This window comes from Neomonachus schauinslandi, chromosome 11 (genome assembly GCF_002201575.2).
Source record: "Neomonachus schauinslandi chromosome 11, ASM220157v2, whole genome shotgun sequence".
In the NCBI taxonomy this organism is placed as follows: domain Eukaryota; kingdom Metazoa; phylum Chordata; class Mammalia; order Carnivora; family Phocidae; genus Neomonachus; species Neomonachus schauinslandi.
In genome coordinates, this window is record NC_058413.1 from 16,602,782 (window position 1) to 16,673,589 (window position 70,808).

Consider the following 70,808-nt stretch of genomic DNA (forward strand, 5'->3'; position numbering starts at 1 on the left):
TCTGAAGCCTGGCAGTGGGACAGTCGGAGAAAACCAGTTTTTTGTTTGTTTGTTTCTTGTTTTTTAACATGCTACATCACTGTTGAAAACGAACAAAAAAGTTTCAAAAATAATATATAATATATATATATAATATATTTATATAATGAAAAGCTATCAGCTAGCAGCAATGATTCTAAAGTTATCTTAGCACCAAGACCATAGGGGTGGAGGAAGGGATGTGTGGGCGGTGAGGGGATTGGCAGCATGAGGAAGGGGTAGTGACATGTTCAGTGTTGATGACATTTCCACTATGGTTCTCGACAGTGGCATGAGGCCTCAGAGACAAGATAAACCAAGAAGGAAGGAAGCCACCACAGTATTATGTCTGAGCCAGGCAGGTTGGGGTCACGGGGGCCTTGCCTGTGGCCAGATCACACCGTCCTTTGCCCGCCCTCTGCCAAGGGAGAGGGGTGGCTCCCAGCAGAACTGACCACAGACACTGCAGCTCTTCCTCCCTCCCCCACATCGGACCTGCATCCACAATACAGGGTCCCTGCACATCCAATATGCATAAATCAGATGGGGAAACATGAACAGAAGTTTTTAACAGCTCACGCACATTTTTTTTTTTTTTTTAAAACTCCCTTGCGAGGTATACTGGTAGTTAAATGAACAAAAGAGCATTGATCAGACTCCTCTAGCTTAAACCACTATTTGCCCCAGGGAGTAGGCGAGTGGCTATTTCTAAAGCTTATATCGTGGTTGTGTGTGTGGGTAGGTGTGTGTGCGTGTAGGCAGATGCCTTGAGAGTCCTGTCTGGCCTCTTTTTTATTCCTTTTTCTTTAGGACATCTCTACCCTGTTCAAAGAAAAGGAAGCATTCACCAGCACAGATACAACGCCTGGTTGCCCACTGCCTCCTGCCAGGCTGAAGCGTTTGGTACCGGCCTTGTCGCAGAAGAAGGCCTCAAGCTCTAGAGACCCTCCTTCGAGTCACGCATAACCCAGGGCACAATTTGCATTGACATCTCCTGCCACTGAACTAGAGCAGGCATTTGATTATTAAAGGAACAACAACACATTATGTGATTATAAAGACAGAGCATAAATAATTCATGTAAATGGAATACATACCTTTCATTTTACTTGTTTTTAGCCAAAAATCGCTGCCCTGTTAGGGTCTGGATTTCTTGGCTCTTCATTCCCCACCCCCCCTCCCCCCAGTCCTGGATCTGACTGGAATTATATTATTTTACCCACACTATGTAAGAACAGGAATGCAAAAAATCCCCCCCCACCCCCCTTACATACACACCTTGTCCCTTCCCCAGGATTTCAAGCTCGGTGGTAAGGCAATTTTGCCTTCAGTATAACAGGTAAGATCTTTAGGATCCAGGGGGCCGGAAGGAAGGAATCCATAACCCAGGGACGGGAGAGGCGACAGAGGTGGGGAAGTGGTGGGTGTCACAGTTTGACCGACACGTTAGTTTCTAAGACAGTGAAGGAACGCTCATCAGGAAATGCATACAAACCTCTCAAGCTGAAATCAGGTGGGAGAGGGAAAGAGTCACACACGCCAATCCAGATACACCACCCACCCCATCCCAGATCGGAGATGGGGTTCAGCTCCACCAGCGTGTCCACGAAGGGGCTGAGAACCCCATCGCAGACCACACGAGAAAAGGAAAGGCAAGAACGTAAACCCAAACCCAAACCCCTCAACCCCCAAGCAAAAACATACAACAAACCACCTAGAGGTGATGACAAAGACCCGTCATTTTAGCTTAGGCTGTTGGTTGGCTGTTAGGTGGGAACGCATGTGGCCCCAGCACGTGCTTCCGTGAGGGAAAAGGATGGCCACGGAGGTTGCAGCTGCCAGATCTTGTAGACAAGAGTCCGTTTCCAACATCATTCCTTTGTGAAAGCTCCCAGTGGCTTCTGGTGGACACATCACCTTGGTTTTTAAAAATTTTCAGTGTGGGCTTATATATATATATATATATATATATATATATATATATATATAATATAATATATATTTATATAATATATCAAAGCTTATGAGTATAGATTAAAAAAATATTCAACAGCTTAGTGAACTCTGGGACGCCGGCCCCCTAGATGTCCGGGTAAAACTCAGACCCGGGGTCCACGGTCTGCAACACGGGTTTCTGTTCCAGCGCCGACATCCTGCTGAGGACCTCGGCGGAGAGCGCGTAACTGTTGCCCGACTTCTCCTCAAACCAGCTGTCCAGGGCTCGCTTGGCATCGAAGCTGGTGATCGGCGGGCCGTTCACAGCGATGGTCAACAGGTCGCTGAGCTGCTCCAGGGTCAGGCGGGAGCGGTGGTTTTTGCGAACTCGCTGCAGGGCATTGCGGCCTTTCTCGCAGCACGCGGTGGACGTGGGGAGGACTTTGAGGACCTGGATGATCTTGTTCAAGAGCGGGAAGCGCTGTTTGTACTTGCAGATGTGGCCGATCAGGTCTTTGAAGCCATTTTTGGTGTAGTAATCCGCCTTGAGTTCCCGCCACTCCATCAACAGGCTGCCCCGGGGGTCCAGCCCCTCCCGGCAGACATCCCGGGAGAAGGTCGGGATGGCCTCCAGGTGATCAAATATCTGCACCATGTCCTCCTTGCCGTAGCTCAGGAGCTCCTCGCTGTTCCTGGGCCAGGCGGCCAGGTCGAACACCTGGCAGGCCTTCACGAAGATCCGGCTTCGGGAATCGAACCTCTGAGCCAGGATTACCTGGGTCTTCTGGCAAATCTTCTCCCTGACGGACTGGAACTTGGCCTCGGCCACCCTGAGGTTCTTCACTGCAATCCCGTTGAAGCTCTCTCGAAAGTTCTCCTCGAACTCCTGCAGGTACTCCCCCGGGGAGTCGGCCAGCCGGCTGATCTCCTGGATGGCCTCCTCGATCTTGTCGTCCACCTGGGACACCAGGAGGTACTCGCCCTGGAAGACGTAGGCCAGCCGTGAGAGCACGGCGATCACGTCCAGGAGGAAGTAGATGAGCTTGACGGACTGGTAGTCCATGAGGAACTGCAGCAGGGCCAGCGCAATGGCGGACGCGTCGGCCCGCTGGGTCTGGCTGCTGACGTCCTTGAGGTGGGCCACCACCTCCAGGTAGTCTTTAATGAGGGCGTTGAGGACGTTCTGCTCCCCGATGATCCACCTCACGGCGCGGATGTCCCCCAGGAACTCCGTCTCCTCGCACAGGGTCGACGCCGTGGACCGGAGCTCGCACATGAGGCGCGGCGAGTACCGGTAGAAGCTCAGCAGCTGCTTCAGATTGTTCTCTAGCTCCTCCAGGCACGGGAGCTCCTTCCCGCTGATGGCGTCCAGGACCTCCAGGTGGGGCCGGTGCACCATGAAGGGCAGGCACAGCAACCAGGGCAGTGTCTTGCGGATCGTCATGAACATGCTGGCGCGCAGGCTGGCCGTGACGTTGGCCCCGTCAATGCCCAGGCCGACGGTGGGCTTCTCGTCCTGCAGCCGGATGCCCAAGGCCGAAAAGGCCCGGTCGAGCGCCTGCAGGTAGCTCTCCGTGCTGGAGAAGCCCAGTTCCTGCAGGGACAGGAACTCGGTGGCCGGGGGCCCGTCGCTGCTGGTGTACTGGACGTAGACGGCCACCGTGTCGGCCAGCAGGTCGTCGCTCTGCCCGTCCAGGATGATGCTGAGGCAGGGCGACTGGCGGATGCGCTCCACCAGGTCCTCTCGCAGCGCGCGGGCGATGTGGTGAATGAGGATCTGGCAGTCACCCTCGTTCATGTACTGGTCCACCACCTTGAGCTCGCACTTGCGCAGGAGCTCGGCCAGGGGCCGGAAGTCCAGGTAGGGCCGGCCCTCGAGGGCCAGGTGGTAGGCGGTGTTGAAGAGCAGGGTCATGTTGCGGCACATCTCCTCCGTCTTCTCGGGGTGCATGCGGAGCTTGTACAGCTGCAAGCACTTCTTGTGCAGGTTGCTCTGGCTGTGCAGTTTGATGGTGTGGATCTTGAACTGCTTGGAGCCGATGATGAAGGCCGACGTGCGGGAGGACTGCACCGTGTACTGACGGCACACGTGGCACCACATCTCGTTGAGCGTCGGCGAGTACCGCAGGAACCAGAACTTCTTCAGCCATTCCTGCTTGAAGCGCCGGATGCGGCGCCCGGTGGCGGAGGACATCTTGGAGGGCTCGTCGGTGGCGGTCATCATGTCATTGGAGACGGACTCGTCTGCAGAGTCGACCTCCTGGTCGTCGTCCTCCATGATGGCGGGGCCGGAGACCATGCTCTCGGAGGCTGGAAGACAAATGGGAAGGAAACGTTTAAACCCCGGCGGCAAAAAATCGCAGGCTCTTCCAGAATGAACGGGAACACGGCCCGAGAGGTCGGTGCCACACGGTGTGAAACAGGCCAGTTCCGAGGACGGACTGAATCCCAGCCTAGAATTCTTTTTTTTTTTTTTTCTTTAATATATATATGAGCACTCTGGTTATCCACGGGTGACGGTTCCTCTCTGGGGATTACGCCTGGTGGCCGCCCTGCTCCAGGCTGCCTGCCTTCACCCTCCGCTAGTGGGCGCTCAAGGAACTCAACCTTCCCTACCGACGGAGCAGCAGGGCCGGGGCCGCAGGAACGGGTCTGCAGGAGAGAACACAGCTCACCCAGCCCGCCCAAGTCACACAGCCAGGGCGCGGGGCTCGGTTCTCTCGGCGCTAACGTGCTCAGGGCGGGCGTGCAGGCAGCTTGCCACGGCCCCAGCTTATTTCAGGATCAGAATGCAGTTGAGTTAGGACGCATGCTTTGAATATCTGAAACACCTCATTCTGAGCTAAGGGATGTGGTTAAAATAGGAAATGCTATGTAAATACTCGGACTCAGCTGCAGCTGTGTACTGAAAAAACCTTCCTGGTTGTCGATCGGTTCTAAAAGATCCAGGCAGCCAACAGAAAAGGGCCAAGGCGTGCAGCCACATGTCCCGTATCCCAGGCCTTCTACAATTCCAGGCAGGGGGGACAGGAGCGTGTGTGGCAGAACAGCAGCTCGGGAGGGGAAGAACGAGGCCGTGTCCCGGGACTGAGTTCGAGAAGGCCGGGAGCTCTCCCCGACGAGCTGCCCTGCTTGGGACTGGGGAAGAGACAAAGACTGGGTTTAGAAGTTGAGCGTGGGGCTGAGACACCACCAGGACCGCCAGAGAAAGGCAACAGGTCAAGAACACAGCACACACCCCTCCTGCAGTGGAACTTCCTTTATTGACGAGGAGGATACAAGGGCGAGACATGAAGCATCCCACTGGGGCCGCGGAGCAGCCTGTCCGAGGCAGGCACCTGCGGGCGTGGGTCTCCCCGAAGGTGGCTCCCACAGAGAGCGCCAGGCCACCCTCAAACTGCCCACGGGGTGCTCTTCCCTCCGACCACCATCTCATCCACACCGACTTACCTGCGGGGTCCGAGAACTCTGGGAGCTCCAGTACCTGAGCTGGCAATACGGGAGGTTCGGGAAGCTTCCCAGACTTAAGCATGTCTAGTTCGGCCTGGAGTTCCCGGACCTTCTTCTTTAGGCGAATACAATTAGGGCAAAAGGAGGTGGTGGGAAGCTCGTGAGGGTCGGACGCAAGGGAGGCCTCGGCGGGACTGTCGGCCTTGAAGGAGGAAGGCTCTTCTTCTTCATCCTCCAACGGAAGCCCCCTGGGCTCCTTGGAAGCCCCCTGGGGGATCTTCCAGTCCCCTTCCCCCTGGGTCCGGCTGACATTCTGCACGCCATGCGACATGCTCATTGCACACCGACTGTAGGCGTCATCCTGGTACTTGGGGACCTTCCTGATGACCAGCGAGGTGCTCAAGGCCAGCTGATGCGCTTCCACCTTTGCGGATTCCAGTGAAGCCTCCAACACATCCTTGAAAATGAGGTCAATCTTCTTCTTCTTGGCCTGGGGGTGCGCGTCCCCCTCGTCAAAGCCACGCTTGTACGGACTTTTGCCCTGTCTCAACACGGGGAGCTGAAGGGGACCCCTCAGGTCTTCTGGGTTATCCAGAGCCTGCTCAGACTTCTCCCTCTGCAACCTCTTCTCTCCTAGGAAGGAAAACCAGGGTGTGAGGACGTGGGGAAAAGCCCCGACGTGGGAGAAACCGACAGAAAACAAAGCAGGCCTCCTGCTAGGAAGTCACTGGACACATCCCTCTGGGGCTGGCCCTGTGGGGGCAGGTGTGACAGAAAGGGAGAGGCGGGTCACTCCGTGGATCGCGGGGTCTAGAGTGGGACCCAAAAAAGTGGGAAGAATTCTTGAAAAAGACCGTTTCAAGGGAGCCTTATGTCTATAAGCTGCACATTTATAGGCTGAGGGAATGCTGGAGGGGAGGGCAGTTGGAAGTGCGGTCACCCTAGAAGCTGACACCCCACCAATCAGACTGGGCAGGTGGGAGCGTGCCTCACAACTCAGCGCGTGGGGGACCCCCGCCCTCCAGGCTTCTTGTCCGGTCCTGGCAATTGAGAGATGGCTGCTTCGACTTGGTAAAAGGTACACAGGAAACACCGCGTCCGCTCCTTCCTGCTCCCTGACTGCCTCCAGACGGCCCCGTGGGGCCAAGTCTGACCCGCAGCAACCATCCTTTCTAACTCTCCCAGGATTTCGGAGGACGAGGTGCACGGGAAAGGAAGTGACCTGAACGTCTGTGGTTCTCCCTGACAACCGAGGCAGGAAGGAAAGGGAAGACGGGGCCCCTCCGGTGGCTGAGGGCTCCCGGGGAGCAGCCTCCAACAAGATCAAGAGCGACGTGACCACACTGACCCAAAGCATTCTTGAAAGACAGCCGTGTCTCCTTACCTGATCCTTCAAAGGATGTTCCCTTTTCTATCTCTTTCCATCACGTGACTGACTTCAAAGACGTTGGTGAGCTCCCAACAGTAATTTTAGCCTGATTCTTTAAAACAGCCGACACAGTTTCATAAATGGCTATAGAAGTGTGCTCCCTGGGGGTACAGATGCTAAAGGGGGACCCTCAGAAGGTCCTGACGGCAGCCCGTGGGGCTGGGAAATCTCAAAGGCTTCCTAGATCAGGGCAGGGCCCTGGGAAATGACTCTGGGCAATGACTCGGCCCAATTAAACATTGCAGTTAAGCTTCCAAAAGCTGGGTTTGCTGAAAAACCACTGAGTGAAGACCAAGGGATCTCTGTGAGCGATCCAGATGTTCCAGGCTGTGACAGAGCCCTGGCTTCCCACAGCTGGCGAGGGGTACTGTGCCCTGGGCCACGTAGGAATCCGGATTTCCTACAGGTAACAGCACAAATGGGGGTAACCTATTCAGGACGCCCCTCTTCTGTCCTCACATGAATGCCTGAGGAGCAACCTCATGTTCACGGCCCCTGAAAGTCAGGTGGCTCTCACAGCCTACGGTTCTATAACACCTGAGGGGCAGAAAGGGTGGAGATGAACGCTTGTAAAAAATGCAACATATTTGTATTACGGAGCAGCTGTGACACTTGCCCATTTAGAATCTCCAAACATCAAGGGCCACCCTTTCACGTCTCATGGACCAATCAGGCAGCAAAGAGCTGAGGATGTTGGGAGGTCAGGGCTACACATCACCAGGGAGTCCTCACGCCTCTCTGCTCAAAGACAAGGTCATTCAGATTTCCTAGGACGTGTGGGACACTTCTTGGGACTCAAGGCTTCCTAAGGGCCGAAAAAGACCTTTAAGCACCATGAAACTGATTTCAAAGTCTCCATAAAATATGGAGAAAACACCATAAAGTGAATCAGTGACTCAAAGTAGATCAACTAACATAAATTTTTTGAATACACTGTATTAGATGCATCCTGTTCTTACAAGATAACCACAAAGGCATAATTTACACTGTCTTCAGGAAGCAGTTCTGGGCTCCGAGTAATGTCCCAAGAACTAATAATTCATGCTCTGGCCTTTCTCAGGGCTCCAGCCTCCAATTAGAAGAAACCACCTTCAGACCTTCAGTGACTGAGGGTAGGGATCCCCTTTCCAGAGCGGGGCTGGCACACCAATCTAAGCCTCTACCAACTATGCAGAGTCTGCCAAAGCTACAGGCTACAGAGACATCTCCACACCCAAAGGCCACTGAGCTCACCACTGCTCCCAAGGGCTTTAGGACCAACACCCCGCCTCCCCCCCCACTGCTCTGGCCCTGCCCCACACGGTGCCTGTTGGTCTCCTTCCTGTTTCCTACTGCTCAGCCTGGCCAGGAACAGACCCTCCTTCCTCCTGTATCTTCACAAGTCTTCGTGGATCTCATTTCAAATCTCTCTGCCATGCCTCCTTTGAACCACTCCTGAAAGCTCACTCCCTTCTCTGAGCATTCCCCTTGGGTCTCAGGGCTCTCTCAGGATGATTGCAGCTTGAGGTGCTTTGGAGAAGACACCTGGGGGGGAAAGGACGTTACAAATCCAAAATTCAAGACGATTATGGCCAAGGGACGGAACCTGTGTCCTCAGATATGACTTTGCTTGGTTTTCTTTTCTTCTGGTGATATGGTTCTTGTGGAGACTTTTTGGTTGTCTTCATTCATTTCTTCTTTTATCCATTTGACAAAGATTTATTGAGCTCCTACTAGGTACCAGACATGGTTACATAAGGCATCTTCGGAGGTCAAATGGAAACCGTGGCAATCTCATCATAGAAACATGCCTTCCCGAGAGAAATCGGCCTGTACCCAACCCCCACATCAGAAGGAGACAAGAGATGAGTACGTCTACTGGGCCTCCTCATTGCCCATCCAATCACAGATACCTTTTACCAAGTCAGGCAGCAGCCGTGCATTCATGTCCACAATCTGCTTTATTCTGTTTTGTTTTCAAAAATAGCTTAATTGCAATGGGCCACCCCACCCCCTCTTCATCATCTCCGCTCATACTCCACATGAAGATTTATTTCCAAGAAGTAGTTTGGTCAGGAATGTGATATGGTGGGGCTTGGGTATAGCCCTGGTTCTTGGAACCACATGGACTCTGGGTATTTGAATGTGCATTTTTAGTGCAAGGGAGGTCCTCTGGAAAGAAGGAGCTGGACTCGCCAGTTTGCGTTGGCCAGACTGAGGATGGGGTTGAGGCAAAGGGCTAGGGGCTGGGGAGTATTTTAAGCCACTTTCCAAGGACTCACTTAAATGGAGCCTGGATGGACATCTCACCCACCAGGCCATCACCCACACCTAAGGTCCCCTTCCCACCTCCCTCCAACCTTCTTCTTCTAATAGAGACTGTTCGTGCAGAGCCTGGGATTGGGACTTCCAAGAAGGAGACCAGGAGGAAGCAGGGAAGAAACTAGTTTTGTCAGGGAGGCCGTATAACACTTTCAGTTAGAGGCTAGACCCTGCACTGAGACCGATGTGTATGAGAAACCCAGCGCTGCCCTTCCTAGCCACGTGACCCTAGGGGAGTCACTGTATCTATCTGATGCTCAGTGTCTACAGTTGTGAGATGGGGATCACAGCTCATACGGGATCGTTAGAATTAAGAGCTTACAGTTGAGGGCTCACAGCGGTCAAGGTGGGCATTGTTCTCTGTGTATTCTGGGTAGTACCCACCTAACTCTCCCAGCTCGCTCACCAGGCAGGCGCTCCTGTTGTGATAAGCACGTGAACGCTATAGAATGGCTGCTTTGCGCGTGTGACTTACTTAGTCAGCATTAGCTACTACTGAGCCAGTGGCACCTTCTAGCATCTTTTCCATCAGTTGGACTTGGGGAAAGAGGATCCATTTTGATGAAACGCATGTGCTTGGCTCTGGGGCCTTGTCTCTCTCGACACTCTCAAATGTCTGTAACAGGGTTTCTGGGGGAGGAGAACACGCGGGAGTTCCTGCCGCCCTGCCCCGAGCTGCCGCTCACACCCAGACCGGCTGCCCATCCCCCTTCCCCCGCCCCCCCGAGTCCCTCTGGGTCTCCCCGTTGCTGGTAGACTGCATTTCCCATCGGATTTCTTAGGAAGCTCCTAGAGAAGCAGCTCTGGCTTCCCCTGCGTGGGGCGGCGGGCGTGGCCCTCGCCTGGGGTGGGCACTCACCTCTGGCCAGATTGCGGTGGATGGTTTCCTGCGACATGCTGTGTAGACGCTTCATGTAGTCCTCGCTGTACCAGACCCGGAGCCGCTCCCCGGGCCGGATGTCCCTGCACGCCCGGAAGTAGATGCGCTCGCTGTGCTGGAACGCCAGCAGGTTCTGCTCCCTCTCCTCCCGGGAGATGACCACGTACCTGGGGGCGAGGGGGACAGGTGAGAATGCACGGGCCACTCGTGGCTGAGTGCCTGCCGGGGCCAGGCATGGTGCCGGGCAGGCGTGGCAGGTCAGAGGTCCACAAGCTTGTGGCACGTGCTGAAAAGTCTCTAAGGGCAGCCTGCCTGTCCAGGATCGGGACGCCGGCTAGGGGCCAGTCCCTGGTCTCAACGTCACCGTTTTGTGGGACCTCGAGCAAGTCCCCGAGCCTCTAAGAATCTCTGTTTTCTGAGACTAGAAATGACAGCTGCCCTGCCTACCTCCCAGATTCTGGTAAATACACAATTCGACACCAGCTACAAAAATGATTGCAAACTGGACAGATCAGGTCAGTTCTTCTTCAGTAGCTTTCAACCGCACGGATCCCCAAACACCTGCGGGCCTCTGATGGTGGTAAGTGTGGGGTTCTTGGACTCTTTCCAGTATTTCACAAAGCCCAGCAGAAATAACCCATGTGACAAGGGTGCCCAAAAGGTCAATTAATAAATGCTAAAGATCACTATCTTTAAAAAGTGGGTGTCCAGTGCGGACAGAAGAGGGAGGTAAATAAGAGACAAGAGAAGGTTAGCAACTACTCATTAATCTAAGTTATTTTAAGGTAAGGAAACTAGGATTCAGAGAAGGTAAGTGACTTGCCCAAGGTCACACAGCTAATAAATGGGAGGTGGAACTTTGAGGTCTGTTTTCCTATGTGAGCCTGTAAAGCACCGACTCAGAAAAGCCCAGATAACCTTGAAAGTTGTGCCAAACCCTCAGAATCACTCCCTTCCCCAACTCTCCCTGAAATGACATTTCCAACACCTAACCAGCCACCTCCAAAAGAGGAGATGATGTAACACGTACAGAGAAGTCGAGACATATAGCTCAAAAGAGGATATCGTTTGGAGTTTTAAGGCTCTGTCCTACGCGAGCATCTAGGAAATTTGGAGTCAAAAATGAACTTCTTTTCCTCACGCTATGGTTTGTCTCAAAAGCCAGGGAAGAAATCAAAGTCTGTCTGACTGGCCTAACTTGGAGCAGTCCAGGGTAAACAATAATTCACAGAAAAAAAAAATCCAAGGGGGTAATGAACAAAGGAAAATTATTCAGCATCATTAATACGGAACACAAAGTAGCACCTTGTCTCATTGGCACGGATTTCTCTCTCTCTCTTCTTTTTTAATGATAACATCCATATTGGCTAGAAAAGCGTCTCCCACGCTAATGGGAGAAAGTAAATTGGCACGACCCTTTGGGACACAAATTCGGCAATGTGGCCGCGAACAAGTATTCGTGCATCCACATTCATAGCAGCATGATTCACAATAATCAGGCAGTGGAAGCAACCCCAGTGTCCACTCATGGATAAATGGATAAACAGAATGTGGAATACACACACATCGCATTTTACTCGGCTTTAAAAAGGAAGCAAATTCTGATTCATGCTATCACATGAATGAACCTTGAAAACACATAGTAAGTGAAATAAGCCAGTCACAAAAGGACAAATACTGTAAGATTCCATTTATATGAGGTACTTAGACGAATAGTTAAATTCATGGAGACAGAAAGTACAACGGTGGTGGCGGGGGCGGGGGTGGTGCCGCCGTGTGGGGCCGGGGGAATGGGAATTAGGGTTTAATGGGTGTTCTGTCTCAGTTGGGGAAGACGAAAAGAGCTCTGGAGATGGATGGTAGTGATGGGTGCACAATGTAAACGAACTTAATGCCGCTGAACTGTACAGTTAAAAAAAAAGTGGTTAAAATGGTCAATTTTATGTCATGTGCGTTTTGTCGCAATTTTTGGAAAATTTAAAAAGGACCCATAAGATGCAGACCAAGTAGACAAACTCTGCCGACCACCACCCTGCCTGTATCATTGTTTACCATAGTGTAAAAGCAAAGACATCGAAACGTCTAATATTGGAGAAACGGCTTAGTAAACCGTGGTATATTCATTCGTACGATGGAATGTTATTCATCTATAGAAAAATGTTTTCAATGGATCTTTCCTGGCGTGGAAAAACGGTCCTGTCCTGATAGAACGCAGAGTGAGAACAGTAAGACCGGAAGCTATTTACTCTACAGTTCCAACCATGCTTTAAAAACAAGCCTCGCTCGGTAAGCTACTTGAAGGAAACATACCAATGTTTTACCCGTGACTGATTATCCGTTACAGGTGGATCTGCTCTATCATTTTTTTTTCTGTATTTTCCAAGTTTTCCTTGTTAAGCAATTACTACAGTTACCCCCACGGCCACCCCCTAAAAAAAGACACACATGAACGCCAATTCCAGGACTGGTGGTGGTCCTGGTGGCCAGCCACATTGTGAATCTACATTCGCCGAGCCTCAGGCATAGCACCCTCGAGCACATCCTGCCCCATGTCGTCGGGGACAGTCCCCTGTGGACTCTGTTCTACTCGGCCCTGGAGAAGGCCATGACCTTACAAGGGGGACCACTAGAGTCCAGGGACCAAGCCACCTAGTAACAGGCTGCAGCGCGGACCCCCGGGTTGCGGGAGTGAGGCCAAGGGGGACAGGAGTGCAAACATGAGCTTTTGGCTGCTTCACCCGTGTTTAGAGAAGCAGGTGGGGAGGGGCGGGGGTCACACTTGCAGGATTTTTGGCACTTAGATCCTCGGAACTTGCTTGGGTCCAGGAACTTAGCTTCAACGTATCTGCGCTTGTCAGAATCAGACATGAGCACTGGTCTCCCTGAGCTGTGAAGACAATACTGTGATATCCAGGATGCCCAGTCATGCCACTAACGAAGAACCTGGGGAAAGGAAAAGAGGACCCCTGGCCTAGAGAAGTCTTTCCGAATACTTCCGAGTCGCAACTCTGTAGCACAGGGGTCTGCTTTTCTCCGGATCTGAGATTCCTTCTGAATGTGCAAAATATTTTCCAGTCCCCAATTTTAGCGAGAGCCTGGGGTTTGACATCCAGAATTAATCACCCTTGTGGTTAGTACAGAACTGGGGTAGATCCAAAGTTTCCTACTCCCAGATTCGGAAGGCAAACCATTCATTCATCTTCCCTCACAAGAATCACTTGGATCACAGAGCACAAGGAAAGAGACGCTCTTCTCTTTTTGGGGGGGTGTTTAAGCAATCATCCAGCTCTAAAAGCTAGAATTATTTTCTCTGGCATCCAACTTTAGGAGAAAAAGAGATGAGGAACACCTAACTATCAGGGATTTCTTCAAAAGAGCAACTTCTAGACTACGTCTAGAACTTTAGAAAGATTCAGGTCAATTTCCCTTTCTACCTCCTGGTGGTTTCCTGCCCGATAAACATCAAGGTTTAGGAAGAGAACTCCAAATCTTTGCAGTGATCACAATCTTCCAAGACAGATCAAAATTTGTTCAGCATCTGGTTATATTTGGTTGTTTTGAAACTTGGCACGTGAAATATGACATTTTTGGCAACTCTCAGCAAATCGTAACAACCAGTCCCCTCAAGATGCTGAATGGAGCCAAGCTAAGTCCCAACACAGATGACCTCAAATCAGATCTCCCTCTTGTAAGTATTTTGCAGTAACCCCCAATGGCTTGATCCACTCCAAGAATCCTTCTGTCCCCATACGACAATCCCTTTATGAAGAGCCACGCCTGTCCCATTCCGAGAGCCCTCCCTGGAAGACAAGGCTCTTAGGGAGTGAAAATCTCTGTATCTGTTGAGTTTCCAGGTCACTACTTCGTTGGAGAGAAGGCACAGTGTATGTCAGAAGGAGGTGGAAAATGGCTAACGCAGGCCACTCTACAAATAATAGAGCTCATCTGATAGCTTTTCAAATCAGACCCACAGAGTTGAGGCCCTTTGAAGCAATCAAAAGGGTGGGTGGTAGTGGTGGGGGGGGGGGCGTGTGTTCTCGACTGAAAGTTTCATGATGAGAATGGATAGTTTTTATTCTGAACTCCTTGCTGACTTTGGGTACTGGACAGATAAGCACTAAGACAACACTCTCACACCTCACCCACTGTGCCTTATCAAATGCACCATATTTTCTCACTGGGTCAGGAAATGACTATCAGTTCCAACAGAAGAGAGAAAATAACCCATGGGGCAACCATTTTGTTGGAGTGGGGGCAGAGAAAGGCCAGGCTCAGATGGTCCTGCTCAGTGGGTATGTCTCTGATGGAAGGAAACTGCACCAGTCACGGAGGGCAGAAATGGGAAAGAGTGACCAAGAGGCTGAGCTCTGTTTTCTCACATGCGTTTAGGTCTCGAGCTGGACAGGTCTTTGGGTCATGCATCCACCCACCAGAGGGTCACCCAACCTCCGACAGAACATCACCCAGCCAGCCTGTAAAGCGGCTGGAGGCCTCAGACCCTTCGGTGGGACTTCCCCATCTGACAAGGGAAATTGTAAAAATTGGCTGCCCATTCACTTCTAACCACTGGCCCCAGTTTCGCCTTCCTGTTTTGATGTGCTAGACCCACAATCCCTACTGAAGCCAAGAAAAAGAAACTACAGAAATTTCATCTGAAGTTCACAGGCTCTTCATCTCTCTGTCCCCTTTGCTTCCAACTTGATCCCTTCCCTCCCCAGGACCAGAGGGAGGGGTCTGCCAGTTACTGGTCAGCACCTAGACCAGGCTGCAGAAGACCGTGGGCCCAGTTTCACAGTATCTTTGCCTGTGGCAGAAATCGGATGACCTGGGTCCCAGGAGGTCAAAGGTGGGCTGGAACCTTCCAGAGAGGGGATAGATCCCTGGTCAGGACTTGGGGATTTCCTGCTTGGGAGGACCTCTCTGTGTGACTGGGAGTAAGCCAGGGCAATGCCCAAGTTAGGAGGCCCCTTCTCTTCTAAGGAGACTCCCAAAGGGACCCGGAGGACCCGCTCTGGTTACTTTGAAAGCCTCAGCTCTCGGAGGGCAGGGTCTTGCCTGTGACAGACAGATACCAGGATCAGTGGGGAGGTGTCCCCCCAGAAAGTTCATGCCTCAGGCTGGTCCCTGAAGTACACTGGCAAATAGATAGCCCCTGACCCTTCTGGAGTCTCCTGCCAGAGATGGTGACTTCTTTTTTTCCAGGACCCCTAACAATTTTTAGGGAGCAGAAGGTAAAATTCACTCAGCCACGCCCTGCTTGTGCTGTGCAGAGACTTTAAACATGGCTGCACGGTTTCCTATGTGGCTGCTTTGTCTCGCTCTGCTCCTCGGTTCCGTCCCTTTCCTCACAGGGCTAGCTAGCATGGCGCCCGACACAGGGCATCTGAGTACTTTGGGATTCGGGAAATGCCGACGGCGCTGGAGCCCCTCTGGCCGGCATGCCTTCCCTCAGTCATCTAAGCCCTGCTCTGGGGGCCTCGAGGTTTTCAGAGGAAGCGAAGAAAGAGAATATACACCAAAGAAAGATCCTGGAGACCGGGTGCGTTCCAAGTGTGAGATCAATTTCTTTTATTGCCATCTTAACAAAAAGACTCGGGAAGGCAATCTTGGATTCCAGCATTGGAGGGCAGGGGAATGCCGGGCGATAATCAAGCCACTGGGCTGTCGGACAGGGGAGTGTGCGGTCTGGGGTAGCAGGAGCCCCCAAAGAACCAAAGAGTGGGGAGATGGAGCTGAGGCCACAGGGACATTGCCGGTGTCCCCCACGCCCTTTGACATGGGACAAAGCGTGGTCTGGGTTTAGAAGCAGTGCTCCACAAACAGCCACAGCAGGCACTGGGGAGAGCGGCCCCCCCGGCCCCCACCATGGCTCTAGGGGGCAGACGTGGGAGATGGTGGGCCGGGGGGTGCAGGGAGGGGCGGGGGGGGAGCTTCTGCTGGGGTCAGCCTCAGGCCAGGGAGCAAAGAGGACACAGAGCTGAGCTACACCTGGGTCAGAGCTAAGCTTGCAACTGCCACCCCACCTCACTCGCTGGCTCGAGGAACCTGGCTGTCTCTCCGCACTCCCACGTGAAACGTGAAGCTAGAGATGTGTGTAGCTGATGCATATGCAGCCCAAGCAAGCGGAGGCAAGGCATGCTGGAACTTGGATGGGACAGGGGCCCTGCTGGGCTCTTCTAGAAGCCAGAGGAGGAGTCACCTTGCAGGTGCCGAGGCTTGGGCCCTGCCTCTCCCCCCCGCGCCCCGGCCATCGGCCTTAGTGCCAGGGCGGGGCCGGGGACTCATCTCCTAAATACTGCTGCTGCCTCCCGCGGGCACCCAGGAGAGCAGAGTCAAGGAGCAACACCCCTCCCAACCCCGGATCTGGCCTCTGGTGGGGGTGGGGAGCCGGGCAAATCCACAGACCCGGCTTCCGGGCCTGGCGCCCCCCTTGCCCCACCCCCGCCCCCTGCCGACTAACTGTTGTGTCATCTGTCATCTGTGAAATGCAGGCGATGCTGGTCATAACGGTGACAGGAAGACCGGGCGTGGCCGCGTCTCTGGCTGTCCCGAGAACCCACTGAGATCACACATCTGCAAATGCAGGGAAAGCAATAAGGTGCTCTAGGAACGCCAGGGCACCTCCTCCTTCCTCCGACGCCATCCCGTTCTTCTCCCCATTCCACACAAAAGGCAAGCACAGCAGCTGAGCACACGCACCGCAAGGGCAAGCGGAAGGCCAAGGCAGGGGCACCACCCGCCGCGCTCGGAGCCCTGGGGAAGGAGAGGACGGGCCCCTCCTGGGAGGGCTCGGCGCCCCCTGCCCATCCTCAGGCTTCACCCCCTTTGGAAGCAGCAGAATCAGGGCGCAGGAGGCGGCTGTGGCAGCCCTGAGGTTGGCAAGCAGGATTCCATTCAGATGCTCCCCGCTCTTGCTACCCTCTTCCCCACGAGGCCCGCTGCCGTGGGCGCAGACCAGGAGGAGGCCGCCGCTCCGGCACAAGCAAGCGTCAGGCAGGCAACTTTGCCCACATCTTCGGCATCGGCCAAAGATGAGGGCCTGGGGCTGGATGCACACTCTGTTGGAGCCCAGGGCCGCCGACCTGCGCGTGGGGAGGAGATGGCAGTCTCCCCGGTATCCTACAGGGGTCATCGGTCCCAGACATGAGAGACCGGCTCCTGTCTTGAGGCCAGGCACCCGTCCTCCATCTCTCTTCCTCCTCCTGTAGACTGGCTGGGTTAGAAATTGTGCTTTCTCTTCCGAGACCTGGTAGTCCGTGCAGGGGCCGGTGGCGGGGAAGCCTGCGGGGGCTCTGCCGGGGGCGCCTCGGCCTGAGGGGTCGAGCCCGTGGGGGCTACCCCGTCGGGCCCCCGCTGAGACGCCCGAACTCCGTCCCGGATCTCTGTCAGCGTCTGGCACATCTGACCAACGCGGCTGGTCAGCTCGGCCATGGTCTGGCCGATGGCGTGCATGCTGTTTGCCATGTCCTGGTGCACGATCACCAGCTCCCGGCAGATCTGCTGGAACGCCTCAGTCTGCTGGACGTGGGCATGGGGGAGCTGCCAGTCAAGGCCTGTGCTGGGCGCGCTGGGGTGTGGCCGAGGGGTCCTGCAGGCGGCCTGGGCCTGGGGTGAGGGCCGGGGTAGGGCCTCCGGCTTGGGGCCCACCATCTCGGACTGGTCTGAGGAGGAGGAGGAGCGGAGCAGGGTGGGCCTGGCCAGGTGGGCCTCTTCCTCCGCGGGCTGCTGCAGGGGCACCCGCAGAGGCTGCCTCGAGGGCCCGGGGGCCTCCTCATCTTCATCATCTTGGGGGATAGAAACAAAAAAGGGCAAATGATTACAACAGAGAGAAAGGGGGCAGCCCTGGGCTTGGGCCCACCCCCAAGTCACTCTCCAGTCCCCCTGCCCTGCCACCCCTGAGCCTCATTCAGCACCTGCCTGCTCCCCACCCACCCACAGAGACGCCCCTGCTCCCCAGATCCCTGAGGCATGCGGGCCAGGCGCCCCTGGGGAGTAGGGTGGGCGTGAGTACTGCCCAGGCCCCCTTCCTCTTGCAGGAACGGCACCACTCTCGCGGGAGAGCCCAGGTCAGGGGACTTGGAGAGCCCAGGCCCAGGGACAGTGGCAGGTGGACCCCGTGGCTCCCTTCATCTCTCTGTGACTCAGTTTCGGCAGAGCAAGGATGGTGCCTGCTCTGTCCACCTACCCAACCACTTGCCTACCTAGCAGGGTTGTCAAGGAAACTAAACAAGAGAGCGGACAGGAAGGAGCTTGGCAAAGCCTCACGAGCCAAACCTGCCAAGAGGCGCTCGGAGCGGCCGCGTCCGCCTTGCCTGGGCCCCCTTGTGGCCTGGCAAGAATCTGCAGCTCTAAGTGAGCGCAGGGGGCGGCCGCCGGCTGGAGCTGGGAGGCACGGGGTGGCGCGGGGGTGACAGTCAGACTGGAGGGTGCAGAGCAGGAGAGCCACCTCGACCCCCCAGGTGGGCCACCCGGGAGTGTCTGATAGCTGGCAGGCGCCCTCACACAGATGGCTCCCCCTCGCAGCCAGTCACAGGGAAAGGGGCCCAGCCCCTGCACACGCCGGCCTCGGCTCTCTTGGGAGCAAGGTTAGGAGCTGATTCCCATGGCAGGAATAAAAGATATACAGGTTCCCTGCCTGTCCCAGAGGGGCTAAATTCAGAACCACCCCCAGGGGAGGTGACGGGGAGGACAGACAGACTCATCTTGCCCCCAGCCGCACGCATGCCTCCCCAGGGTCCCAGGGCCTCCCTTGGGCCGGCTGGGGAAGAGCCCAGTTACTCATAACCACACCTGGTGGGACAGCTGCCATCCCCCCACCCCGGGGATCCCAGGACCCCCATTCTGGCAGGGCAGGGCTGGAAGGAGAGGGCGGGGCTGAGGTGATGGTGCTCCCTTCCTTCCAGGGCCTCCTTCCACACAGCCCCTGGCCTCGTGCTCTAACAGCTGGTCGGCTGGCCGGGAAAAGGGGGCTGGCCGAGCCTGCAGGGGAGGGGTCCCGGGCCCCCTGCCCAGCCCAGGTCACATTTGGTAGCCTCATTACCTTCCGTCTTAGGGAGATGGAGGAGAGAGCAGGGCGGGATTTAGGGAATGGACTTCACTGGGTTCTAGGCCCCCTTCTTTTTCTCAAAACTGGGCGGAATCACCCTGAAATTTAGCAAAACACTGATTCACAGGGAGCTGGCGAGACCAGGGCTCGAGTCCTGGTTCTGAATCTAGCTCGGGGGCCACCTCTGCTTCTGGAACTCAGCTGCCTTGTCTACATAGCAAGGAAGTCAGCCTGGATGGTCTCTGTTCCTGTCTGGGTCCTGAAGAACTGACTCCGAACGGCCACCTGTCAGGAGCCCTAGCCAAACAGGAAATCAGCACAATCCCAATCCCAACAGCGAGGGGCCTTGGAAGGGAAGCAGGCTCTTTGTGAACCACCTTCCCGGGGCTGGCCAGCCGCTGACTTCCTTGGAGCCCTCCCACCCTGCTCCATCTCTCAGAGGCCGGGCTCCGGTTGGGACTGTGGGCCGAGGGTGGGCAGCGGGTGTGTGCAGAAGCCAGAACTGAAGGGGGTGCAGCCCCAGCACGGAAGGGTCTTGACTGCTCCCCCCCACTCAGGGGAGCCCCAGCTCGAACCACAGCCCCAACTATGGGCTGCCGGGCCCAGAGATGCCCGCAGTCGGGCCCCTGGCATCCAAGTCCCTCCCAGGACACAGGAAGCCCAGGAGAATGGGGCAGAGAGACGTGGAGGGGGTGTGGGGGCAGTAGGGACGGGGAGCGGACCTGGTGAGACGGGCAGATCTCACCAGAGCCTTAGCGGGGAAGGGAGAGGCAGAGGACCGTGAGGAGTGGGAGTGGGCAGCATGGCGCAGAAGCTCAGCAAAAGAACACAGAAGTAAAGACGTTAGGAAGAGAGAGAGAAAGAAAGGACTGATCGCCCCCCCCCCCCACTGTGGCCTGGGCCCTGAAGACTTGGCTGGCTTCCTCCCGCGCCCCCTCCCCCGCGCCTGCTACACTGGGTTTCCCTGGCTCCTCTCTGTCCTGGAACGTGCCAAGCGCCTTCCTGATGCAGGGCCTCTGTACATGCAGTTCTGGGCCTGGAGGCTCCCCGCTCCCCTTCCCGCGCCCCACGCTGAGGCCCGGTTAACTCTTAGTCACCCTGCGCCTCTCAGTTCCACTCCCCATTCCCCGGGGAGAGCCACATCCTCAGCCCCTGGCCCTCAGACAGGGCTGCTACGGAACTGGCAGGGCCAAATGCAAAATTTGAATGCAGGACCCCTTGTTCAAAGACTATCAGGAACTTCAGGAAGGCAAAAGCAACTCGTTAAAGCCGGGACAGTGCCCTTGTGCGCGCAGAGCCCGAGGGTCACTGTGCAGGTGGCCAAGGTCATGCACCCAGGAAGTCAGCGCCACTCTCAGGACCTCCTGCGTCCACCCTTCAGCCCTTCCTTACGACTGTCCTCATACAACGACTTAAAGCTCGTGTATTCCCACGAGTCTAGGGACGACCCAAGAGCAGGGCCAGTGTAGGTTTTATATATACAACTCTGTCTTCCCAGCTCCCAGCACAGCTCCTGGCACAGAGTTCAGGAAGTATTCTAGAATGAATGAACGGAAAGGGGCGGAGAAGACAAGACAGAGCGGGAGAAGGAGAGAAGGGTGCATGGGAAGACTGGATGACACAGAGAAGGACAGAAGAGAGGAGAAGGCGAGGGAAGGGGGCAATGGCCGAGGAGGAGGAGGAGGCCGGGGACCAGGCAGCGGGGGCCCGGGGAGGGGAGGCCGGCGGTACTCACAGCTGGTCGAGGGGCTGTCGGTGCCATCCAGTTCTGCCCTGGGGAAGTTGTGCCCGGAACGGGCTGTGAGCAGGGTTGACTCGATGGCCCTCTCGTGGGCAGTGAGCATGATGGTGGGGGCCCGGCCCCCAGCCCCGGGGCCTGACAGGGACTGCTGCATGAAGGCCAGCTTGTCCTTGGTCCTTCGTTTCATGTCATCCCATCTGTGCTTAATGTCCTTGACGGAGCGGGGGACCTGGCTGACGGAGGTGATTTTCCGAGCTATGCCTTCCCAAATCTTGTCCCTGTCGGCATGGGACAGCCGCATGGTCTCCCTCCCAAAGAGAACCGCTTCGTGGTGGGTCACCTCCGTGACCAGAATGTCCAGTTCCTCCTTGGAGAACTTGGGTTTCCTCTTGCGCTCGGCCAGGGGCGCCACATTCCTTGGGTTGAATATCCCACAAAGCACAATTGGGTAAATGACCGTCAGGGCGGGTGGTCCTCCTCCTTCCTAATTGCCGGCCCCCAGCTGCGGAGCCAGGAGGCACCTGGGCACCCTCGCCCGCTCACCACCACCACACCCTCCTCCTAGCGAGAGGCCCCTTCCCCTACTCCTCGGAGGGCAGGAGGGCGGGAGGGGTGCGGCGTAGTGGGTGGGAGCGCGGCCCGAGTCAGACGCCTTCGGTGGCAGGCCCTGCCTCAGCCCTGGCTAGCTGGGAGAGCCCGGGCTGTGCACTCAGCCTTTTCCAGAACCCTCTCCCCGGCCGGGTCAGGAGTAGCAAGCACACGGACCTCGGGGTCGTTACGAGGGAGGGGAAAGCAGTGATGTCCGAGAGCTTTAAAGCCCTCCGCAGGAACAAAGGGTCCTCACTGGGGTTGGGAGCAGGCCATTGCCTCACAGATGGCTCACAGGAAGAATATTTAAACAGGGCGACTATTTACAGCGGGCTTCCCGGTGTGTGGCCTCGCTGGTGACGCCCGTGATTAGGGTGTGGTCACAGAAAGCTCACTCTGTCCTGTGGCTCTCTTCGTCTCCCTCCCTGGCTCCCAAGTGCCCCCCAGGCCCCCACCTCTGGGTGTGTGGAGGCTCCCCTCCGACTACAGTCCTGACTAGCAGCAGCTCTTCTGGGGTCGGCCGCTGTGGCCTTTGGCCGCTCAGGGGTAGGACGTGAGCAGTCCCTGAGCACCCACCGGGAGACAAGTTCCACGCTGACGGAGGCCAGGAGTGACCTTGGCTTCCATCTGCAGAGTAGCCAGGGGCTGCTTGACTGACTGAGACCTTGAGCAAGAACCACCCAAGAGAGGAACCCAAAGTGCGGAGGGGAAACCCGGAGCCCGAGTCACTCCTCCGGCTGCTCCCCTAACCTCGGCAAGAGGCTAGGGGGCACAAAGATCCTTCAGCCCTCACCTCCCCACCCCACCTACCCAGAGCACCGTGGCTCAGGGTCAAGGAAGGCTGGGGCTTTGTTACCAAGCCAAGACAGTGCCAGGGGCCCGGGCCCCGCACTCAGAGCGACCTGGAGCTAGACACCGAGTCTCCTGAGCAAACCCGCCTCCCCCTCTATAAAATGAGGGTGCTAATTCTAGAGCCACCTCCCAGGGCTGCCAGGAGGAATTCCTGAGGGGTTTTTCAGTCTCACCACTATTGGCATTTGGGGCTAGAAACTTCTTTGTGAGTGGGAAGGGGCGTCCCGGGCCATATACGACGTTTCTCAGCATCCTTGGCATTTACTCGCAGACCTGTGACCACCCAACATGGTGAGTGGCAAAACAGCCCCTGGTTTCAGACCACCGATCTCATGAATGCAGAGCCCCTAGCATAGGGATGCCGTAAAGTCAACACTCATGACGTTGATGCCCGTTCTCTTCCCGGCCCACCACTTAATTTTTTGAAAAAACTCACCAACTCCATCCAATCCCGCACAAGACCCTAAGTTGTCACAGTACAAGAGAAGATGTCTGCACACAGGAATGAGCTATCGCAAAAGGAAGCTATACATTAAGGGGGGAGGCAGGTTCCCAGCATGAACTGGCTTTCCCCTCCAACTACCACCAGAGGGACATCTCCGTGGCAACAAACCACACCCCCAACCCCCACCTACTCCTTGAGTGTTGAATGAGAGGGGCCCCAGCAGCTGTGACTGCCCTGGGGCCATCTTGCATCAGAAGGGGCTGGCAGACAGGACAGGATGGGCCGAGGACAGACCCCAGGCCAGCAAGGCAGCAGAAGCAGAACCCACCCCACCCACAGCCCAGGAGGCCATGCTTTTGCCTGGGCCCTTGTGCACAAGCAGAAAGAACATGGGCCCAGAAGTCAGAGACAGGTTCCAGTCCTGGTTCCGCCCCTGACGGCATGATCTAGCGTAAGATCTTGCCCTGCTCTGGGCCTCGGTGTCACCGCTGTAGCAGGAAGGGCAGAACAGAGGAGGGGCTCTCAAGAGCAGCACGTCAGACTCGCTATGGAGAGCTTTAGAAATACCAATACCGTGGGCTCATCCTCGGCCCGATGCAGTCAGAATCTCTGGGGTGTCGGATGATCGCTAAGTTAGCTCGGATGATGTCTTTCCCGAGGGTTGTGGTAAAGCCTCGTCCCCAGGGTGAAAGATCAGAGATGGGTGGCATCGAGGCACAGAATCCGCTCGGCCTGCAAAGTTTCTGGAGCCTCGGAAGCAATGGTGCAGAAAGGCCCTGAAGCCAGACTGCACTCAGACACACTCTCCTTTGCTTGCCTAGAGCCAGGCGGGAGCCACAGAGAACAGAAGCCCAGGCCGGTGGTCCGGTCCCCACTTCTGTGGCCCTGGTCACAGTGCCCTCAAATGCAATCCTGGCCCCTGGGAGGGCCCAGCTCAAAGGCCCTCTGCTCTGTCATCTGGGCCCTTGCAGCACATTATCTGTGCCTTCATTCGACAACTGCAGCTGAAAAAAAACAATTTCCACGGTGGAAGGTGGGAGTCCTGGGAGGACCGGGAGGGCCAGACCATCGAGGGCACCCCGTTACACGGTCGGCTCTGCAAGTGGGTGGGGACTTACAAGGGCCGAGCTGACTGGCACCGGGTGGTGGGGGAGAAGGCGGTTAGGACTGTGTCCGTGGCCTTCTCGGAGGCCCCTGCAGGGCACCAGCGCACCAGATGATGTGAAAGGGGGCTAGAGGGAGGGGTCCACCTGTCCCTGGGCACCTCTGCTTCTGCCCCTGTTAAGTGGCAGTGAGAAGAGCCGCCCCGACAAATAAGAAGACAAATCCCAGCATGCTCTGGAGAGTGTAAGCCGAAGCCCCTCTCGCCCTCCCAGCCCCCCATCCGCAGCTCTCAGGTGGGGAGCACAGGTGGGCAGGAAGGCCCCGGGGAAGGGAACAGCAGACCTCACCATAGCCTCCTCACCTCCAACCAACTTCTCGTTTGCTTGGAAGGTAGCAGAGTTGAAATACAGCAAACGCCCTCTTAGAAAGTTCCTGACTGCCCTCCCTCCGAGCACAACCTCTCCAGCATCCCCTCACCACCACGGGTCACAGAACTGCACAAACGCCCACAGAGGGCCCCATCCGAGGCCCTCCTATCCCTCCCAGCCCAGATCCACACGCCGTCACCCCTTCTGGGGCCCAGAGAGGGGCACCAAGGACATGCCAGTGCAAGCCTGACCTCCCACACGGTGCACAGACCCCTCTGGGCAGGGCCCTGGCACCCCTGCCCGGGTCAGCAGCACAGACCCAAAAGGAGAGCTGTGGGCTGAGTGCTCAGGTCCAGGCTCAGTCCAGCCACCCCTGGGCAGCCCTGGGCCAGTCTCCTGCTCTCTCTGGTTGGCCAGGAAGGATCCTCCTGGTGCAAACTTCTGTCCCAAACACGGCACGACAGTAAAACCCCTCTTGAAAGTACTCATGCCCGGGCAGCAAGTACCATTGAAAACTGAGCTAGGGACTGTGCCAGAAGCCTCCTTTTCCACGGGGCCACTTCAACAAGTGCTGGCAGCTGCACTGGGATGAGTCCTGCACCCCTCCGGCAGGAGCCGGCCCCGTGAGAGAGGTCAGAGCCCCAGGTGGAGGGACGCCCCCTCCGTGGGGGCAATGCTGCCCAGAGCTGGGGGCCCTGGGCACTCCAGACACAGAGACAAATGTGCAGATGTTAGGGGTCCCTCTGTAACCCACAGGCCTCCTCCAGAGCCCCCCGATGGAAGGCTGGGGAAGCAAGAGGGTCCCCCAGAGCTCCACACATCCCAAACCCTGCAAACAGCAGTCCCGGGGCCTTCGGGGGCCTCCACCACTGGAGACCTCATAGGCCCCAGCACACTCCCTTGGCTTCCTTTCCGGAGTTTGGGCAAGGCTCCCAGGAAATCAGCAGAAAGCAGGACTCACCTCATCCAGTTGGCTTTAGTCTCGTCTGACCCATCTATGGACTTGTAGCGGTTATTCTTGTCCACAATCTGGAAGACAGAGAGAGAGTCTAGAAGGCGCCACCCCCGAGAGGCTCTTGTGTCCCTGCACTCCTCCCCAAGCCAGGGCCTCCCTCCCTTCGGCTTGCCCTCCTGCTACGATGCAGGACTGAAAACCGAGCTGGGGCCTGGAATCCCATCTCCTTCTCCTGTCCTAATAGAAGACCGGCAACATGGTGGACGAGCAGCACTTCCAGGAGCCCCATACCGCAAACCTGGAAGTTAGATCCAGCCCTTCTTCTCTCCCTCTAGCTTCTGTGAGAAATAGAGGCCAGCACTGGATGACCAAGCACACGTGAGAGGGACTTCCTCCTCTCCCCAACCTTGAACTGGTCAAGCGCCGCAGGGCTGGGCTGTGCCCTTCTCTTCTGTAAAATGTCCTGATTTCCTCATCACTCTGGAATCAGGGTTCAGCTGGGTATGGAGTTTGAGGCAGACTGTTTAATTTTCTTTCAGCCCCTGGAAGATTGCCCAAAAGGCTGCCATAGGCTGTTCAGGAAGCTACTGTTACTCTTTTGTGGATAGGCTGTCGAGGGTAAAATTTAAGACTTTCCCTTCATTTTTGATTTAATGCAATTTCCCTCTGTGGTTTTGAAGTGGAGTATTTACTTCCTTAAAATTCTCATTACTTGACGAGCATATTACTTGGTGAAGACATATCTCTTCTTCCATTCTGGGAAATTCTGAGAAACTCCTAAGTTTTTGAGTACAGCTTCTCAGTCATTTTCTCCAGTCTCTTTGTGTAGAACTTCTATTAAACATATTTGGGACTATCCCCCATGTCTTTTAACTACCTTTTTCTATTTTTCTCTCTCTTTTTCTGGGCAGTGCTCTGAGAATATTCCTCAGAACTCTCTTCCGGTTCACTAATTCTCTCTTTAACTGTGTCCAGTCGAGAATTTATCCACGTATTAACGTTCTTCCTTTGTTTTTAAATAAGCAATTTTAATGCAATGAATATTTTTCATTCCCACAATCTTCATATCCATCTTTTCTTCATTCCACCTCGCTGTTTCACAAAGTCACGTTCCTTCTGTTTCCCTTTCCCAGCAGCATTACTGAACTATAACTGACATATAATGTACGATTTGATAAACTTTGACAACTGTACATACCCATCGCCACAATCAAGAAAACAAACATATCCATTCCCCCCCAAGTTTCCTTGTGCCCCAGAATCTCCCCCTCCTGCCTCTCTCCATCCCTCCCATCCCCAGTCCACAGGCAACCAGTGAGCTTCTCCTTGTCACCATAAATTGCTTTGCATTTTCTAGGATTTTATATAAATGAAATCAAATAGAAGCCATGCTCTCAGCACAATTATCTTGAGATTTGTCCCTATTGATGTGTGTATCAGACTTCATTCCTTTGTAGTGGGAAGCAGTATTCCATTGTTTGGATGTGCCACAATTTGCTTTTTTACCTACTTCTTAATGGATATTTGGGTTCTGTCTAGTTTTTAGCTAGTACAAGTAAATCTGCTAAGAGAATCCAGTTATAAGACATTCTGTAGACATGCACATCTCCTGTGGGCAGATACCTTGCAGTGGAATGGCTGGGTCACATGGTAAGTATATGTGTAGCTTTTAAGAAACTGCTAGACTGTTTTTCCGAAGCGGTTGCAACATTTTACATTCCCATACAACAGCACCAGCTGGTCCACATCCTTGCCAATGCTTGGTATGGACAGTCTTTTTCATTTAGCCATTCTGATAGGCATGAAGCAGTATCTCATTGTGGCTTTAATTTTATTTCTCTGATGACTAATGATGTTGAGTGTCTTTTCATGCAGTTACTTGTCAGCTGCATATCTTCTCTAGCGAAGAGTCTAGTCGAATCTTTGCTCATTTTTAAAATTGGTTGTTTTTTCCTTATTATTGAGTTTTGAGAGTTCTTTAAAAATATTATTTTGGATCCAGTCCACCATCAGACATATGATTTACGAATGCTTTCTCCTAATCTAAGGCTTGTTTATTCATTCTCTTAATGATATCTAAGAGCAGAGGTTTTAAATTCAAACAAAAATCCACTGTTTTGTTCTTTTTAATGCGTGTTATCCTTCTTTTATTTCTTCAAGAATCCTAAGGCTGAGACTGCTAATTATCCCTCATTATCTACTATCTCCTTTGTCCATGGTAGCAGAACTCCTGGATTATAACTGGGCACCTGGCTACCTGTAAGAACAGAATACATTTTGGGGTGCCTGGCTGGCTCAGTCAGGGGAGCATACAACTCTTGATTTTGGGGTCATGGGTTAGAGGCCCGTGTTGGGTGTAGAGATTACTAAATAAATAAATAAATAAATAAACTTTAAAAAAAACCAGAATACATTTCTTGGTTTCTCTGTTAGCTACATTCTGGCCAATAGGATGTAGGTAGAAGTGTCATGTGTCAGTCTCCTGAAAACTTCTTCGAAAGACAGCTGATAGATGCCTTTCCACCATGCTACTGCCTGGAATGCAGATGTAATGGCTGGAGTTCTAGCAACCAACTTAAACTATGAGGATAATCCAAGCACTGAGATAGTGATGAGCTGGGGTCGAGCTTGGTTCCCTGAGGGCTTAGTGGGACAGAGCCACAACACCAGACCCAGAATGTATTCATAAAAGAAAATTTAACTCCCATTTAGCTTGAGCCACTGTTATTTAGAATCTCAGTTACTCACAGTCAAACCTATTCCTGATATGGATCCTAAACAGTTATTTTAAATTCATTTTCAGAATATAATTTTCATTTTAGAGTGAATTCACTTGTCATTGATATTCAGAGGCTGTCTTTTTAACATTGTCTTCATTAGTTTTAGCGATTTGGTCTTGGGGCGGGGGGCTTGTCTTTTTTTTTTTTTTTTTTTTTGACTCGCACTGTAATGTTTGGGGGAAAAAAGGGTGAGGATTGGTCAAAGCATGAACTCTCAATGCATCTGGACTAGAAGCCCCTTTGCCCCCTCCACACACACCTTCTTTACCCATATTCTTTCTCTGGATATTCACATCTACCTCCAGACTCTCAACTTGTTCATTACTCACAATCTTCACCTCAAGCCCCAGCTGATAATATAATATCTGACTTCCCATGTGACCTCCCTTTCTGGCTGTCTCAGGGGCACCTCAAACTTACCTCCCACAACGTACGCCCCCAGGCCCCACCCCCACACCTTTTCCTCTCCTACTGTCCTCATTACAGTATCTGAAATCACTATCTACTCAGGTTTCAAAAAGAAAGCCATTCCTACTACCAAAAACCAAAGAATGGCACGCTTCATATGGGTGAACTGTATGGTACGTAAATTATATCTTGAAAAATCTGTTAAAAACAAAAACAAAAACAAAAAGAAAGTTACCCTTCATCCCTTGCTCTCTCAACGCCCCACATCCCATCCAATCTCTCAGCAAGTCCTGCCATCAGATGTCAAAACTGTCCCTCTGGTTCCACTGCGTCCTGCTTCCATGTTGGTCTGAGCCATTAGGTCTCTTCCGGACAACTACAGGAGACTCTAACTCCCTCCCCTGATGGCGCTCTGGACTCTTCACGTTCTTCTCCGAGCAGCGACTGTCATCTTTATGGATGTAAAGCACCTCACGTCACTCACCCAGGATCACCTGCAGCACTTACAATAAGATCTGCCCCCGTGGTCACAGCCTCCAAGGCCCGTGTCTGCGTCCCTCCCCGACGTGGGCCTCCCTCTTCCCCTTCACGGGCTGCGGCCACAGCACCTGACAGTGAGGCTTTACACTGGATGGTTCACTGCCTACGACCTCTTTGCCCCACTCTTAAAAAATTAACAATCACGAAATTTTTCACGCATCCAGAAATTATAAAGAATAATGTGGCCGCCAACAAAAGTGACCTCCAGCCGTATCCATCCCCCACCTCGCTCGCTTCAAGAAAACACCTCGACATAGTTGAAGACCGTCTCTGCCTCCAACTTCACCCTCTCTCTCCAAGGTTAACCACCATCATGAAGCTGGTGGGGAGCCTTCCCATTTTTACTACACAAGGAGTTTTCTAGAAACAGTGTACAGAATGGTTTTGCAGGTTTGTACAATTCACAGATAGCCCAGTGAACATATCCTTTTGTACCTTTTTCCCCCTGACTTTTGCATGACTGGTCCCATCTTATCTTTTGGGTCTCAGTTTCTGTCACCTCCTCCTCCGAAGAAGCTTTTCCTGACCTGAACCTAAAGTAGGCTCTCCCTTGCCACTTCCTGACCTCTGCGTGCCGGCCCCCCACAGCATTATCTCTATGACATCACCTGTCACTTCCTTTTAGAGACCTAATTGCACGGTGCAGTTTTGACATTGATGGTGTTCATTTGTCAGCTTGGCCATTGACTGTCTCCCTCACTGGACCATAAGCTAGTGAAGGCAAAGCACCCGTTCATGATGGTGGCCTGGCCCCGGATCCTCCATACAGCACATGGCACGGGATAGAATCCTGGCTGAACGAATGAATGGTTGGCTGAAGAGCCTTTTAAGGAAAAAGTGAATTAAAGAAAAAAAAAATGATCTAATGTTAATATTTTAGGAAAAAGGAAATGAGTGGTGTGCTGAAGCTGGCTTGCACTGGCTAATGAGAGCAGACTCTGAAATCTTCCAGAATTTCATGAACCAGTTGTTAAACAGCTGTTATTAGAAATTTAATTACATAAACTTACAATTCAAGAAATGATATTTTGAAGGTAATAAATACTCAACGCTTACCACTTCCTAATTACCTTCTATTTTACTATCATCGGTGTTCTTGAGGGAAATGGCCATCTATTGTGTCTGCACAGTAGAAATGCTATGGAATAGTTGCTAGGGCCTGTCTCTTCCCACCACCCGGTTCAGTGACTTCACGCTGGAACCTTGAAATCGGCCACAGTGGGAGCATATACACCATGGAAATCGGCTCGCGTCGCCCACCCCCAACCATCACCACGGTGACTAGCGTGTGTTTGTATGTGCACAGAAAGTCTGGGAAACACAATTTGAGCTCTCAACCCTGGTTACCTCTAGAGGAAAACGAAAGAAGAAAGCAAGATGAGGGTTTTGCTTTATTTGTCTAGGTATGAGGCTACACTGCCTTTGTAGTTTAAAATTCTCAGATAGACCAAAAGAGAAAACATGCAGCTCAGGCTCTGCCCCCCACCATCCACACCCCAACAGTCTCCCCAGATGGTGCCCCAGTCCTCAGGGACCTTCCCCTGGAACTTCATAGAACCCTGTACTTTATCATAATATAAATCCCCCTATGTTATCATTTTCTGATTGCTCCTCTCTTTCCTGGGGAAAAAGAAAAGCATCTCTAAGCCCTGCAGCCAGTAACAGGAGGACCCAGCAGGTATAGTTAAGAGCCATGGAGCCAGAGGAATCAGCTAGAATTTCAGCTTCACCATTTATAAGTGAGTGGCCTTGGCCTCCACCGGCCTTGCCTCAGCTTCCACATCTGTAAAATGGGGTAAAGGCCAGCCCTCGCAGCCCTGCCGTAATGACTCACGTGGGAGGCACTCAGTAGACAGTTGTCATTAGCATTTTGGTCATGACCGTAATCACAATCTCTGGTCGCTTAATGAAGAAACTAATTGTTAGCTATCATTAATTCTGGGCAGTCGGAGTTGTTGTGATCTGCCTTTTTAGGGCTTCCACTGGGCAGAGAGGCGCTGGTGGGAGCTGGGAGGGATGCGGGGACTGCCTCAGGCCTCTGATGCTGGCTCAGATCTGGAGGTTTGCTGAGGGATGGTTCTGGCCTTATCTTTCCCACCAAGCAGGATTTTCTCAAACCAAGCATTCATTCATTCACTTAACAGATACCACTGAGGCAGTAGCTACAGTGTCCAGCTCTGCGGATAAAATGATGACCCAGGGAGACAATAATGTCTTTGCTCTCAGAAAACTTCACAGTCCAGGGAGCCACAGAAGAGAGACCACTGTGACAGCCCGTGGGCAGCACGGCGGCAGGCAAATCTGTGGAAAGGGGAACTCAGAGCTGAAGCCGGGATCTGGGAGTCAGTTGAGGACCTTCCTGGGAAATGTGGAATCTAAGAGGAGGTCTTGGAGAAGAGGAAGGTGAGGGCATTCTGGGCAGAAGGAGTAGGAGCGGGCAGGATGACACAGAGCTTACAGATCACGTCACATGTCACTGAGAAGCCCAGGCCACCCTGAGTAGACAGCAGGTTGTGGGCCTCCAGTCCTGAGACGGAGATGGTCCAGGAATGGTCAGCCAGGGCCAAAGGCTCGGGACCAAGCCCGCAGAAGGCTGGTCTCCCAGTGTCTCCCTCACCTTATCCTGCAAGGTCAACTCCTTGGCCCCTCCAAACCCAGTACTTCTAGGACCCTCCTGGGCTCTGAACCCTGTGCCGTGATGACAGCCTAGGCCTGACTGAAGAAGGGTGGCCGGCACGGTAAGGGGGTCCCTTAGCCCGGAGAAGAAGAGGCGAGAGGAAGCAGAGCCGTCATCAAATGTGGGAAGGACCACCACGTGGGGGGAGTGGGGGGCCAGGACAACTTACGGGGGCACAGGCCTGAATGAGTATTCTTGCGAGGTGGTGTCTTCACTCTGTCCTCAACGACCTCTAATATTCTGTCTAAAACTCGGATTGTATGATTCTATGTGGACAGAGCCTCAGGAAATAATATAAAACCTGAGTCTGGGCCCCCATATGGATCAGGGTGCTATTTCCAACCGTGCTAATGATTAACAAAGACATCAGTAACAAAATGCCAGTGGCTACCATTCAAAAAGCCATTTCAAGGGCACCTGGGTGGCTCAGTGGACCACTGAGTCCAATCAGTGGACTCTTGATTTCGGCTCAGGTCAGTGGGATGGAGCCCCGTGGGATCGAGTCCTGCATCAGCCTCCATGCTCAGCGCGGAGTCTGCTTGAGATTCTCTCTCTCCCTCTCCCTCTGCCCCTCCTCGCCCCGCTCGCGTGCAAGAGTGTGTTTTCTCTTTAAAATAAATAAGTAAATCTTTTTTAAAAAGATATAGCCAGTTTAAAAACAAAAACAAACCAAATTTCACTGTGCCATGGACTCTGACACACAGTTTCATGGATTCTCACAACTCTGTGAACTAGCTACGATCATGATTCCCATTTTGTGGATTAGGAAATGAAGGTTCAGGGCCACTAGGTTATTTGCCTGGGGCCACAGAAGAAATGTGTGGTGAAGCCAGAGTTTGTTCAAACTCCCGTCCCTGCTGGTAAAGCCCCTCTCTTAAGCACTCTGCAGAGAGATGGGCGTTATCCCTAAGCTCCTTCTAATGACCCCGTCAGAATCAACCAGGAAAGTCCTGGGGACCCCTCAGAATTTCCAGTTATGCTGAGGGCTTGAGCAGATTTGCTATGTGAGGATCTGCATCTTAATACAGAGGAACATTCTGCTTGGTGGCAGGACGTCCACTGCTGTCAAGGGTTCGCTGTTGGGCCCCTCTGAATGGTGCTATCACCGGATGCTGCAGAGATTAGATTTTCAAAAAACCTGATTTGCTTGCAACTTTCCAGGAACCCATGGAATCCATAAAGCATTCTGATTTTCAGCCCTGCACCTCTTCTTGGAGCAAAGCAGTTACAAAAATGATTTATGAAGCTATTCACAGTTGACAAAGCACTTCTGCACATCTCAGATGCTCCTCCCAGAATCCCAGGAGGCAGACAGCAAACGCCTCTGTTCTCCAGCCACTTCCCAATCTAGCAAACTGAAATGGCAGAGCGAAAAAGAGGCCGGCCCGAACCTGAACTTGAACTGAACACTTGGGTTGGAAGGGGGGCCTCTGAGGTTATTTAGGCCCTGGCCTCCTAGCCTGGTGTCTACAGATGGGCTCTGGCAAGGCAGAGAGGAGGTCCCTTAAAATGTGTACAGCACTTTGGGAATATTGGTATATGAGTATAACTTCCTAGGTGACTCCAGCTGCTCAAGAATCAGATCTAACCCGCCCTCACCCCCTTTTAAGAGATAACGGAATTGATGCCTCCTCTTATTGTTCTAAAACTCTTTCATTAAATTTCAAAAAAAGGCCTGGAGACCTGGTAAATGAGGCGTGTTTACATACAATCCCAAATTCCACATCCGGGTTTTACATACTGTAGTATCACTCACCATGCCCATGCGATGCCAACTGGAGACAATAAAGAGATCTGCGATCTGCTCCTCACTTGCTATGCACCTGCAGGCAACCAGCCTCAAGACTCACAACTCACAAGGGTATGTTCCAATAGACAGTGGATCCCCATGTTATGCAGAAGAAATCCAGCACTCTGAGAGAGTAAGTGCCTAGCCCCAAGACGCACGTCCCTTAAGCGGTAGGAATGTCTGAGTCCAGAGCCCCATAACCAGCTCAGACAGCTCTTCCCCACTCAAGTCCACTCGAGGTCCCCCTGGCCTTGTTACCAGCCTCAGGACCAACTACCCCCTACCCTGGACACACTCAACCTCAATAAATCTGCCTCTTGGTGAAACCAGTGGGTCGAGCCCTTGGGCAAAAGGACTGGAGTAGCAGCGATGTGAGAAAGGGTCCTGTGGCCAGAGGGAAAGTAAATAGAAACAAACTTTAAATATGCTTCAGATGTCAAGGGTCTTCCAGGTTAACCGGTCAGAGGGAGGCAGCTGACAGGGCTGATGTGGAAAGCACCCGCTGAGTGGTCCGCAACACAAGCAGCACCTCCGTCCCCCATAATCAGAGAAAGGAACAAGACAGAGTCAGAAAAAAAAAAAAAAAAAAGCAGAGAACAAAGCAAAGCTCCAGACCGACACAGCATCTCATACCCACGAGGATGGCTAGAATCAAAACATTGGCTAACAGCAAGTGTTGACAGGGATGAGGAGGGACCTGCCCTCACAGACGGCTGGTGGGGATGCAAAATGGTCCAGGTGCTCTGGGACACGGTCTGGCAGGTCCTCAGATGATTAAACACAGAGTTCATTAACATGGAGTTCACTGGGCGCCTGGGTGGCTCAGTTGGTTAAGCGACTGCCTTCGGCTCAGGTCATGATCCTGGAGTCCCGGGATCGAGTCCCGCATCGGGCTCCCTGCTCGGCAGGGAGTCTGCTTCTCCCTCTGACCCTCCCCCTCTCATGCTCTCTCATTCTCTCTCTCAAATAAATAAATAAATAAAATCTTTAAAAACAAACAAACAAACAAACAAAAAAACATGGAGTTCACTAACCCAGCAATTCACTCCTCGGGAGATGCCCAAGAGAAAACATGTCTACACAGGAACGTTGCACACCAACGTTTATAGTGGCTTTGTTCAGAAGAGCCAAAAGATCGAAACAACCCAACTGTCCATCGACAGGTAAATCGAGGAACAAAATGTGTTGTGTCCATGCAATGGAGTCAAAAGGCCACAAAAAGGAACAATAATGCTACACACCCAGGGCTAACCTGCCCCAGCATGGGTGTACCTGGAAAACATCAAGCTAAGTGCAAGAAGCCAGTCACAAAGGGCCACGTACTCATTCATATGAATTCACGGATCCCCTATGATCTAAACAGGGAAATCTCCAGAGACAGAGTAAATCAGTGGTTCCTGAGGGCTGGAAGGGAGAGGGGGGAGGGGGCGAGTTCGGATGACACTAAAGATAGAGTTTCTTCCAAGGTGATGAGTGTGTTCTACCACTGATGGTGGGTGGTGGCTGCATACAGCGGGGAATATACTAAACACACTCAATTACACACTTCAAATGGGTGAAATATGTTGTATGTGACTATATCGCAATAAAGTGGTTTTAAGAAATCTGCCAAGGGGCACCTGGGTGGCTCAGTCGGTTAAACGTCCGACTCTTGATTTTCGGCTCGGGTCGTGAGCTCAGGGACCTGGGATCGAGGCCCAAGACAAAATGGGCGCTCAGTGGGGAGTCTGCTTGTCTCCCTCTCTCTCTGCTCCTCCCCCCACTTGCGTGCTTGCTTGCTCACTCTCTCAAATAAATAAGTAAAATCTTAAAAAAAAAAAAAAAGAAATCTGCCCAATATTCATCAGACAAGGAAAAGGAAACCATGTTATACTATCTGCTTGAAAAGTACTCCCTAGAGAAACAGGAATTTCCGTGTGAGTGGGAAGACGAAGGGGATGGCATGTGGGCATTCACATATGGGGCTGGAGATGAGGAGCTGGAGCTTTGGTTAGAAGTCCTGACCCCACGATTAGCTGCATGGCCTTGGACGAGTAATCTGGCCCTTGAAGCCCCAGTTTCCCCATCTGGACAAAGGGGGAGACGTACACCTGTCCGCTAGTATGGCTGTGAGGATACAGAGCTACGGCACACAAATCCTTTAGTGCCCAACGAACAGCAACAATTTGGTGGCTGTTAGAGGTATTGCTGTCTGCCAAGCCTCACTAGCTTTTGCTGAGGACTCCCCGGGGGTTTAAGGCTGCTGAATCGGGCTCCAACAAGACCTGTCCTAAAGGAATTTTTGAACACCAGAAGACCCAAGTCCCCTATTATTAAAGCCAGGAAGTTCACTAGAAATTAGTGTCTCTCAAAACGAGGGTTTTTGGATATGTTCTCGAGATCCAAAAGCTCGCTCTAAGAATTTTTAATTCAGTGTTTTCATTAAAAAAATTAATATACGGGAATCACGAGGAGATTTCCGTCCCAAAGAGTACTGTGCTTGTAACTCGGTTGGCACCTGTGGTTGACTGAATTCTTGGTCCCGGTTCCCGACCCTCCCCATGGGCCTTGGTCATGTGATTCCGCACTGGGCTCTCTCTTACAGGTGGCCAGTACTTCTTCTCCTTGACCTTGGCTTCAGCCGTGTGACTTATCTGGCCAATAGGATGTTAGCACACACCAAGCAAGCAAAGACTGGAAATGTGCCTGCGAGGGTGGGTTTGCCTCTGGGGCCTCTGCCTTGACCGGGAGAAGAGCTTCCCCAGGGAGCCCCTGCTCCTTCGGCCTGGGCCCAGAGCATGGAGCAGACCTGGCTCCACAGTGAGGCGAAAAGCTCGCCCCGTGGCTTGCGGCCCAGCCTCACCCAGCGAAATCAGCCCCCCACGGGCTACCAGCAGACACCCCAGGCTAACTGAGGAACTGCAGATGGGCCAGCAGATACATGAGCAAGCATGCGAGATTGCAGTTCTACGCCGCGGGTCAGCAAACTATGGCCTGCAAGGGAATCCAGCCCACACTGGTGTTGGACGGCCTACCAGCGAAGAACGGTTTGTGCGTTTCTTAGTGGTTGGAAATAAACCGAGGGAAGAATATTTCATCTTGTGAAAGGTATATGGAATTCAAATTTCGGCATCCATAAACAGTTTTACTAGAACACACCACACCCGACTATTCTCTCGCTACAAGGGCAGAACTGAGGATGACATCTAGGGTCCACGGAGCCTAAAATATTTACGATCTGGCCCTTTACACAAAAAGTGTGCAACCCCAGTTCGATGCCACGAATTTGGAGGTAGCTTGCTGACAGCACAGCTGACCAGAAAACACCACTTACTGCTATCTGCCGTGAGCTAGAGAAAGAAGGGCAAATGCAAACTTAATAAGCACAGGGTGCATTCTGGCAAAGAAAAGGGTAGGGAATAGGTGCACTAAAAGATTCCCTAGTGTTTCAAATAGAGACAAACGAAGAAAATACAGGGGTCACCCGATAAACAGCAATTTTGTTCCAGTGAATGTGTCATCTGACACATTATACTGATTTCATTCATTTGAATTAAGTTGGTTGGTCTCCTGCTCATTTTATATTTGTAAGTCTGCCTTGCGTAGCTGTAGCTGTTTAAGAGCTAGAAGAAATGTTGTTTCATCTACATCTATGGCCTATACCTTTTCAAGTAACACTAACATGAGATTAATGTAACAGTGGGACACTGCTCCCCGCCTCCCCAACGCCAACATTAAAAGTCACCTGACCAACAGGTACAGGAAAAGGTGCTCAACTTCACCGGCCACGAGGGAAATGCAGATCAAAACCACAATGAGCTACCCGCTCAGGCCTTTAAGAACGGCTAACATCAAGGCGACCAGGGAGATCAAGCGCCGGCCAGGAGGATGTGGAGTGAAGGGAACTGAGCGCTGCTCTGGGAATGTACACGGACGCAGCCACCACGGAAAATAGCATGGGCTTCCTCAAAAACTTAAAAATAGAACTACCATGTGATCCAGCAATTCCACGTCTGGGTATATTTATCAGAAAGAAACAGGGCGTGGGCGCCTGGGTGGCTCAGTCGGTTAAGCGACTGCCTTCGGCTCAGCTCATGATCCCAGGGTCCTGGGATGGAGCCCCATGTCTGGCTCCTGGCTCGGCTGGGAGCCTGCTTCTCCCTTTCCCTCTGCCTCTCCCCTGCTCATGCTCTCTCTCTCTCTCTGTATCTTTGTCTCAAATGAATAAATAAAATCTTAAAAAAAAAAAAAACAAAAACACAACGTGAAAAGTTACGTGCACCCCCGTGTTCACTGCAGCGTTATTTACAATAGCCAAGATGTGGAGACAAGCCAGGTGTCCCATGGCAGATAAAGGGATGGAGAAGATGTGGTAGAGATATACAACGGAGTAGTATTCATTCATGAAAAAGAAGGAGATCTTGCCACTTGCAATGACACGGATGGACCTTCACTGCATGATGCTAAGTCAAATAAGTACAAAGACAAACACTGTATGATCTCACTTATATGTGGACTCTAAAAAAGAAAAACACCAAAAGCTGAACTCCTCGATATGGAGAAGAGATTGGCGGTTGCCAGAGGCAGAGGGTGGGGAGTGGGGAGTGAAGATGATCAAAGTGAAATAAGTAAGCCCTGGGTATGTAACATACAGATTAGTGACTATGGTCATCATATACTTAAAAAGTCACCTCAATAGGACACAGGGGAGAAACGCCACCACAGAAGAAGTGCTGAGAAGACAAGGAAAGGTGAAGGTCAAGTTAGGAGCTCCTTTACACTGGAAATACTGGGCCAATCCTAAAGAGTTTTTCATGCTCTTCTATTCCAAAATAATAGATTTTGAGAACAACAGCTCCAGCCAAAATTGGTTCACCAGCATAGTACATATTTGCGGGGAATCTTTGGCTCGGTTTGTGATTCATAACCAAATGACCAGCATTTGTCAAATAGTTATACAAGGCAAGCCCATTTGATGCTTCTGATCTTAAGAGGAATCTTAAGATTGACGTACATATTTTTATTCCTGGAAAAGCTGATATTGAATTGATAGTGTTTTAAGGATCCATCACATCTTAGAACATGAGAAAAGCAACTCTTTTCTGGCATCATCTTCCACTCTTCCTTCTAAGCACACTCTGTACTTCCACTATCCCCTATCATCTTTTCCCCCTCAACATCACCCGTGCTCCCTGCTGCAACTCATCCCTCAAAACCTAGTTCAGGCCTAGAAGCAAGGAGACCCCAGTAGCCGTGCACACACTTAGTGCCCAGGGATATAGAGTTCTGCACACCATTTCCACTAAAGCAAATTAGGGCTCCTGGGAGAGATGCCTCGAACATCTTTTTGCACCAGAAAGTAAGAGAAGTATGAAAATAATGACAAGGAGCCAGTCTGAATGGGCTCCTGCTGGCCAAATCTAGGGCAATTTAAACATCAGAATGAATAATGACAAGAATGGACTAGAACACACGGAAGAAAAAAAAAGATTCAAGAGTCCATCCTCATGCTAAAAATAACTTTAAAAATGAGGGATGGGGTGGAGGAGAAAGTTGAGCACCTTTCTCTTTCTTTTTTTTTTTGGCAGAAGGATGTCATGTAGTAAATGTAGAATGTAAATCATTTTAAACTATGAATAATAATTGATGATGCAGGCAAGAATCATCAACAGTAATGCTAAAACCACTGGGTAAAAGATAAGACAAACTGACCTCACATGCTTCCTGCTATCTACAGGGACAAAGACACAACATCCTTTGTGCCAAAAAGCTACAATCTGAATCTATCATGAGGAAACAATCAGGCAAACCTAAACTGTGCAACATTCTGCAAACAACTGCCCAGGACTTCTCCAAAGAATCAATATCCTGAGAGAGGAAAAAAACGACGCAGGGGAGCTGTTCTAGAATAAAGGAGACTAATGAGACATGACAATTAAATGCAGCGTGTGATGCTTGAGTGGGTCCTGGATGGGGGACAGACTGTAAAGGCCACTTCCCCAGGGCCACTGGGAAGATGTGAATATGGATTGCAGTTGAGACAGTATCATATTCACGGTTAAATTTCCTCCATGTAGTAATTCTATTGTGGGGACATAGGACAGGGGTCAGCAAACTACTGCTTGCAGTTCAAATGCAGCCCCCTACCTGCTTTTATACAGCTGGTGTTGGCATTTTTTTTAATGATTACAAAAAAGCTTTTTCATATTAATTTCATGTATACGATTTTATGTATGAAATGTAGATGAAATGTGAATTGCATTTGAAATTATGTGATGCTCACATTTGGCTTTCATAAATAAAGTTTTATTGGAACACAGCTGCACTCGTTCATTCCCGTACCGTCTCTGGTGGATTTTGCCCTGCAACAGCAGAGTGGTGTAGTGATGGAGAGCGCGTGGCCCATAAAGGCTGATGTCTAGAACCATCTCTCAAGCAGCTCAGAACACAAAACAGAACAAAACAAAACAAAAAAGAACGTGTGTGTGCGTGCACGCGCCTGTCGGTATATCCAGAGAGAGATCCAAGCAACTGTTTTAAAATGTTAGCAATGGGTAAGTTAGGTGCAGGGTGTGTGGGTGTTTCTTATACTATCCTGATAACTTTTCCACAGAGTCTGAAGATTTTAAAATAAAGAGTTAATAGAAATGAGCAAACAAGCATGGAAAGTATCTGCTCATACGTACACAAACACACACACAAGCCAACCTGTCTCAAATGTTCCTTCTTTTCTTCCTGGACAAGCCCGTTATTCGTCCCAGACAAGCCTGTTATTTTTGCCTTCTCTGAGCTCTCCCCAACTTGCTGACACCTGCCTGCTCCGACTGACATCTCGCAACATTGCAACGGTCTGCCTCTACTTCCCTCTATCCCCACTATCCCTTGGGGGTTTTCAGCCTCTGTCCTGGAGGCTGTGTCACGAGCTTCGGCACGTCCAATTTCAAGTTTCAAAATAAATCTCCATTTGACCACGGAACTTGAAATGAAAAACACTGGAAATACCACTTCACCTCGGGTCCCCCCAGAACAGCAGGAGTCTCGCAGGTGGAGGGGCTGACCGACAGCAGGTGAACAATGCCACCATACGGCGTCCACATTATAAGGACCCCCGGGGAAATCTCCCATCCAGTGTCAGTACCCAGAAGGGCAGACTCCCCAGGAGCTAACTAGGGACTTTCTGCGACATGGACACTTCTGGAACTGGGAGCTGACCAGGCCTGCCTTTTCCCCAGCGGCTGCCAGATTTGGAACCCCTATAGCTAAAAGCGCATACATGGGTCATTATGGTCTGCAATTTTAGCCTCATTCCTGGCTCTGCTTAGGGTCTCCACCCTTGCTTTTCTTTCTTCTGTCTCTCCAAGTTTTAATATGCTATGATGTTCTATTTTATGTGTCCTGCTAGGCTACCCTAAATCCCTTCTGGAACAAGACCGAGTCTAAACGAGAAATGTAAATAGACACCCTGTGCTGGCCTCCTCTTTCTTCCTCCCGTTACCAAACCACACGACTGCCTGCCCTCCCAAACACCTCAGGCCTGCAGCATCGTCACTGGCTGCCAGTGGCTGAGGGTGGCCTGGCAACCCTGGCAAGGATTTCTGGGATTTATCATTCCCAATAAGATGAGAAGGCAGAGGAAGGGAACATTTCTTTTCTAAGCAGCCAGAGATGAGGGCAAAACTCTGGCAGAGGAGGCCAGGCCGTGGAGAGTTGCGAAGCGGACATGGCCACCGGGTCCCTCTAAATGCAGGCCCTGGCCCCTGGGACCAGCTTTCCTCTGGCTTGAGGGGAGACAGAGAGGGAACCAGTGCTGGGCAGAAAGGATGAGTAGAATAAAGTCAACCGAGGCCAGCAGGGAGATATAGGGGAGATAAGGAAGGAAGGAGGAGAAGGCCCAGGAGGCAGAACCGAGAGGGTGGGCTCTGGAGTTGAGACTGCCGGGTTGGAACCCCGGCTCAGCTACTCATTAGGTGTTTAGCTTTGTGCAGAATGACTTCCCTCTCCAGGTCTCAGTTTTCTCAGCAGTACGATGGGTAGAATAGTTTCTACTTCACGGGGGGATCAAATGAGATCATGCTGTCAAGTGCTGAGCACAGACCCAGAAACATCGTAAGTGCTCAAGAAACGGGAACTGGTGCTTATCCTTAGCTCCACCGTTATTTCTACTGGAGTAGAGTGTACACACTGAGGCGTTGTAGAAGGAAACGTGTTGTGCTGGATGAAGGCCAGAGCTTTTGAAGGCAAGCAGAAGGTCAAGAAAGGACATCGAGTATGGCTCTGAGACAGGATTTGACAAATGAATGCAGTTTACCGGGGATATGATGCTTCCAGATCGTGGTCCAAAATCAGTGCTGCAGTTCACCCCACCTTTCCGCCCCCCCTGCGTTCAACCAACCTCATTGCTGCTTTTCCCCATCAGAAACCCTGACTGAGGACACATGCGCACACGAGCTCGCGCAGGCGCGCGCGCACACACACACACACACACACACACACGCGCGGGTCCTGCTTTCTTGAGCCATTTTGCACATCTGTTCTCTCAGGGGCTTCAACGCCTCTCACTTCTCTGGATCACAAAGGTCAGAGCCTCCACATGGTCCCGCGACCTCCAGCCACTCCGTCCCCGCACCCATCCACATGTCACAGCTCACAGCTCCAAGGCCCTAGGAAGGAACCTCCAACGGAGCAATAGGGCTGGCCCCTGGGCCCTGAACTGCAGGCCACGCCCACTCTCGACTGGTAGAGCTGGTCTATGACCAGGCTGCAAACTCCAGGGATTCCTCCTCTCCCTTTTCTCCAGACCCCAGCCCCATGCCGGGCCCACATACTCGGGCAAGCTGCCTGCTTTCGAGAGGCTAAGTTTGCCCAGCTGGGCTGTCCCAAGGTGTAGGTTCTTGTGGGCAGGGGAGGGAGCACAGCCCTAGATTTTCGCCTCTGCTGAACTTCTACCCATCCCTTCAAGACCCACCTCCAATCTGCCCAGTCAAAATCCACTCCCCTCCTTCCTGGCCCTACAGCCTTGTACAAGTACTATAACCACCAGCAGCCGACACCCTGCCTCGGTTTACTTGGTTACTTGCTTACTTGGTTGGGAACAGGCCTCCTCACCTCCCATCCTTAAAGCCTGGCATCGTGGAGAAGCCACGGTCTACCATGTGTCAGCCGCAGGAGGTGGGGATCACGTGCTTAACCTCTTCAGTCCCGGGTTCCCTCATCGGAACCAGGAGGCCAGCAACCTTCGCCTGCAGAGCTGTCAGAGGGGGAACGTGGCACGCGGCTGGCCTAGAATCATTGCTCACAGCAGCCAGACTTCTAAAACAAGCCATCCGGGGCGCCTGGGTGGCTCAGTCGTTGGGCGTCTGCCTTCGGCTCGGGTCGTGATCCCAGGGTCCTGGGATCGAGCCCCGCATCGGGCTCCCTGCTCCGCGGGAAGCCTGCTTCTCCCTCTCCCACTCTCCCTGCTTGTGTTCCCTCTCTCGCTGTGTCTCTCTCTGTCCAATAAATGAATAAAGTCTTAAAAAAAAAATAAAAAAAAATAAAACAAGCCATCCACCCTTACTGGCTCTCTCCTCACCTCCCATGCACACCTCCATCCCCAGCAGCATGGCTTCCATCTCGAAACTGCCCGTGGCCAGGGCACACAGCCCCGTGCCCTGCGCAAGCCCAGCAGCGCTCAGTCCTCCTACTTCTCTGCCTCCAGGCCCCCACCGCCCATCCCTTCCTAGGGCCTCAGCTGCATGTATTCACGTGCTTCGTGTCCCTTACGCCCAGACCCCTGTCCTCGGCTGACCTGCATGCGCCGGCGTGCCCCTGGACAGCCCACCTGCGCGTCTCGTGGGCACAGGCAGCACAGGCACTTGCAGCTCGCTCACCCCACCTGGACTCACCTTCACGCTCATGTTAGCAGATGTCCCCCCTCAGACACACAAGCGCACGGCATTCACTTCCTATCACTTCTTAACAAACTGCCACAACACCGTGGCTTCAACGCCGCCCGTTTATTATCTCACAGTTCCGGAGATCAGGAGTCCTACAAATCAAGGTGTCGGCAGGGCTGAGTTCCTTCTGGAGGCTAGCGGCAAGATTCTCCTTCCTTGCCTTTTCTAGCTCCTAGAGGCTGCCTGCGTTCCTTGGCTCCTGGCTCCCTCCTCTATCTTCAAGGCCAGCGGGATAACATCTTCCCATCTTTTCTGAGTCTGACTCTCTTGCCTCCCTCTTATAAAAATGCTTGTAATTCCAAGGGGCCCACCCTGATAATCCAAGATAATCTCCCTATCTCAAGAACCTTAATGTAATCCCCTCTCGAGAGTCCCTTTGGCCATAGACGAGGACATATACACGGGATCCAGGGCTTAGGACATGGCCATCCTCAGGGGGGTCATGATTAGGCCTACTGTACTTCCCTCCCTCCAACTGCTCTGAGCCTCTAGGATATCCCTCCAGTGACAGAAAAGATGTTGACCCACCTCCCTTCCGTAGGCAACGTCTCCGTCTGAACCTTCTCGGTGATAGAACAGCTTGTCCACCACGCCTCATCGCTCCTCTAGCTTCAACTAGCCCTCCAGGAGGACCCCCAACCAGGTTTTTCAAGGAAGTTAACGTCTTTCTCTGAACAAAGCTCCCTGCCCCCCATGTCTGCCTGCAGCCATCCCCTCCCAACTCCTGTCTCTCCTCCACTGATCTCACCCAGCTCTACTGGTCACCCGGGTTCTAAGAGCGTTCCCGTCTGGCCACTCTCTCGAAGGGCTTCACCACAGCACCATTGGCCACTGAGGCCGGACCATTCTTTGTTGTATGAGGCTGTCGCGTGCATTATGAAAGGTTCAGCAGCATCCCCGGCCTCTGCTTCTAGATGCCAGTAGCAGATCCGCCCCCCCCCCCCCCCGTTGTGACGGCCAAAAATGTTTCCAGACGGTACCAGACATCAGGGGCAGCGCGGGGGAGCCAAGGGCCCCAGGTCGAGAACCACTGTCTGACAGGAACAGTTCTTGCTAAGGTGGCCAGTGACTTCCCCGGCACTAAATCCGACGGACACTTCTGAGCCCTTCTCTTGTTGGCTGTTCTGGCCTCCCCACCTCTCGGGCTGCAATTCCTGTCAACCTTGCAGGATCACGCTCCCCTCCTGGACTGCTAACGGCTGACGTTCCTCAAAGCTTCCCCCAGGCCCTCTCCACCTCTCGTTCACCTGTCCTCCCTGGCGGCTGCCCTCCACACCCCCGGCCCCAGGGACCCCTGTACACAGGTGACTCAGGCGGTGACACCTCCAAACCTGCTCTCTAAGCTCCGCACCCATGTAGCTAACTGCCCAGTTGACAGGGCCATTGGGGACCTTGCCATCACTCCCAACTCAGCGAGTCCAAAACCAGGATGGGGATCTTGCCCTCCGCCTAGGCCCCGCCCTGCATTCCACTTCTCAGAGATACCTTCCTGACCTGCTGAGAGCGGAACACTGAAGGACTTGTTCTGGCCAATTCCCTCTCCCTTACCTAGGCCGATCAATCTGTTTCCAGAGATCACTCTTGCTCATGCTGAAAGAGGTCACAAACCAGTTCACCTGTCTCCATGTCGCCACCCCACCCTAGCTCAAGCCTCCACTGTCACCGATGTAGAGAACGACTGTAGCCCTCTAACTGGGCTGCGGGTATCCATTCTCCACCAATGCCCCCACCCCTGATCTGTTCGTCAGGCTGCAGCCAAAGTCACCCTTTCAAAACATAAACGAAACTTCTCATTGTCCTTAAAGAGCAAAAGTCCCAGTTTGGTCTACTGGGCCCTATACATCCAAGCTTCTGTCTCCCCCTCCCAGCCCCTGTGTTTGCTGCACTCCAGGCACAATGACCTTCTTCTAGTTATGCAAACGTGCCATCTTCTCTCCTGCCACAGGGCCTTTGCACATGCTGTTCTGTCCATCTGGTAGGTATTCTCTCCCCTCAATCACAGCTCCACCATCAGGAAGCCTTCCTTGACTTCTGGCCACATCAGTTCCTCTGACTGTTCCCTTTTCTCCTAGCCTCACTGTCTCTTCATCACCTGAGTCATGATTTTACATTTACTTATCTTATTCTTTGATTCGTTCCAGCTTCCCCACAATAAGCTCTATGAGGGCAGGACTGATGTCTGACCTAGCCCATCGCTCTATCTCCAAGGCCAGTTCAATGCTTAGCACAAAGAAGCCCCACAAGAAGGGTTTAATTAATGACTAATGAATGATCTTGTTACTCCCTAGCCCAACTTTCTCTACTGGCCCCACCTTCCTCCATCTCTGTTCAAGCTTGACTCCTGAGAGTCGAGAGTCATCCCTAACAATCCTTCCTCTTCAGATCTTTACAAACTCTCTTTCTCATTTCCACATCCCATCCATTAATAAATCTCAGAGATTCTCCTTCCTAAGTCTCTTGCAAATGTGCCTGCCTCTAGCACCTGAGTTGAAACCAGCATCTTTTCTGACCTGAGCCCCCCACCCAGGCCTCCTACCCATCCCAGTTCTCCATTCTGCAACCTAACCTCCCCATTCTGCAAGGCCTCTGCCTGGCCCGCTTCAGTGGCTTCCCCTGGCCCGCAGGATGCACTTACCCTGACTTATGAAACGTAGCGTGATCTGCCCCTGCCTCCTTCTCTGCTGATTTCTCACCACGCTGACTGGGGCTCATGGCTAGCACCACACCGGACCTGTTGGACTTTCTCTCACTCGGCTGCTCTGTGTGCCTACAGCATTCTTCCGTGCCCCATCCCCCAACTGCTACTCATTCCTCAAGTCTCGAGCTGAAGGAAATCCTGCCCAAGCCCCTCAAGTAGGCCAATGGCAACAATTCTAATAGCTGATATTCACCGCATGCTTCCCGAAGGCAGGCACGGATCTAAAAACTTCATAGTATGGACCTATTTCGTCTCCACCATCAACTATGATAATTCTGTTACAGAACAGGCACAGAGAAGTTAAATGATTCATCGAAGGTCACATTTGATAGTAAATAGCAAAGCGGACTGACATAATGAACTTGGGCTCTAGGCCCCAGATCCCCGAGCACCACGAACACCACCATCTCCCTCTGCTCCTAGAGTGTCCTGTCCTCCCCACTTCCGTAGCAATGATCACATGTGCACGTACCTGTCCAGTACCTGTTCTCCCCACCAGACCGTCCACTCCCTGAGAGCAGGGGCCATGTTCTCCGGCACCCAGCCCAGCACCCGGCATCACTGCTCTTTGGGCTGAATGCCATGCTCTGCATTCCCACAGCCCCCAGACCCAAGTCACCCACTCCACAGGAGGGCCCGGGTCAACCCTTTGTAAATGCCACAGAATGGCCCGCCAGACACACACACACACACACACACACACACACACACACACACACACGAACATTCACGGGGAAATCGCCCTGAGTTCTTCCCTTCCTGGCTGGCTGGCCATGGGCTCCCTAGGGCCCCACCACCGATTCTGCCGCCCCAGCCAGATGGGCCCCTCAGCATGGCCCTCAGCCACCCAGGGTGGCAAGCCACTCAGCCAGGGCAAGGGGATAGCGAGATCCGTCATCCCAGCATCCCGGAGTGATGGCAGAAAAGCTCTCGGGGCCAGACTGGGCCAGCGTATGGCTCCCCCTGCTGGTCTCCTTCCACGCTCGCTAGCACCCTCTCCCGCGGCGCAGGCCAGGGAACACTCACCAGCCAGGAGAAGCAGCCAGCTGATTTGTCCTGGGTGGAGATCTGCCCCTCATAGGGGCCGAAGATGTGGCCCTTGGGGATGACCTCATTTATGCATCGCACGTCATTCTCCCCACTGGCTTCCTTGACCACCTCCATGCCCTGCGGGATGGTGAGGGCAGCCCTGTCTGGGATGCCCACGGGCACTGGCGTGTCGGACACAAACACTGGGGGACCGTGGTTCGGGCACTCATCCACAAAGTACTCCTGGCAGGACTCGCAGACTGAAGGGACGGAAAGAGCGAGAGAGCCTCAGTTGCTGCAGGGAGGCAGGACGCCCACGGCGGAGGCTGAGGGGCTTCAGGGAGGCCCACCCTGAGGACGGCATCGAGCAGTGAAGAGTACACTGCGTGGTACCCACGAGTCCTGGCCCTGGCTCCACCCCAGCCAGCCACAGGCCCCCGAGTCTTCAGTGGTAAAAACCCATTACCCTCCCTGGGGGCTCAACGGACAGGCCCGCCAATGCGGAGGAGACCAGGAGCTCCCTTTGTTTTAAGTTTACAGCGCAGCTTTGGAGTCAGATGGGTCTGGGTTGGAACTGCAACTGTGTGCATCTGAGGTCTGTGGGACCCGAGGCAGGGCCCTTAGCCCCCACCAAGCCCCGGTATCCTCACCTGGAAGATGGGACCAATAAGAGCCACCTCAGTGGTTCAGGGTGAGGGTTAACGGAAGCCTGGACCCGTGTCTGATACATCATAGGCGAGTGCCTATCATTAGTCTTAGGCTGCAAATTCCCTAAGCAGAGGTGGGGTGGGGGAGGGGGGCGGGAGCAGGGTGAAGGGGTGAAGGTAGGAGAAAGCCAGGAACAGCCCCAGGCTCCACTTACACCAGAAGTCCACTTGCTGGAAGCTTTTGGGCATGATGAGCTCACGCTTTCCCTTCAGTTTCTTGGGCTCCATTTCCATGGTTGAGGGGTCTGGTCTCCTAGAGCTGGCCAGGCCAGGGGCCAGGAAAGGAAGCAAAGAAGCCATCAGAGAGTGGGAGGCTGGTGGACAGAGAAGCTGAGGACCCGGCCAGGAGGCCACGGGGACTCGGGGATGCGGGGCGGGTGGAGGAGTCCCAGCTGGGCTGCCTGCTCAGTGCAGGGGACCGTGAAAAGGTAGGAGTTCTGAGACCTGGGCCTAGGCCTTCTAGGGCCACTGCGTGGGTTCTTCTAGTCTTCTAGAGACTGCGCTCGCTCATGTCTGCTCCCAGGAGCTGCCCAGAGCAGGTGAAGGACGGTGGGCCAGGAGTGGGAACTCTCCCCAGGGCGTCCAACCAACCCAGCCCCGAGATTCCCCACTTCTCCCTCTCTTGCCCCCACACAAGGGCCTCACCAGGGCTGGCCATACTCCTGGTCTCGGAGTGGTGAGCAGACCTCGGTCTTCACCACGGTCACCATATCCCCCACGGCCGCCTTGGTCTGCGCCAGGCACTCCTTCATGTTGTCAGTCATTCTGTCCTGGGGACGCGAAGGCGGGTCCAGCACAGGAAGAGGATCAAAGAGACAGGGGAAGAAGGGTGAGTGTCAGAGAGGGCAAGCGGGGGTCCAGTGGAGTCTGGTTACCCTCCCTGCCATCCCCAGAGGAAGCGCCTGAGAACAGAGACAACAAAAACAGCTGTAGCCCGGCCAAGAGGAAATGCCATTTCTATCCCGGGCTGGTCCTGGGGACGACTGGAGCCACCAGCCCCACGGGGTCAGAGGCCGACGCGCAGCTCAGGCCAGGGGGCAAGACTGGATAGCACCGCCTGGACCCCAAGACCAAAGGGCAAAGGGTATGAGGAATCCACAGGAGTCTCCGCACAAGAGTCTGCAATGGGGAGCAGGGGAGGGACGACTCAAGTCCAGCTGGGGCCAAGGGGGACTGGCAGATGAAACGGGCCCCTCAGCGCCCCGTCGCGCAGCCCCCTCACCCAGAGGCTGCCAGGGAATGCAGCCAGGCCCGCTTTGCCAGCTCAGGGCAGGTAGAGGCGGGGCCTGGGGGTCCTGGTGCGGGTCGGCGGCCAGCCTTGACTCCAAACCCCACCCGCTCTGTCTAGGGGAGTCTCCCCAGCCCGCCGCTTACCGCCCTCCTCCACCACCGCGCCGGGCTTCAGCCCCTCCCTCGGCACCCCGGGTTCCTCATGCCAAGCCCAGGGACACTCTTCGGGCCAGGGTGGCGCGCGGCTCTGGCTGGGACCGCGCTCGCGGCCCGGGACTGGGCGAACAGCGTGTGTGACTCACTACCCGGGGCCCCGCTGGCCACACCCCTGCTCCTCGGCTAATCAGCCCCCTGCTCCCCACCGGGGCCCCAAAGCCGGCGGCGGCTGGGAGGGGTGCGGGGAAACACGACGGCCTGCCCCCTCCTCGGAGCCGGCGGGGCCGGGGGGCGCGCGGAGGGGGGCCGGGGCTGCCCGGGCGGGCCGAGCCGCCCCGCCCCGGCCCCCCCCGCCCCCGCAGCCCCGCGGAGCTTCCCGCCCGCGTGTCCGGCGGGGAAAGTGTGAGGTCCCGCGGCCGGGCGCAGGGGCGGCGCGGGGGGCCGGGGAGGGCGCGGGCCGCTCTCTCCCTCTCACCAACCTTCCCGGCGGGGAGCTCCCTGCCCTGCCCGGCCCGGCCCTGCCCAGCGCCGCCCCCCGCCCGCCAGGCCCGGCATTCCTTGCGGGGGCATGTGGCTTCTTGCCGGCCCCGGGGGCACGCAGTTGGCTGGCGGCCGGGAGGGGGGCGCGCGGGGAGCGGGAGGGAGAGGGCGCCCGGGAGGGGCGGCGGCTGGGGGCCCGCCGGGGGGGGGGGGGCCCAGCCCCCCCCGAGGGCCGGGGGGCGCCGGGCGGGCGTCTGGGGTGGCGGGGACCACGGGGGATGGGGGCGGGGCCGGGCCGGGCCCGGAGCGGGCAGGCGTGCGGAGCGGGTCGGCGACGTGCGCGGGCGGCCCCCCGCGCTCCCTCCCTGCGGCCGCAGAGGACTCGGCGTGGCTTCGGCGGGGCCTGTGGCGAACGGGGCGACACCACCGATCCCTGCCCGCCGGGCGCGCCGCACGCCGCCCCTTTCCCACCTGCGCGGTCCAGGGTGGGAACCGGGCGCCTGCAGCGGTGGGGGGTGGGAGGGGGCACCGACCTCCTGGCCCACGGAATGGCCCCCAGCGGCCACCGGTCAGGGAACAGGGGTTGAGGTCACCGAGGCAGGAACATAGGGCAGGAAGATGTGGAGGGACTCCCCCAAGGTCACGCAGTCCATTCCTGATGGAATCCAGACTGGAGCCTGGGGCCTGCTCTGAGTAAACTGGAAACAGGAGAACCCCCAGATTCAAGCATTATGTTTCAGGTCTGGTTCACCTCCATGCCACACTCTCAGCCCAACTTCTTCCAGAAGGATCACCAGGATCACCCTGGGGTGGGATCAGGCCAGGTGGCGACAAGGTCCTATGGATTTGTAAAGGATCATTGAACACTTCTTCCCAGAGGAGCACTTCTCTCTCAGATGGGCAGCATTCACATACAACACATCCTGAGGTAGTTAAGTCTGGTTGTTAGAGGCCTAGGTCCCCAAAGGGGCACTGCCTATGTTCAAATCCCAGTGATTGGCTGTGTGACCCCTGGCAGGTGTTAGGGACTGAAAGTTTGTGTGCTCTCCCACCCCAATTCATATGTTGATGTACTAACCCCTAATGTGACTATATTTGGAGACAGGGCCTGTGAGGAGGTGATAAAGGTTAAATGAGGTCATAAGGGTGGAGCCCTAATCCAAAAGGAAGAGACACCAGAGCAGTCGTGCTCTCTCTCTCTCTCCACCAGGTTGAGGACGAGACAGGCATCAGTGTGCAAACCAGGAAGAGAACCAGCAACCCGGTTCCTCCCCGGGAACCGAATTGGCTTGCACCTTGTTCTTGGACTTCCAGCCTCCGAAATTGTGAGAAATAAATCTTGTTTAGGCCACCCCATCTATGGCATTTTGTTAGGGCAGCCTGAGCCGACTGAGACAGCGGGTTATCCAGCTTCTCTATGCTCCCATTTGTTCATCTGCAAAATGTGGCCCACGTTAGATTCTATCACAGACATTGCCATATGGAAATGGACGAAGATGAGTTTGGAGGGGTTAGGCACGGTCTCTTGCATATCTGCACATGAAGAAAGCTGATCAGGAAGGTGGGTATGAGTGACCTCATTAAGGGGTGGCTCTGAATTCTCTTCATTGGATTGGATTTGGTTTTTTTTAGTCAATCATTTGCAGACTCTGGCACTTTATTAGAAAAAGACTGCTTGGACCATTTTGCATTTCTCCTGCTCTGGCCCCTCCATCCTTCACCAGCACGCCCTCCCCCTGCCCCCCCCCCCGCCACATCCACCCTGCCATGGCACCTGTGAACTTGCTGTGTCCTCTACTCTGAGCACACCTGAAAAACTCCTACAGATCCTTCAGCCCTCACTGTTGTTCCCCACTCCACCCCCACCATAATACCCTCTCCAGCCCCATGTCCCTTTCCTTATGGCACTTGTCACCCTTAGAACGGTCTTTTGTTAGCATGATTATTTGATCAATACCTGTTTCCCATAATAGATGATAAGTTCCATGAGGGCAGGCACTTTTGCTCACCACTGAATAGCCAGGTGCCTGGTACCAGGGCAGAAGTAGTGAAAGACAAGCAACTCGCCAGGGCATAAACTTTAAGGAGACACCCCCTCTTGGGTTCTGCACTTGCAGGAATGGCACCTGAAAGTGAACGCGTCCTTGAATTTGGCACCTTAGCTGCCTTCTTGCCTCACCCTAGTCTCAGCCTTGCCTAGCACATAGTGCATTCTCAATATTTACCAAATGAATGACCAAATGACCCATGTCGCAATTCACCACCCCCTTTAATAGGTCCTGCTGGCCCCACTGAGAATCTCAACTCTTAAAGAGATCTCAGAAGGGAAGACAGGGTGGGTGGGTTATTGTTTTGAATCCTCTTCTCTTCGGGGTGCTCTCAGTGATCTTGGCCGGTGGGTTGTCCGGTGGGTGGCCCGGTGGGTGAGGCTGGCTTTGAGAGGCAGTGAGGTGCAGCAGAGAGTGTGATGGGTTAGACTCATGAGTCCTGGACCTGAACGTGACAGGAAGTCATAGAGTGTATGCTGTGAGCATGCGCACATCACTTAAACTCGCCAGGCCTTAGTGTCTTCCTTGGTAAAGTGGAAATCGTCATAATTGCCAGGTAATCCCCAGGAGGAAAAATGAGGTAAAGGCTGGGGCGAGGTCTTGGCAAGAGCCAGTGCTGTGGGTCTGTAAAGGATATCAGTATTAAAGCTGGCCGCCCAGAGGCAAGGGGTGAGCAGGAAGAAGATGCGGGGGCGGGGGGGGGCACAAAAAGAGGAAGGGAATGAGGGAAAAGAAGTAGTTAGAGAATAAAGGATGGAGGAGAAGAGGGAGAGAAGGGAGGGAGAGCGAAGAAAAGAGACAAGGAGCCACTTTTCTAAGTCTTAAACGGAAAACCATCCCCTCTAAGAAAAGCATTCATTTGTATCTCAAAGTAGAGATGTCTACCGGCCATTTCCTTTCATGTCTTATTTTTCATTTACATTCCACCTTCATCACGTGAAAGAATCGTGATGACTTGAAACACAAACACATAATGCTCAACAGAGATTTCATGGAGAGAGATTGATGCCAATTATACCAAGAATCTGTTGTAAGATGGCTAGTGATCTAGCCACCTGTTCAGTTCTGAGCTTCCTGGCAGCTAGAGCAAGAAGGGAAATACGATGGGTTACAGAGTACTCAGTATTTGACACTTACTTACTGACTGCACAGTTAAGTTCTCCATTCTTGGAAGAGTCCAGCTGCCTGGTGAACCAGAACCCAGCCTCACTCGCATGACTGATGGGCTTTACAACTCCCTTCTGCGTCTGTACTGAAGGCTGTGGGGGCAGGGTGGGATGTGGCAGGACTTCCATTTGGGAAGAGAGGGAGAGAGAACACCCCGGGCTAGTGTCCTTCATTGGGTCCATCTCAGCGGGCACGGTAGAGCCTGAGCCAGCTGAAGCTCCAGCAGCTGTTTCTGCAGTCTGCTCTGGACCTGTTCACCCGCTGAGGGGCTTGGGGGAGGGGTGGTCAGCAGGCCTCATGGAGGCTCCAAGCTGCTGGCAATGCTCCCTCTCAGCTGGCTCCTCTGAGTCTGCACACGCAGAGATTAGGCATGTTGCAAACCCAGCAATGAGATGCAAACCCAAGAGGAGGGGGCAGAATGCAACTCAGGAGGCAGCAGCTCTGTTTTCACCCTTGGCGGAGTGCCAGGGTCCTGGAATGCCCGGCAGCCAATGTGGCCTGAGGACTGGGAATCCGTGCCCACTTGGTTTCTCTCGCGGCTGGCACCCTGAGAATGTGACGGGTCCGCTCCGGGACCAGCACGGCATCCTGTGTTGTTGCCTCTGATAACCAAGGGACAGTAGATTAGAGGGCTGGCCCAAGTCACACAGGGACCCAGGCTGGGTATCCCAAGCTCTGGGTGTCAGTCCTGGCTGTGCCATAAGTTTTTTAGGTGACCTCGCGCCAAGTTCCTTCCTGCCTTGCCCTGAGTCTCAGTCTCCCCTTCTTGAAGAATAAAAGGTCCAACACGGTTCTTAACAGTAAACCACAGGGGTAATGGAGGAAGAGCATAGAATTATTACAGGGAGTTGTTGAATTAAATGCCCAGCAAGCACTGCCTATAAACAGAATAAATTATATGCCTTTAATTTACATGTAAGACAGATTTGTAAATGTATGTGGATACTTTTAGGATGAACAAATGATACATTTATTTTAAAATGTTACTGAATTCATAGAAGCCGAATGTCACCATGCCTTTGGTTAATCAAATGATACCAGCACAGCGACTTACAAGCTATGTAACCTGGAGAAAATGAACCACTCCTACCTCAGTTTCCCCATCTGTCCAATGGGACTGAGGTCAGAACCTATCTCATAAGGCTGTTTTACACAGCATAACGCCTGGCGTATAATAAGCACTCCATAAATATGAGTTCTTATTATCATTCAATTTATTTGTTGTTTTAAAAGTAGAGCAGGCATCAGGTGGGCACAATGATGAAAAAGTTTTGACATTAAAAAGGGGGCCTTTATAAGCAGTTACTACCTTTAGGAGAGAAACACTTTTAAAAAATCTGAACTATAAAGATGCTCATCCCAATAGAAAAAAATGGAAAATAATATTAAAAAAGCAATTTATAGAAGAAGACAAATGGCCAATATGCCTTATGGAAAACCACAAAACTTTAATACCCAAATAAATATAGATTAAAATAAACATCATTTTTCCCCTATTAAGTTAGCAAAGATTAAAAAATCTCAATAATTTTGCAGGTTGGCAAAAGTGTGGAGGAAATACTCTACATACCCTCCTGGTTGGAAAAATTAATTGGTACAACCTTTTTGGAGGGCGATTTAGCCACACATATCAAAAGACTTGAAATGAGCAAAACATTCGTAGGAGCAACCCCAAACCTAGGAATTTCTCCTAAGGACATAATTAAGTTGTGTGCAAAGATGTACCCCCAAGGCTGTCCTCTGCAACACTATTTTTAGTAGCAAAAAACAAAAACAACAACAACAACAAAAACACCAGGGAAAAATGTACACCTTGAAAACAGGAGAGAAGTTCATATATAGCACACAGTGAAATATTAGACAGCAATTAGCAATGCTTTAGAAGAATATTTATGGACATGGAAACACATGCTCAACACACTGTTAATGAAAAGTGAAAGTCACTAAGTGAAAGAAGATAATTTGAAAGGCTCCCTGCTGTATGATTTCAACTATAGGACATTCTGGAAAAGGCAAGACTATGGAGGCAGTAAAAAGTTCAGTGGTTGACAGGGGTTAGCAGGAGGGAGGGATGAATAGGCAGGAGCACAGAGGATTTGTAGGGCAGTGAAACTACTCTGTGTGATAACCATAATGGTGGACACATGTCATCATACGTTTGTCTAAACCCATAGAATGTCCAGCACCAACAGGGAGCCTTGATGTAAACCACGGACTCTGGGCGATAATGATGTGTTGGTGCAGTGCATCAGTTGTAACCCCCACATCGGGGGCAACAGCGGGTGTGTGGGGACACGGGGAATGTGAAAACTACACTTTCCCCCTCACGTTACTGTGAATCGAGAACTTCTCTAGAAAGTAAAATCTATTTTTAAAAATGAAAATTGTGAAAAGAAAGATACAAAGTAATCCCATTTTAGAAATATATTCACATATGGATTTGCACACACAGGTCTGGGAGGATGTATTCTGGGGGATCACTTGCAGTTGGTTGGCACAGTGTGTTAGGAAGAGTTTCTCTTTTCTTCTTTTGGCTTAGGAGGAAAAAAAAGTCACTTAAAAACTCTCTCAAGGAACTCTATCATCATTTAATTTAGAAATTGCTGGAGAAGATAAGGCCTAAGGTTCTGCCATCCTCACACACTTGTGATTGGATGCTGAGACCCAACCAATTGGTTGGGAGGACGGACTCCAAATTAGAGACTGAATACCAGGCCCATTTGATGAATGAATGCAAACTGACTGATGGATCTGTAAGGGCCCCGATATTTCTACCACGAAAGACTTCTGTTTTTACTTTGCTTTGTGATTCCCATTTTGAAAGATTTTGTCTACCGAAAAGACTGTATACGTTGTATAATCATTCATTCATTTTCGGGGCGCCTGGGTGGCTCAGTCAGTTACGCGTCCAACTCTTGGTTTCGGCTCGGGTCACGATCTCAGGGTCATGAGATCCAGCCCCGCGTCGGGCTCTGTGCTTAGTGGGGAGTCTGCTTAAGACTGTCTCTCCCTCTCCTTCTGCCCCTCCCTCTGCACACACTCTCTCTCTCTCTGTCTCTAAAATAAATAAATCTAAAAAAAATAATTCATTCCTTTTCCTAGCTTTTCCTATACACACTGGTATGTGATAACCAGGGTTAACACACTGGTTAGTTGCTATCATCCTAAGCAAAAGCAAAGAGATCTGGCATGCTCATTCATTTGTCCTGCTGATAACAGGGAACTGTACAATGTTCATTAAGCTTCTTTATGTTTACAAAATAGTTCGGTGGGTCGATTACTATGCAGCTATGAGACTAAACAAACCACAACTACATGCTACAGTATGTAGTCGCAACGCTGAGAAATGAGACCCCAAAGAGTACATACAGTATAATTCCATTTATATAAAGTTTCAAAAAAAAAATGGGCAAAACTACGGTGTTAGAAGTGTTTGCGGAAAGAACTGGGAAGAACTAGAAAGGGATAAGCAAGGGGCTTGTCAGATGCTGGTCATGCTCTATTTCTTGATCTTGGTGCTGGTCCACTGGGTGTGTTAAGTTTGTGAAAATATATTGAGCCGTGCTTTTATAATATGTGCATTTTTCTATATGTATTTATACGTTAGTAGAAACAAAGGAAAAATATCTGCAGGGGCCCTAAGGGCCAAGAGGTCCCATGGGGGAAACTCTGACCCAGCGCAGCCCCTGATTTTGCAATTGGAGAACTGGGGTCCAGCCAGTGAGGCTCCTGATTGGGTTTCAGGCCTTCATCTGCAGAGCAGTTTCCAGCCAGCACAGCTGGCTTGGGGGCGGGGGTGGGGGGGCAGGAGAACACATTCTCCCACGGTGGTCCCTCCTACAGAACCTTTTAAAGGTAATAGGTTGACTCCATCATTGATAAGATTTTGATAAAAAGAGAGGTTGGGAGAGGTTCCTGAGTCAAACACAGAAGGTGGTCAAGGGTGGCACCTTTTTTTTATGTGTTTGATTCTCAGGGAGACACTGCTGGTGGCTTACCTGGATCCCATGCCCCCATTCCTCCCCACTAATAGAACTGGACATTGTTCAGGTGCGACACCTCCCTCCCAGGACCTACTGAGATTCAGGAGAATCTGAGCCTACCCTCAGCTGCAGGTGTGGGCTCCGATTAATCTAAGCCAATTACGGTGATACCATCCCCCTCCCCAGTTATTAGATCATGAACCTGGCCTTTCATTCATCAGCACCTGACATTCCCCCAAGGTCGGACACCTGACATTCCCCCAAGGTCGGACACCTGACCTACTTAGGCCCATCCAAGGGAAGAAAACGGCTTCTATTTCATGACTTGAACAAGAAAGCATGCGGCCTCTGTTACAAATAGCAGGCACGTTGTGCAAAGGGCTTTGGCGGGAAGCAGCCTCAGGATGAAGCTAGTACAGCAGAGCAGAGGGAAGGTGTGGTATGTATAATAAGTAATATATTTGTTCTTTGTCCCCAGTTCCTGGCAGAGAGCACCTAAAACCCTTGGAATTTCCCAAGTGATAGGAGTGTCTTTTGTTATTCATAAGGAGCCCCTTTCTAGCTCACCTGAGTCTATGCTAATAAGTGACTAAGGGTGGGGCCCCTACAGAGCCTCCGGATGGGGCTGGTCACGGTCACCCCAACCTGAGAACCAGAACCTAGATTAGAAAGTTAGAACCTCCAGCCCCACCCACTGACCTCCTGGGAGGGGAGGGGGCCCGGAGATGGAGGTCTACAAAAATCCTTTGGTTTTTAAACTGAAGTATAGGGCGCCTGGGTGGCTCAGTCATTAAGCATCTGCCTTTGGCTCAGGTCATGATCCCAGGGTCCTGGGATCGAGTCCCACATCGGGCTCCCTGCTCAGCGGAAGGCCTGCTTCTCCCTCTCCCACTCCTCCTGCTTGTGTTCCTGCTCTCGCTATGTCTCTCTCTGTCAAATAAATAAATAAAATCTTAAAAAAAATAAAATAAACTGAAGTATAATGGACATAGACAGTATATTCGTTTCGGGTGTCCCGCGTAACGATTTGATATCTGTATATATTGCGAGATGATCACAGGAAGTCGAGTTAACATCTATCATGGTTACGGAATTCGTTTTCCTGTGATGAAAACACTTAAGACCTACTCTCTTAGCAACTTTCAAATATGCAACACAGTGTTCTTAACTACAGCCACCATTACACATTACATCCCCAGCACTTCTTTATTTTATAAATAAGCTAGTCATAAAATAAACTAGAAGTTTGTACCTTCTGTCTCCCTTCCACCCATTTCACCTCACCACCCCCCCCACCCCCGTCTGGCAACCAGCAGTCTGTTCTCTGTATCTATGAGCTTGGTTTTGTTTCGTTCTGATTCCACATCTAAGTGAGATCCTTCGGTATTTGTCTTTGACTTACTTGACTTAGCATAATGCCCTCAGGGTCCATCCATGGTGTCACCAATGGCAAGATTTCATTCTTTCAGATGGATAAATAAGATTCCATTGTATGTCTCTACCACATCTTCTTTATCCACTCGTCTGTTGATGGGCACTTGGGTTGTTCCCAAGCCTTGGCTCTTGCAAATTGTGCTGCCGTGAACATGGGGGTGCAGATATCTTTTCCAATCGGTGTTTTCATTTTCTTTGGGTAAATACCCAGACGTGGAATTGCTGGATCATAGGGTATTTCTATTTTTAATTTTTCTGACGAACCTCCATATCATCCTCCACAGTGGCTGCACCAATTTCAATTCCCAAAGCAGTGCACGAGGGGTCCCTCTCCTTCACCTCCTGGCCAACGCTCGCTCTCTCTCGCCTTCCTGATGACGGCCATTCTGGCAAGTGTCGGGATATCTCATTGTGGTTGTGATTTGCATTTCCCCGATGATGAATGATGATGACTCATGTACCTGTTGGCCCGTGCCTCTTCTGTGGAAAAAGGTCTATTCACATCCTCTGCCCATTTTTTAATCAGATTGTTTGGTTTTTGTTTTTTTTTTTTGCTGTTGAATCTTCACACATCTTTTGGAAATGAATTCCTTTCTCTGATAGATGATTTGCAAGTATTTTCTCTCATTCAGTAAGTTGCCTCAAAAATTCTTGAGCAACATTCAGAGAGCTTCCTGGGTGGTGAACAGGGGGTGGTGCTGGGAGGTTAGGGTACCCTTTATCATTAGCCAGTGATTGTCCATAAAGCACTTTCCTCAGTTCTGTAGTCATTCTGGCAAATCATAGAACCTGAGGAGGAGGTGGTGGAAACCCCTGACTTATGTTGGTCAGAAACACGGGTGTCCCAGGACTCGCAGCTGGTGTCTGAAGTGGGGACCATCTTGTGGGACTGAGCCTTCCATCTGGGGGATTGGTGCTCACTCTGGGTCGTGAGGTTTAGAACCAAAGGGAGTCATTGGGCACCTAGTCGGTGTCAGAGAATCAGAGAATTGGTTGGTGTTGGACAACGCCTCAGAGACCGGGACTTGGACTGACAATGGAATCGACTGCTTCTGGAATCTGCCCTACTTCTGCATTTCCTGTTAGGCCCCTGTGTCACTCAAGCCCCTCTAGGACAGGCCTCTACTCGACGCAGCCATCACCGTCCGCACCACAGGGACAGGCCCCCACCGCCCTGCTCTGGCTGGGGTCCAGAACTCTGGCTGCACCTCTGTGAAGAGTCGGCCTCCATGTTGCCTCGGCCTCCAAAGGGGCAGATCAGGAGGGCCTGCGGCATCTCACCCCAGTCACGGCTCTCCCCTAAGCCCACGGCCTGACCTGAGGCTCTAACCGGAGCCCTCCCTCCCCCCGCCCCCTCTCTCTCACCGCACGGCTGGTGGGAGCAGAAGCTGGTGTATTTATGGAGCGCAGTAGAAGCCTGGGAACCTTTTAAAAGATGCACATAATCTTCTGTCCTCCAATTTCACTTCTAGGAATTTCACTGAGACACATCATGTGTAAGCGTGTTCACTGCAGCACTGTCTAGAATAGCAAAAGACTGGAAATAACCAACGAGTCCAATCAAATGGGCCCCTGCTCCACACCCTCCTCGGAGCCCCATCGCGTGCCCGGCACCCAGCACAGCTCTCCAGAGCGACCTCGTTCCTACCGCTGTGCCCCTTGCTCCCACCACGGCCAGAGGGGCTGCCCTGCTCAGCCCACCGCGGGGCATGGCTCCGGGCTGGTGCCTTTTCCCTCTGCCAGGAAGCCTCCTCCCCCAGATACCCGCAGGGCTCTCTCCCTCACTCCCTTCAGGCCTTTACCCCCTGCCACACCCTCTGCCCCCTGATAGGACTGCAATCCCCCCCTGACAAGTCCTATCCCGCTTTCCTTGCTTTAGTTTTCTCCTGCGCTCGACTCACACCAGCAAATGTACATAGCACTCATCTGCAGTCTTTGCTGCCTGTCTCCCCAACCAGAATGTAAAGGCCAGGAAGGCAGGGATGTTTATCCTCCGTTGATTGCTGTATCCCCTGCAAGTAGGACGGTGCCTGGTGCAAAGTGAGCACACGATAAACATTTGTTGAATGGACTACATAATTGGTGGTGAAAACAAAACCAAGGTAAAGCCTGTTTGCATAATGAGAGAGGCCGCAACAACGAGTGGTCGTTGACAGCATAGGTCCTGGCGCCCGGCTGCCGAGGTTCAACTCCCAAGTGCTTCCCTTAACACTGTGTGATGTTGGGGGGGGTTCCTTAGCCTCTCTGTGCTTGGGGGATATGAATAGCACCTACTTGGTAAGGCTCTTTGGAGGAGTAAATGAATTAATATTTGCAGTATACTTAGAATGGCATCTGACACAAAAGCGAGTAAGCTGTATAAATGTTATATAAAATAAACGTGCCCTATTTTAATAAAACAGAAAGGACATACACCTGTATATGTGCTCACGTCTGCACGGAAGAGCTCTGAGCTGTGACAGCTGCTAGGGCTGAGGCCTAGTGGAGGAAAGGGCCTTACTTCTTACCAAGTTTTCCACCAGATGCGTGCATTTCTGATTGAAAAAACAGATTAGTAATGCCTCTGAGTTATTGATTACGGAGGAAGAAGTTTATTACGCTTTTCTATCTTTTTTGCAAAACAGCAAATTTTAAAAGGCATCTTAGTATTCATGGTTAAAAAAATAAGCTGCAGGCTGCCCTGCCACCTCCCAGGCAGGGAGCAGAACGGGGGAAGGCATCTGCTGATGGAGGAGGGTGGAAAGAGGGGGCTCCTCCCTACCACCTCCTGGCCCCCTGGAAGGGGACTCTGAAGTCCACACCAATTCCCCAAGGCCGACCTGGCTCCAAGATCCCAAGTACCAAGTTGAGCACAGACACATAAGGCTTGGGGGAGAAGGAGGGGTGCCTGTGGAGGGTCGGGGTCCGGCTGCCCCAGTGTAGGGTCTCTGGGCTGGGGCTGCCAGGGCCTCGGGGAGGTCACACTTGCCAATGATGCCATGGGAGGGCAGGAGGTCATGCGTGAAAGAGGCCTGGATGTGGATTCATTTAAGGGTGGTCAGGGCCATACCGCGCTGATGGCTCGCCCGGGATGGCAGATCCTGGAGACCCCCAGGGCCTCTAGTTTGGTCAGCTCCTCAGGTCCCCTCCCCCGTGATGCTAATAAGGAAGGCAAGGCAGGGAGTTGAAGCCATCTGCACCCAAGTCCCTCTGGCTTTTAAGGAGTAGGCCTGGGGAAAGTGAGCTTTCGCATCCCACCGCCTCCCCTAGGCTGTCGGAGCTGAAAGCCTGCCCCCAGACCACTGGATCCAAGGGCCTCCTTTCTTGGCTAGGAGACGGAGGCCCAGAGTGGGAGTGACTTGCTCAAGGCCTCCCAGAGGAAGGTGGTGGGAGATAGGAACCCACCGCCATGGTCTGTGCTGGGCAGCCGCCCCTCACCCAGCCCTCCTTTCTCCGGCCCCTGTCCAGGGTGTCCTGCACATTCTCAAACTTACACTTCCCCTGCCCCAAGGAGCTGGAGCCTCCATTTAGCAAGGTAGGGCCCTGGGGATACCCCACATGGTGTTTTGGCTCCAAGGAAAGGGTCCCACTGCACCGTGAGACCAGAGGGGAAGGCCTGGGGAGGGAGTCGCTGTGGGGCCGTGGGGGGGGGTGCCCAGTGGGCCTGGCACCCTGCCTTTACCTCTCCTGCAGTCTATTCCTCCTCCTCCTCCCCCCTCACTGCTCTTTCCCATCCCTGCCCTTCTCCCTGGCTGTTTATTCTATTCGTCCAGTCTTGCCCAGAATCTCAAAATTAAAAGAAACCTCAAAAGTCACCCAAATCCTGGCTTCTCAATGTGTGGTCTGCAGACCAGCAGTAGGGGCATCGCCCGGGCGCTTATTAGAAAGGCAGAGTCCCCTGCTCCACCTCAGACCTCCCGCACCAGAGATCGCCCCAGGTGATGGGCATGCACAGAAGAGTTGGGAAGCACCCATGGCAACTGCAAGGTGCTCAAAGCCATGGCACCTGTCATCACCAAGTGTGATGAATACCTCCCACGGGAGCTCACTATCAGCAGCCAGGCCGCCACCCCATCTTTGGAAAAGTAAGGGGTGTGTGTGTGTGTGTGTGTGAGATGGGTGAGGCGGTCCGCCAAGGGTCCTGCGTGTCCCTGCTGAGTATGTGAACTCTTAAGGCCTCACCATCCTCTGACGCTGAGCCACGGCGGTAGCTAGTCACGTAGGTAATTAAGTAGGTCAAAGCGACCGCAGCGTGGTGCTCAGGCCCAGAGAAAGGAACCAGTTTGTTCACTGCTGGCTACCCGAGGTGCCGGCCCCTTAGCTCCGAGTTCTTCCGGCACTGATCCACTGTCCACACAGTCACTGTCTGGGTCCACTGTGTCACCCCAGGGGACTTGGGGTGCAGTAACCAGTGCCCCCATGTAATGATCTTACTGTTTACTCACTGGAGTCAATTGTCCTGCTGATCCGTAAAGTCTTGGCCATAAGACTGGGGTTCTTCCCTAACTCTATGTGTGCGTGTATAGCCATGTCTATTTGTCTCTCCGTGTGTCCTCAGTGGCCATTCACTAAGGTCTTCATGGAAAGGCTCATACGAAGATCTTGATTTGAAGGCATTCGCAGGGAACCTGGCCTCGCCTGAGCGTCCACTTCGTGCCAACCCTTGCGCCCAGGTGTTCCACTTTTTCATTATGTCCCCTAATCCTCCCCACAACCCTGCAGGGCGGATTACAGCCCCTTTTTACAGCTGCTGAAATTGGAGCTCTACCTGTAGTTCGTCTAGCTCGGTCTCAAAACAGTAACAAACATAAATTATCTGGACACGGGCAGTAAAGAAGCGAAGAATGAGAGGATTTTGGGGAATGATACCTGTGAATGCAAGGTGGTGTGCTCACCGATGATTAGAATTACCGTTTGTCAAGCTGGCCCTAACAAATGGGTGTCCCGGGGCTCCCCGAGCTAAGCTAGCAAGCTCCATACTGAGCAGGCACTGCAGAACCATGACACTCCCTCAGAGAGGTGAAGCCGGCGAGGGTGCAAGACCTTTATCCCAGCCCTCCAGGAAGGAGGCACGAGGGCCACAGTGCAGCTGATGCGAGGCTCTGTGCCAGGTGCTCGACACGCGCTGTGGAGGATATCCTTTCATTCACTCTTGACTTTCTTGCATACCAGGCACTGTCCTAGGTGCTAGGAACCCCAGGGTGAACTAGGTCCTCGCCCTCATGAGGCTTGCAGCCTGGGTAGAATGTCTGTAGGTTTTCCTGCTAGCATCCATTCCCCCTTCTGGCACCAAGGAGCCTGGTGTCCTTGGAGAGGACATTGGTTGGTTCTATCCATCCTGGGATAGGACCAACCAGTCGGCACTCAAATCTGTAAGTCCTAGTGAATGGTGCAGGGAAGGGTAAAGGGCCCAGCCAATCATGAGTGGCAATTTGGGGGCTTTGGAGGAATCTGCTGGGAAGAGGGCGTGCTGAAAGGATGGAATGTTACTATGGATCTGCTTGCAGCCAGCCACCGTGGCACCACAGACACTAGCCTGCCTATGAATGGAGTCAGTACAAAAGAGTAAGATGAACAGACCAAGTCCTGAGGACACTGTGTGAGCCCTGGATCCAACTGTTCCTGAAGCTGTATGTGATCCTGGACTTTGCATAAATTCCATGTTTGCCTAATCCTGATTGACTTGAGTGTCTGTCTTACTGTCTTTAGTCCTTTCAAAAACCTAGTGAGTACAGTTTTACCTTACTTGTTTTTCAGACAGGAAATAGAGGCTCAGAGAAGACAAGTGCCTGGAACAAGGCTGCACAGCAGCTGTCTGGAATCTATCCAAGTCAAAGCCCATGCTTTTTCCACTACTCCCAGGTGGCAATCTCACATGGGGGGTGACAAACTACAATCAGGGGATGGGGTATGGGGCTTCATGTCAGGTAGTGAAGGACTTCCCGAGAGAGGTGGCCCTCGGGGGGATAATTAGAACCTGCTCCAACCAGAGACAGGCTGTAGAAAGGCGGCAGAAGAAAGGATCCACAGGTTACAAACTGGTGGCGGATTTTTGGTTTTGGTTTTGGTTTCCAATTTTTATTCTTGCTTTAGTTGCCAACTCTGAGGAAACAGACGATTTCAGGTAAAAAAAAAAAAAAACCCACGTTCAGCTTTTCTGGAAAATCGGAAGCACTGGCAACAGGAGGCAGGTGGCCCCCCATGGCCACAGTCTGCCAGAACTGGGGGGCGGGGGGCTGCTGCTCAAATGGGCCAGGCGATAACTCTCCAGATCTCCAGCCGACTTGTGCCACTCGGGTGCGTTCCCTGCCCGGCCCGGCATCTGAGTTCACCATGCTAAGCACACGCCATTCTCTGGGAACCTGGCCTCAGGCAAGATGGGGTGTTGGGGTGGGACCTCACCAGCCTCCCAGCCTCTGTCTACTCTGGCTGCTCCCAATTCCCCCAGGGCCAGGACGGTCCCTGGTACCCAGCACGGGCTCAACACACACTTGGTGAGTGGACGAAGCAGATGAGAGGGTGAGAGCCGCCCTGTCAATGCACTCCACAGGGCCGCGTGCTGCAGAACTCGGGGCTCTGGGGTGAGATGGCTCGGTGTGGACGCTTACTACCACTTACAACTGTGTCATCGGGGGCGGCGAGTTCTTTTCCTTTCTGTGCCTTCAGTTACCCCTCTATAAAATGGGAATAACAAGAGTCACATAGGGTTCTGTGAGCAAAGGGGTAGCTGTCAGTAAGTAACTATTGGCCTGACCTCTTCCACTGATCACACAGACTTTAGACAAATTCCTTCCCCCGTCCGAGCCGCAGTTCATCCAAGGAGCTTGGGTTTGATTTTGTCAGGACCTGCCAGCTCGGGCACTGGGTCACTGTGAAAATTCAGCATTCGGGCAAACTCCTGGCGCTGGGCACGCAGAAGCACCCGAGGCCACAGGGGTCTCTCTGCGAACCGCTTCACCACCGAGCTCGAAACAGACCCTGGGGGCCATCATGGTCAGGCCCCATGTAATGCCAAGTTCCTTTAGAGTTAGCCCAAGTTCCAGCTCCGGGGCCTGCTGTGGCTCATTTACTCCCAATCGTGATAACCCAAAGGTCCAGGGACATGGCTGGAAGGAGCTAGCCCTCGGGGGCCCTTCGTGGGGTCCCTGGGTGTCCTGTCCTCACTTCGGCAAGCACGCAAGCAGGGCCCCCCACGGCCGTTTCACCGTGGCTGGCGCCGGGGCATCCAGCTGGCAGAGCCCCTGCCATTTCTCTCACACGCCCCCGGATGGGAAATGATTCATGAAAACCAAGAAGGTAAAATTAGCCCAAAGGCTGCCGAGTAATTTATGCAGCAAACAGGCCCAGGAGCGAGGGAAGGCCCACGCTGCCAGCTCAGTGTGGCCTCCCGGGGGCTGGCAGAGGCCGGCCTGACCATCGGGAACCTCTGTTTCTGGGGTCTCCTATTTTGGGACTCAGCCTCCAGGGCTGTTGGCAAGGCTTCCAGAACGGTCCCTGACCCCCGCCCCACCACACTCAGCAGACCCATGCCTGCCACCGGGGACCTGCTAAGTGTCAGTGGGTTGCTGGGGAGAAGCTCAAGCATTCCATCTTCATCTCAATCTCAGGAGGACAGTTTCACCCTCCCTATTTCCCAGGTGAGAAACGAAGGTGCTGAGAGGTCAGGTAGACAGCCAAAGATCGGGGCAAAGCCAGAATTCCAACCCAGATCTCATGCATGCCAAAGGATGTACTTCCCCCGCGCCCCCACGCTGGCTGTTATCTGCTGAACTTCAAGTTCTCAGGGTGGGCCGAGGGCAGCGGACCCAATGGGGATTCCCTGGCAAGTCCTCAGACATGCTTTTCACCGTCTCAGGACTAGTCAACCCCAGAACCAGGCCCCGTTGTCCCAGCTTGGCTAGGTGGAGGGTCCCCAATATCCTAGTATCTTAAAAAGGGGTTGAGAAAATGGGGCATAAATCATACCCCTTAATGGAGGTACAGAACAGTGGATATCAGTAAGCCCCGTGGTCTCACTTTCCCAGGCTGTATACCAAGCCCAGAGAGAGGAAGGGGCTAACTTAAGGCCACACAGCAAACCTCCGGCAGAGCATGGGATGGAACTGCATCTCCCGAGTCCAGCTACAGGGAGCCTGCCGTCAAAACTATTTATAAAGACAGCAAATCTGAGTGGGAGAGGGTTCCCCATCTGAGGGGACAACTGAGTCATCCCAGAGACCTCCCGGGGCGCCCTCATCTGGTTATGTCTGATATCCGCCTGCACTTTTGGAACCCACAGGGGACACGTGAGCACCTGGAGGAGGGGGATCCTCAGAAGGCAGCAGTGGGAAGAAGAGCGGAATCCCAGTCTAGGCCTGTGGGAACCTGCAAGTCCCCTCACCTCCTGAGCCTGGGTGAGAAACAGACTCGGGAAATTGACAAGCAAACGCATATGTGTCTGAATCACCCCATAACCGTGAGTGTTCAGTAGGAATGCCAGGGTCCCTCACGAACGCGGTCACAGTGCTCACCCTCAGCCCCTCTGGCCCCTGGCTTGGCCCAGAGGAAGCCCAAGGCCAGCCGTGGGCGACATTCCACAGCCACCCACGCAGGAAGAACTCACCTCCGTGCCCCGGGCAGGCAGCTGAGTGCCAGTACGGCAGCTCGGAGCAGTACCACTCACTCGTGGGACATGATTCAGAGTGGCTCAGCGGCCCTGTCTCCCCAGAGGGACCGGAGCTTGCCATGGCCCAAGCCCTGAGCTCGTCGGCACTTTCAAATATCAACACACTAAGCGGACCCTTCCCATCAGTGCTGGGGGAAAGGTGGCTTGGTATTCACTTCACTGACATCCAGAAAGACGAGTTGCTTATTCATTCGATATACGTGTATACCAAGCACCTGCCGTGCATCAGGCACCACCAGGAAGAAGACAGGTGTGTTTTGCCCTGGGGGGCGGTCCTCCTGGCCCTAAGAAGCATTGGAGTGGTTCACACACAACCTCTGGGGCCACGCTGCTGGGATTCAAATCCCAGTGTCACCCCCATGGGACTCGGGGGAGTCACTTAGCCTGTCTGTGCCTCAGTTTCCTCAGCTGTAAATGGAGAATAATAATGGCATCCACCTCGTGAGGTTATTCTGAAGATTAAGTGAAGTGTTACGGGTCAAGACTTAGAATAGCACCAGGTACATAGTAAGTGCTCAATTAATACGAAGTTATTATTGACCCAGGACCCAAGCCCACATCCCTCTGACCCCAACAGCCATGCTCGTAAATCAGAGCTGGGCCAGCTCAAGGTCTTTGGTGTGACCCAACGGCAGGACTGGTAAGGGCTCTACATCTAGAATCAGGAGGTGGGGGTTCAAGCTTCCCCTCTGCCAACTGCCAGCTCAGAGCAGCCCCTGCACTTCTCTGAGCCTTGCTCTCTCCAGTCCTAAAAAGGGCCCAAGGATGGCTGCGCTCCTGTTTCCCTGGGAGGAGCACCCCGAGTCCCGAGGGTCGCTGCAGCCCCCTGCCCACACCACAGAACGGGCTCAGAGAGCAAGCCCTCTCCCCAGCAGGGCAGACGGCTGCAGCTGAAGCAGCCACACTCTGTCCCCACCTTACCTCGGGCCCCTGAGAGGGTTTGTGGCCGGTGCTGGGGAAGGGCTGGGCCCCGGGCCAGCTACGGTGCTTCTCGCTTCTCAGGAAATAATCCCAACCCTCTGAGCTCACTGACCGCACAGGACGCCGACCAGAGGGCAAGCGGTCACGCAGGGCTGCCCGGCGGGGCACCTTCTGCCAACACCATCACATTCGGTGGCCTTATGAAAAGGAGCTGGACGCGAAGCCAGACTGCCTGGGTATATTCCCAATGCCACTGGCAGCTAACTGCTGAGCTCTGGGCGAGTCACTTAACCGCTCGGAGCCTCAGTGTCTGCATCTGTGAAATGGTCTCGGCCGGGCTGCCTATGCCAAGCTGGTGGGATGGTGGCAGGAGAGGTGGTGTAGAACCTGGAGGGTGGGGAGGAGGGGAGGAAAGAGCAAAAGGGCCACCCTTTCCAGCACTAACTATACAATCACTGGCAAAGATTCACCCCCCCCACCCCCTCCCCGAGCAGAGAGGCAAACCCAAGCCTGGACCAGTCAGTGTGGCCCAAAGGGGCCCCAGGGCTCTCCGGGGAGAGGATGGCCCCAAGCTGCTTTCTTCTCCTGCCCACCTGCAGGCCAAGGGAGATCAAATCCCCGGCCACAACGGGTCCCATTGAGAGCCGGCAAATCTGCCCGAGGTGTGGGGTTACGTTACCAGGCTCCCGGCCACCACCGCCGAGCGAGGGGTCAGGCTGACCTCCTTCCCTCCCCGTAGGCTCCAGTCCAGAACCTGCAGGGCCAAGCTGGGAAGTATTCCGATCACCCGCTGCATCCCAGGCAGCAGCCTCCTCTGGGAAATCAGTGAGTGGACGGTGGGATGAAACTGCTGTGGCGGCTTGAGCCATCGCAGGCTGCCTGCCGGGGACACAGGGCCCCTGCCCACAGAGTGGGGTGTGGAGCTAATACAGAGGAGAGGCCCCAGGATAGACTATTGCTGGGATTTGACTGAGTGCCTGGCACAGCATTCTGCACTTTACACGTGTTTCCTTCCTCGGTCCTGTGACCGAGATGCTATTGTCCTATTCTACGGAGGATGCAACTGAGGCACCCAGAGGTAGAAGTTAAGGAGATTTCCCAGAAACACCAGGATTTGAATCAAGAACCAAGTGACCCCAAAGTCCACTTACCACAACAGCCACCCAAGAGATGGGTCAGTCAAGAACATGCCCTTTGAGTGAGGGTAGAAACACCCAAGTGTGAAGGAGAAAAGTCTCCAGGGGCCATGGCTACTATTTCTAGCTCCCTGGGGACTGCCTGGGGACAGGGGAGCAGCCTTTCTCTCTGGCTCTAAAGAAGAGACCCAGGAATAGTATGGGCCCTACAGAGAGACATTTGGTTCCATGCAAAGAAAGTCTCTGTGGACGGCTTTTAAATATTGTGCAATCATTTTAAAAAAATCCAACAGGCTCCCATGGCCAGCAGTAGCTACTCTAGGTAGGCCCAGGGAGGCACAAGAATAAAATCAGAATTAACCTAAATGTCCACCAGTAGGATAACGGCTAAATCTACTGTGTAGCAGAAAGAAAGAGAGAGAGAGAGAGAGAAAGAAAGAGAGAAAGAAAAAGAATTATGATAGCTTGCTATGTAAAACCATGACTAGATTTCCTAGATCCGATGTTAAGTGAGGAAAGCATTTACAGAATGATCTGTAACCATTTGTTTAAACACACAGACACATGCATGCATGTTGTAATGGCACATCTTCCTATAGGTTCTGCGAGTGGATGTATAGAGAGATTTCTAGACGGCTATATACCAAAGTAATAACAGTGATGATTAACCCTGCACAGGAGGCTGGAAGATTGTGGTTAGGAAGAAAGATAATATTTAGCTTTTTAAATAATATTTGACTTTAGTACAACAAAAACGTATTTGTATATTCCTTACATAATTAAAAAACTTAGTAATACAGCATAAAAAAAGACACAGTGGGCTGCCTTGGAACCAGTGAGCTACCGGTCCCTGGAGGTATGCAAGCATCTGCACTGGGGTGGAAGGATTCGAAAGAATTTGCAGAACACAAAGCTAGTGGGTTAGCTGCCCCTTCCGAGCCTCAGAGCCTTATCTGGGGAGTAGGAGCAAAGCCTGTATTCTGCCTGCATCAAGAGTGGCTTTAAGGAAGCACAGAGCATCAGACCCTGGAGCAGGGAGAGGCTGCGGGCCCTCACTATGACTTGGGCAAGGACGCACAGGCCAGTCTCTCCCTCTCCCCTGCCCCCCAGGGACTCCCAGTCCCAGCCCTTCAGTCCCAGCAACCCCCAGCCCCTGGCCAGCAGGCCTGGTATTAGCCTCATGCTCCCAGGGTCCGGGCCATGTCTCTGGGAGGACCTCACATTGGGGACAAGAGCTCAGGAAGGCGAAGAGATGCTCACAAGGCTGATTGTACCTGTGACACTGAGCCTAAACTGTGGCCATGGCCACACAGTGAACCCCAGTCCCCAACGGGCTGAGCCCCAGCCCCAGCCATAGCCCTGGCCCCTGACAGGCTAACGAGCAAAGGTCGATGAAACCCTTACCTTACCTGGCAAGACAGCAACGGGGTCAAGAAAAGAGCCGAGAGATACGGGGTTGAGTCCCAACATCTGCCCCTGACTTCTCATAAGACCTGGACAAAGTCACTGAACCCTGCGGTACCTCAACCCTCTCATCTGCAAAATGGGCGGATAGTACCTAACTCCCAAGCCTGCTGTGTCGATACAATGAGGTAATTGTCCACATAGCCTCTTTGTGGACTCCCACAAAAAATGTGAGGCCCCCATCCACACCATGGACACTGGGTGCTGAGAAAAGGAGGTGGCCACAACTGAGCTCCAAAGGCAGCTAGACTTGCTGCAAGTCCGGGAGCCCAGGGGCAGCTGGAAAGGGGCCCGTTTCTGGCCCCAGGCAGGGACCAGGAAACAGCAAGCAGAGGGCTTCTCCAGACAGACAAGGACGCACAGGAGGAGACAGGAATGAGTCTGAAAGAGCAGGGGAGCCTTTCCTGGCCACCGTCCTGGGCCGAGGGCCAGGGTGCTCAGGGAGGGCAGAGAGCCACTAGCAGGTGCCAAGGAAGAGTACAGTTTCTACC

The 70,808-nt window shown here is 53.0% G+C and overlaps 1 protein-coding gene across 2 annotated transcripts; it reads right to left on the reverse strand.

Moving 5' to 3' along the window:
- Positions 1 to 2,098: 2,098 nt before the first annotated feature.
- On the reverse strand, positions 2,099 to 48,419 carry PRDM11 (PR/SET domain 11). Of its 2 annotated transcripts, XM_021684767.1 has the most exons (7): positions 48,300 to 48,419; positions 47,810 to 47,913; positions 46,945 to 47,207; positions 25,119 to 25,186; positions 9,993 to 10,180; positions 5,404 to 6,036; positions 2,099 to 4,263 (listed from the first exon to the last, which is right to left on the reverse strand). In XM_021684767.1, the coding sequence occupies exons 1-7, from the start codon at positions 48,416 to 48,418 to the stop codon at positions 2,099 to 2,101; spliced, it is 3,540 nt and encodes a 1,179-aa protein (XP_021540442.1). In that variant the 5' UTR covers position 48,419. The 2 variants fall into 2 exon arrangements, with proteins under 2 accessions (XP_021540442.1, XP_044775436.1); XM_044919501.1 differs by lacking the exons at positions 2,099 to 4,263; positions 5,404 to 6,036; positions 9,993 to 10,180 and adding exons at positions 16,933 to 17,797; positions 20,795 to 21,216.
- Between the last annotated feature and the right edge of the window lie 22,389 nt (positions 48,420 to 70,808).

Coding starts and splice junctions, on each gene's coding strand:
- PRDM11 (XM_021684767.1), bottom strand. CDS start 48,418: ATGACTGACAACATGAAGGAGTGCCTGGCGCAGACCAAGGCGGCCGTG. Junction 25,187..46,944: donor CTGGCTGCTTCTCCTGGCTG/GTGAGTGTTCCC, acceptor TCTGTCTTCCAG/ATTGTGGACAAGAATAACCG. Junction 10,181..25,118: donor ACTAAAGCCAACTGGATGAG/GTGAGTCCTGCT, acceptor CCTCGCCCCCAG/GTACGTGGTCATCTCCCGGG.